General features: G+C 33.8%; 1 protein-coding gene and 1 pseudogene across 1 annotated transcript; one reads left to right on the forward strand and one right to left on the reverse strand.

The window, feature by feature from the left end:
- Positions 1–22,059: 22,059 nt before the first annotated feature.
- Positions 22,060–24,589, reverse strand: CHIL (Chalcone-flavanone isomerase family protein). Its single transcript, XM_089793192.1, has 5 exons — positions 24,510–24,589; positions 23,887–23,982; positions 23,640–23,795; positions 22,722–22,948; positions 22,060–22,575 (listed from the first exon to the last, which is right to left on the reverse strand). Coding segments are annotated over exons 1-5 (639 nt in total). The 5' UTR covers positions 24,511–24,589; the 3' UTR covers positions 22,060–22,416.
- Positions 24,590–27,648: 3,059 nt separating this feature from the next.
- Positions 27,649–30,524, forward strand: LOC149550027 (uncharacterized; annotated as a pseudogene).
- Positions 30,525–72,089: the final 41,565 nt, after the last annotated feature.

The following is a 72,089-nucleotide window of genomic DNA, read 5'->3' on the forward strand; positions in this document are numbered from 1 at the left end:
TTTGATTCTTTAGATGCTTGCATTTTTTGCAAGGAAAATAACATTTTCTATCACCTTTTCTTTTGACCTGATTCCATAATATAGCAATAGTCTCCTTATTTTGTTTCGGGTTCATATTGTTAGGCATGGACTTTCTTCACTGGCAACTATTCAAGCTATAAAATTATATCAAATATAAACATACAAGCTTTAGTAGTATCAAAAATAATAAAATAATTAAACATTACTAGCTAATCAGTAAGGGTGGCATCTAAATTGCTTTTTGATAAATATATGCAAGCATAGAATCAACATTATATATATATTTGAATGTGAAGCTCATGAAACAAATGTAAGTTAAGAAAGATTTAACCTATTTGATACCCAACATATGAGTCAATGGCAAAACTCGTATTGATATCAATTTAGGAGTAGATGGTTATACTTATGGAAGTTCTTGTCCATAGGTTGGTTATCCATAAAAAACATTCTCATTTATAGTTTTTCTTGTTTCTTGATAATTAGGCTAGTTAGTTATACTTATGGAAGGTCTTGTCTGTAGCTAAATTTATTTTTTCATGTGTTGGTACAAATTTTCCAATTTTGTTTAGGTCATAGTATTTTTTTCTTCTCCATTTAAGTTTAAAGAGTTGTTCATGAACACATCGGATGGACCTTGCATCTCAACTACAACTTAATGATTCTTATTGTACATCTGTACCATGTTATGTACCATTGGGAATATGCATTCATGTTGTATGTATACTCCTTTGCTCATTTTCTCGACCTTAAAAAGGCTCAAATGTGTTCAAGTCATGTTCAATCATAACTAGATCAATTTTATATTAGATCATTCCTTCATCTATGCTAAGAGAAGATTAATTTGCAAATCTGATTTTAGTATACTTATAGTTATATACAAGGATTCGACTTGATGAAGGAATGGTTGCTTTGGTTCCAAGGTGAAAAACATAATATATTTGTTTGTGTAGATGAATTGTGTATGTACTATGTGTGCATGTATATCAATTCATATAATGAACTGATATACACACACACATGCAAACATGTATATATATACATACATACATATACAAATATGCATATATACACACATGCACATATACAAACATATAAGCTATCTAGAACATATTTTTTCTTACTAGCTATCTTTTGTTTGGGCTTATTGGAATAACATGTATTATGCAATATTTACAATGAGAATAATGGAGTATTTAATGTGATACAATTGCTTCTAGATTAGCCATAGCTGGAAATATACTAGCAACAATTATTTTATATATATATATCCTAGAAATATATAAAAGATGATAGGAGAAATGTTACAATGTAAAGGGCTTGATATCAAACTATATATCATTTTTTACATATCAAACTATGTATCAAATCTTTGGTATCTATCATTTCTTAAATACCAAAATAGGAGACACTACATAAGCATACATGTTGCACAAGCAACTAGGAAATGCCCACAAGGTGAAAAATGTGCCCCATTTCACTACATAAAATTGAATGTGGTATGGTCAAGAAGCATGTCTTTGGGCCAAGAAATGCATAGGGGTTCTTAGTCTTACATGGCCATATTCTTAACTTAAAAGTGCATGGTAGCTAAACTGTTGCAAATTTAGCATCAAAGGTTTCATGTGCGGTTGTAGCTTCAATAGTACTCAAAATTGGTTGTGTAACTCCAATTAATGCAAACACAATCTAGCTCTTTGCTAGGAGTTTAATTAGGAAAGTGATCAATGGTCCAACAAATCCTCTATGAATTCTCTTTATAGGCATATCAAAATCAACAGCAGTTGATTCTAATGAAACTATAGCATTCTATTGTAATTGATATACAATAGTGATACAAACATCATATGGAATATATTACATGTGTGTAGGGCCAGTTGTAGGTATAAGTGGATACAAACTAGTTTTTTAATGACCCACCACCCACCCCTACAAGAAAGAGAACTCCCACCTTGGTTGATCTCCAAGAGGAAGAAATATATTAAGTTATTGACCCTTTAAAACAAGCTGAAGATTTAAATTTTGAGAAATATTTGAGGTCCAGAGAATTGCACAAGATCTTGTCATTCGCCCTTCCTTTCTTGAAGATGACCTAGAAATCGAGCTTTCACTGAGTTCTTCATGTCTAAAATCAATTCTATTTAAAGTTCCAATTTGATCAGGCACATCTAAACTATTGAGAGCCTCCCTTTAATAATCAATTATATGTCTTTTTGTATCTCTAAATAATATGTCAACTAGAAGAGAAAGAAGTCAAACCTACAATAGAGGCTTCTCCATTAACTTCAATAATGAGAAAAGAATCTATTACCACATTCATGAGGTAACTGACTTATCTTGTAAAGTGAGTCTTTATCTATGTTGATGGCATAATTTGAATAGTTTCTTTATAATGTATGGATTTTCAATCTTTATGGAACTTAGTGTACATATCTTTCTTGGTCACCTCAAGAGAGTGAAAAAAGGAAATGATTTATGTCATTCTATTATATGTATAGAATATAAAATAACATAGAATATCTCTCTTAATATCTAGAAAAAAGTGCATTCGAGTCTCCTTAATGCTCTACCATGCTTTGACAGACAAACTGACTTCTTTGAATGCACACGACTTAGATACCATAAATTTGTTTTCAAATTCATTCTGTGGGTTATTTATTGCAACTTATTTGAACAAATACATAACATAAATTATTTGAATAAATTACATGAACTACAACATCCTTCGAAGTTAGCATTGGATATAACATATAGTAAGATAGTAGAGCATGTTAACCAATCAAACCAAAAGCATTCTCCAATCTATACATATCCATGCATATATCAGCATGCCACAAAAATATCCATATTAAACTCTTAACTATTTCTCCAACACATATCTAAACCAATGATTTATAAACTAAATCACCAAAATTAACTGAGTCAACCAAAGACCAAGATATAAAATAATATTAAATATAGAACAACATAAATTCACAATAAGCATAAGATAATTAAAACTAAAACACTACACAAATATTAATAACATGTCCACCCAAAAATACACCTAGAATCATCAATGTGGATAATTTTGTGAACCAATTTGAACTATTCCTGGCAACCATCATCATTATCAACAAACAAAAAAAAATAACTTTAACCTCTACACTTATGTATGTCTAATATTAAAATAGTGTAACATTCAATACCATTCATGACAATATAAAAACAACAAGTCATTAGCATCTTATGTGAAACAATGTTGATCATTCTCCCATAAGGACTTAAGATACTCTTTCCTAAATATATTATCTTTCTATGCTTTTCACCCTCTAGATATACCACAAGATGACTCATTATAACCACAAAACATCAAAACAAAATCTAAACATCTAATATGATACTTAAAATACTCCTTCCTTTATATTTCAACTTTTCATACACTAGGTACACTTGTGTACATAATAGGGTGATTATCATGACAAAACATGACACCATTGGATAGTTGTCTTCCATACATACACATGACAATTATCTTTGTTAGGTATAATACTAAACACATAAAGTTCTTTAGTAGTTTATTTTAATACACAAAGAAGGTTGACATCAATGAAAACACTTAACACATATTTCTAGCGATTTTCTCCATTATCATTGATGGAAGTACTAAAAATAAAAATAAAATAAACACAACCTAATTACACACTATCAATAATCATCTCACCCTTTAACATTAAGTACAAATGTCACAACATTTAATAATATTCTATTTTTATCATAAAACATCTCTCCTCCTTTCAAGTACAAATACGATCTTCTTATTAAAACTCAAGATAACTCTCCCCATTATAGTTATAATTCTAACAATAATAATTATCCCCATGTTAGGAATAAATCATCTTTCCAACAATTTTATTGCAACCAAGAACCAATAATTAGAATATAGCCATTCACTTTCCCCTAGAAGCATGCACCACTCTTATGCATTTAGTTTGAAGAAGGAGGTGCAATAACTCCTAAATTTTGTTGGAGATACTCAAGAGTGTCCTTTGTCAATGCTTTAGTAACCATAAAATAAATTTACTTATTTTTCTACAACATTTTCAGTCAATAAGGGACACAAAATAGAAATATGTTTAATCTTTGATTGCATCATCAAATTCCTTGGAATATTGATAGCATGTGAATTGTCACATGTAACTGCATCGTATGTAACCTTGCTATCTTTGGAAATTTTTTTCATCTACAATACTTGTGTGTAACAAGATTTTGTTACAATATGTTTTCCCACCATTGTACATAATGATGTGAATCTCATTTCTTTCTCATCTAAAGACCAATTTTTTTCCCTAAAAAATGTACCTCTACTTATACATCTTCTATCATTTTAACATACTATGTAGTAAACAACATTATTTAAGATTTCAAATAAAATTTAGTATCCATCTTGTTCCATGATCCAAACCATGGAATCCATTTCAAATATCTAAAAAAAAATTCATTATCATGTATTATGTGATTGGTTTTGATTAGCTTGATATCTTGCAACCATAAAAATTTCAAGAAAAAAATATGGCCTCTAAGTAGTCAATTATAATAATCCATCAATAATAGATATGTAAATATTTTGACCAACATCCATGTATTAATCATCATTTCTTAAATAAACTAACACTCTACCATACTTTAACAACCAAACTGGTTTCTTTGAATGCACACAACTTAGATACCATAATTCATTATGTGAGGTTTTTATTCCAAATGTTCTAATCTGATTTAGAAAATTTTCATGGTCATTTTTTATTGCATTAAGACTAATTCAAAAATACTGATATACCCTTTAAAAATATTGTTTCAATGGTTTCTTCAATGGAAACTCCTAGGTTAGAGGGTTTATCTATTCAATCTATCCATGGCACATTTTAGAAACATTTCATCTCCATTACCATTTTTTATTTGAAAGAACAAAATCAAACCCTAACTATAGGAACATATAAACAAGAATAATGAAGAACAACCAAAAATGAGCTATCAAATACCAAAATGAGCTACCAAAAACCAAAACACATAGGTCTATGGAGCGTATATGTATTTTCACATGCAAAATGCAAGGGAGGAACATGAGTAAAATGTGATGGAACTTGGCTTTGGCATTAATGCCCACAAATTTTGGCTCACCTCCCACGTGCACAAAGAAAGAGCTCAAAATCTTCCACCCACAATCCCAAATGACAATGAGCTGATCACGTGATCTCCTACCTTTTTCTTTTTCTTTTATTTATGAGCTTGATAACATCAAAATTCTGACATAAAACTAAAGTGACATCAAACTTTTTATGCAAAACTAAACTGATGTCAAAATTTTGACATTATTGGGCTCACAAACAAAACAAAAATTGAATTGAACAAGCCAAAAAGGCCTTTGGTTAAAATTGAAGGTCAAAATTTGACCTCAAATGTACTAGTGTCTGCATTGTATTTAAAGGAATGATACCTCTTGTTTATAACATTAATGAGGATCCCTAAATATCTTGATCATGACATTGATACACTCAATGAATTTTATGATCTTTTTCAGGAATCCTCTGCTTGAATATAGAATTCACTATGTGAGTTTTACCTACATAATTATGTTGTGACATTAGACACTAGTTAGAATCCCTTACTATTCATTAGTGATGTGCATTTTAAGGCATTGATATTTTTGGACATTCATGAGATTATCTTTAGTGATAAGCTTTGAAGATTTTTTGAAAATGAGGGAAATCTATTCCTATCTTTGAGGCTGGAGATCAGTAAACCCTCAAAAATTTACATTAACTAGTTACAATCACCTATGGTTTCAACATCAAGGAGCATAGGGCTAGGACATTTTGTTTAAGGGAATAATTTTATAGGGAGTGAAAGGATCCCCCACCATGAAGGATAAAGAGATGTTGTTGGAATAACACCAAGGTAAAAGAGACTATCTATGTTATTGAGAAATGAAGAGCGTTACAATATGATCAATTTTAGGGAAGTCATGCAACACACTTCCAATTATATACAATTGGGAATTCTATAAATGCCAGAATATTAGTTCCTTTTGATATTTTAGCCTCATGTTTTAATGTGCCCAATCTACAGTTACATTAATATAGATTGAATTGGATGTAGCAGATGGAAAAATGGGGGAGTTGGCATGCAAAAGGATTTTACTAGAGGCTATGAAGTACTAGTAGTGGATAGACCATAGTAGGAAACTTTAGAATGAATGCAAAGATTGAGAACTTCTCAATGTTGGAGGACCATCACTAGGCTTAGTAGAAGGAAATGAAGAGACAAATGTTTTCTCATGTTTTAGTAGTATTTTTTGTATCCATCTTAGTGATGTAGGAGCATCCTAAGTTGCCTTGCTATCCTGCTCATCTTTGTTCATTCAACCTATTAGTGGCAAGTTTTAGTGCTTGCCAAGATGCAATTTTTCAGTGTTGGCTAAGTTGTTCATTATTGGCCAAGTTGTTCAGTATTAGTTGAGTTGCTGAGTATTGGCTAAGTACTTTGGTGGTCAAGTGTTCCTTCATGTGCCTAGTGAACTTGATTTTTGTTAATGCTCAGTTCCTTCTTTGACCAAGTTTGTCTATGATTGATTCCTAGTGTACATTGACTTATGTATTTAATTTAGGTTGTGAATTTGATTTAAGGATCTTATCTTGGGATATGTATAGACTATTTTGAGGTCAGCCTTCTATTAGATAATGATCTAGAATATTCTATGAGCCATTTTGGCAAGTATAAATAGGGGTATCTAGGCTTAGGTCAAGCAATGTGAAGTCAAGGGAGCGAGAAGAGTTCAAATGAAGGATCCGTGAAAAAAGCTAAGTTTAGAATATTTTAAATCTTGTTGGCTATAACCCATAAGGCCTCACAGTTAGGCATGTATGTGGACAATTTGATGAATCAATAAAGATATTATTGTTTCTTCTCTCCTTAGTGTTGTTATCTAATATTTCCTTTGGTTGTGTTTACTTTGTAGGGTGTTTGGACTGTTGAAACTTTGGCCCTAATTTTCCCATCCACACATGCATCACTTAGTTTCTTTTGTGTTCTATCCCCTTGTTCATTGTTCCTTATTATATATTTTAAAGAATTTTCCTATTGCCTAGTTGGTTACTAGCATGCAATCACATAGATTTCATTTTAATGGTCTCATGGTTTTATGGTATTAGACTTGCATGGTTAGAAATTCATGGTTGAACAAGTAACATCTTTCATTATATTATGCAATATACTTATATATGATAATCTATTATTATGTTTTAAATGATAGATAATAATATGGTGAATAAAAATGTGTTGCATATCATATTGGATATATTATTCCTTACTCTCCTTCACCATTTATGATGCAAGTCAGTTTATTAAGAGGAGTGATCCAACATAGCGCCTTAGTAGTTATGAAGACTTTATCCTACAACTAAAAGAAAATCCTTAGAATTAGTCCAAGAGAAAATAAGCCAAGAGTGTCGAGATGGTGTAGGCATAAGAAATACTAAAAAATGCAAAATATAATTTTTTGATATTTTTTAGGTTTTACTAAATGGCATTTTTAGAGGTCCTCAAAGCATTTTTGTTTATCTCAACCATAGAATCTAATGATGTAGGGACTTTTGATGGTCATAACTTTTGATGCAGTAGGTGCGTTCTTCATAAAGTGGCATATGTTTTGCCAACAAAGTTGAACTTGGTTAGTGGTCATTCTGACAAATGTTTGGGTGCCAAAAAGATCATTTAGGCCTCCAATATTTAACTTTTGGTGTTTTTTTTTCTATTTTTTAGAAAGTTGTGTTTTGTAATAAATTTGAAATCATGTATCTGATTTTAGATATTAGATAGCAATTCTTATTATCTTATTTGAGGATATCTTTACGAGAAAAATATTATTATGGGGGTTGTTTTAAAAATTACCAAAAATGAAATTTGAAAAAAAAAACCAAAAAAGGTCATTTTTTTCTAGTTTTTGAGAGCTATTCTTTTATTTGAGGATCTGGAGATGATTGTAGAAGTAGAGTTAAATAGTAGGTGAATGGAGAAGACATAATTCTCAAGTCTATCTTGTGCTCTAATTATTTTCTTATTTTGTATTAATTGAATTAATATTGATGTGCATTACTGTGTTGTGAGTGTTGTTGTAGGTAAACTCGTAAGGTACTAAAACTAGAGATCTTAAAGATCTTTCCAATGGTGAAAATAGTTCATAGTTTCATAACATAACTTTTGGTTGAAGGCTCATAATTTGATCAACCAAGCTACTAAAGACACTAATCCCCAAATCTTATAGTGACCAATCTACTCGAGTTGATAACCCCATAGTTGAGGACCAACTTAGTAGGAAACACTAATTTCTCATTCAAAAAGCACAAATTTCCGAAATAAGGCTCCACCTTTCAAGTGTCCTTCAATGAATAACTAACATAATGTTATTTGTATATTTACTCTATAATTCTCTTCATATTAACAATATAATATAAATGTACTTGTATGCTTACATACTTGCATATTCTTTTCATATATTATCCTTATCATTTTACATATACATCCATTATAGATCTCTCATATACACTCTAAATGCGCTCAAATTTACCTCTTAAAGTCTTCACAAATGTGCTCATAGGGTCTTCTTACATGTGTTCATAAATGGGTTCACTGCTTGGAAGGATAGTACATCTGCTCTCTTAATTTTCACATCTCCCACTTATTTCTTTTTATACTACTCCAATATACCTCTTCACCAAGAAAAGTGATCTTTCCTAGAATTATTAACATCCTTCATATTTATTTCTACTGTGATGTAATATGCTAGAATGATATCTCTTTTATTACATACCTAAATTTCCTTTCCTAAAATTCAATTGATGTATCTATTATACCTCTTATGAAGAGATACACCACTTTTGCTACAGGAGAAGACCAGACAAGATTATGCTATAGGAACTAACATGGTTAAATACGCTACAAGAATAAACAAGGATGAAACTATACTTCTAAATTGTGCGGCAGGAAGACATAACAAGATGATGCTATAGGAAGTGCACAAACTTTGAAGGAAGTTGATGTCATGTTCTAAGTGTGTTTTAAATTTTGACGCTTGTTATAGAGTCCTACAATGTGGTGGTATAAATGAAGTAGTGATTCTATAAGCTCTCCAATTATAGCCACTTAGGAAAAAGTTAATTTTGTTTTAGTTTAAGTCAGTTTTATTTTAGTCTACTTGTGTGTGTTTGAAATAATTAAACCAACTAGGAAATCAATGGCTACAAGAAACTTCAAATAGCTGGAAAAGTTGGCGGCAGATTTTGATGCCTGACCGATCCCTTCATGATTCAAAAATGGTTTTGGCATTCTTGTTTTTGGTGTTCACGTTTCATCTTACCAACCTCAAAGATGGGAAAGTATTTGAAAAGGCAGATTTTTGTAACTGAATAAAGATCGAGCACAGTAGGAGGAATAGAAAGTTTTTGAGTGTTGTTCTTGATTTTTCATGGGTTTCAAATTGAATGTGTGATTTCTTACTTTCTTTCCATAATTTGAAAGTTTACAATCTGAGAGGATGTCGATAATTTAGTTGCCACATAACAGAACATCTGTCTAGTTTTTCTAATCTAAACTAAGCTTTTGGGTTTTGTAGTTTGTTACATAAAATTAGATTTTTGAGTTGTCAAATGTAAAGACCTATTGTTTTGAGGGCTGCATTTCTAAATGGGAGTCTTTTGAACTCTGTGATTTGTTTTCTAGAATTGTGGAGGAGTTATATATTATAATTTTTTGTTTTCATTTGTTTGTATTGTTTCGATTGATTAAGTCTATGTCTACACGAAGAGGAATTTATTGAATAAGGTGAATATTTTCATGTATTCACCGACATGTTGAAATCACATAACTGATATGTGATGGTGGTAAACGTTGGTTCAAATAATGAAGTTCCTTATTTTGTTAATAACAAAAAATGCTATTATCAATGATCAGTCTATTATCGTGTTCTAAAACCATGCATGCAGAATGGTGGTGTAGATCTAAACATAGATAATGTCATTGGGTAGTCATCTTGTATTTGGTTTGATATTCATTTTTTACATTCAAAGGTTATCCAATTGCCTATGTATCTCAATTTCAATAAAGAAGTGGTCGGTTTAAGCTAAGCTTGTGTAGAAAAGTCAATGTTGCTATAGGAAGTTGAATGGGTTTCTGTCGCATATCTACACATTAGTGGTATTAAGAGAGTGTCAATCTGAGTTAAGTAGAATTATCAATCCTAAATGTGCATGAACTCCTCATTGTAGGCTTAGTCTAGTGATTTATATCATCCTAATTTTTCCATGGTGAGGTTTTACATCATTTTTGGTGTCAGAGAGAGTCCTTAGATTGTGTAAAGTTACATGTTGTATATACCTAATCGAGAGTCCTCAATAGGATCAAGAAAAATGGTGACCAATGCAGAACTAGCTAAAAAGGTTGAGGAACAAGAAGAGCTCTATCAAAAAGAGAATAAAGAAGTGAAGGGGATATTAGCAAAATTAGCCAATAAGTTAGAATAGATGAAAAATATGGTTGAGAAGAAAGAAATGAAAGAAGAATAAAGAGGGAGAAGAAGTCCCATATGATGAAGAGGATGAGGTATTTGAAACTGAGAGGTCATTCAATAAAGATTTGAAGGCTTTGGGAGGAAAATCCAATGAGTTACCTATGTTTATAGGAAATATGGATGTTGAATCAATTTTGGAATGGATTAAAGCTTTATAGAATCACTTTGAATGTGAGAAGATTTTAGAATCACAACAAGTCAAGATGGCTAAGTCTAAGATGAAAGGAGCAACCCTTACATGGTGGAATTTTTTACAAGAAGAAAGAGAAAAGGAAGAGAAGAAGAAAATTTGTTCATGGAAGAAGATGGTCTCTATGGTGAGAGAGACTTATCTCCCTAAAGATTATAAAGTATAGTTACACCAAAAGAGGTAAAATCTCAAACAAAGAGATATGTATATCTACATTTATAAAGAGGAATTCCAAAAATTGAGTCTAAGATCAAAATTGGCAGAACTTGAGAGTGTCAAGGTAGCAAGATACCTAAATGGTCTAAGAATGAACATACAAGAGGAGTTGTAATTGTTGAGTCCCAACATAGTAGCTAAGTGTCACCAACTAGCTTTGAAAGTGGAGGAGAAAATCAAGAGAATACAAGAGAATAGAAATAGAAGTAGAGAAAGATAGTCATTCAAAGGAAGAGACACATTTAGAGGAAGAAGCCCAAATTTTCAACCACAACCATTAACACATAATGAAATGACCAGGTTTGAAAATTTCAGAGGAAGATTTAGAGGTAGAAGACCAAATTTTAGAGGAAGATCACTAGGAAGAACAAAAGGAAAAATAAGATGTTATAATTGTAACCAAGAAGGTCACATGGCACACAAATGTCCAACAAAGGTAACCTCTATTACTCATGGAGAAAGGAGAATACACCTTGCACAAAAGTTGATTCACAAAATGATTTAGACACTTACGGTTATCCAAAGAGAGGAGAAACCCTTATTATGAGAAGAACAATTTTGAAGATGCCTATAAAAGGAGAACCACCATAGAGGAAATATATTTTTAGAACTAAATGTAAGTCTAGAGGAAACATTTTCAAGCTATTGGTAGACTTTGAGTCCACAAAAAAAATTGTAGCCCTTGAAATGGTGGAGAAGTTAAAATTAACAAGAACACTTCATTTGCATCCTTACAAAGTGTCTTGGCTAAATAAAGGATAACAAACTATAGTGGAAGAACAAGCTTGGGTGGAATTTCATATTGGAGTATACAAAGATAGATTTTTGTTTGACATTGTTAATATAAATGCATGTCACTTACTTTTTGGTAGGCCATGGCAATACAATCTCAAGGCACAACATGATGGAGTAAAGAACACAAACACCATTATAAAGAATGGAAGGGTGATTGAACTAATACCTTTTACTAAACCAAGCCAAGAAGAATAAAAATCTACAGAAGCTAAGATCACGCTAATGGATAAGAAAGAATTTCTAAAGGAAATTAAAGGAAAGAAGTGTCCACTTTTTGCACTGATTCCCGTACTCAAAGATAAATTACAGGAGGATGCTGAAAATCAGACTAAGGAAGAAAAATCAGAAATGGAAAATTCAAACTTGAAGGTGGAAGTGGTAGAAAAGAAGACACAAAAGGTAGTGGAAGAAGTTAAAATAATTCTAGACAAGTATAATTTAATTATAAGTGATGGAATGCCAAGATGTTAGGATTAAACCACAGACAGAAATAACAATTACATGCAAATATAGCCAATATCAAAAAATAATAGATCACATAGAAAAGAACACAAGGCACCAAGATTTAATGTGGTTCACCCAATCCTTGGGCTATGTCCACCAAACAACAAGTCTAATATTATTACAATCCAATGGTTACAACCTAATTACAATCTGTAATCCCTTACAGCTCAATGCTACTACAAGAACCAATTTTCACATCACCACTATAAAACAATCTTTAACCCTAAGCTCTTTTATACAAGTATTTTTACTGTTTTAGGATTATAATTAATAATTACATGTCAGCCCAAAATCTTGATAAAATAGGGCCCCAAAAAAAAATTTCAGGCCGATGCCCCAAGCCCCAAAGAATTTATGAACTATGTACAATACTTTCTTGATCAGTCACCACAATCTAACAATCACCCACTTGGGGACTGATCAGGCTCTACACTAAACAACAATCTCCCACTTGGAGACTAATCCTGTAGCTATGCCACTACTCCATGAGGCTCCCACTAGATCAAACCACCCTGGACTTTGTTGTTCTTTTATTCATGTTCAGTCTAGAAGACCAACCAAAGTTGAAGAGAAGTTTAGCTTCTCCTTTGTTACTACCTTTGTAAACATATTTGTTGGATTCTCATCTGTATGTATCTTGTCCAACTTTAACTATCTATCCTCCAAAACTAATTGAATGAAATGGTATCACAACTGTATGTGTTTGGTATTTGAATGTAGAGTTGAATTCTTTGCAAGATGAATGGCACTCTAACTTTCTATAAACAAATAATTATCCTTTTGAGGGTGTCCCAATTCTTCCTAGAAGAACTAAAGCCATATCATCTCCTTGGTTGCCTCTGTAGTAGCTACATACTTTGCCTCTATAGTGGATAAAGCATTAACCTTCTATAACCTAGAAACCCAGCTCATGGTTGCCCCACCAATAGTAAAGACATAACCCGTAGTACTCTACTTTTTATCAATATCTCGTACCAAATTTAAGTCAACGTAGCCCTGCAAATCAGTAGTAGAGCCTCTAAAGTGTAAACACTTGTTAGATATTCCTCTCAAATATCTGAGAATCCATTTGACTGCATTCCAATGCTCAATTCTTGGATGACTCATATACCTACTAACGAATCCCACTGCATGTACAATATCTGGCCTTGTACATACCATAGCATACTTCAAGCTTCCTATAGATAAAGCATAGGGTACCTTGGACATCTTATCCTCTACTTGTGTCTTGGGACACATCTCCTTAGTCAACTTCAAATCACCAAGTAAAGGTGTGCTGACAGCTTTAGCATTCTCTATAGAGAAATGTTGCAACACCTTCTCAACATAATCAACCTAAGATAGCATTAATTTTTTGTGCATCCTATCTCTCCAAATATTCATACCAAGGATTTATTATTTTGCCAGCTAACTGGTGTTTCAACCTCGTAATATGATCCATGTTAGACCTAGCTACAAGCATATCATCAACATATAAACATAAAATAATGTAGTTGTCATCATCCAACCTCTTAAAATAAACACAATAATTTGAATGACACCTATTGTATCCATGCTCATGCATAAAAATCTCAAATTTTAGATACCATTGCTAAGATGCTTGCTTCAAGCCATATAAACTTTTCTTCAATTTGCACACTAAGTTCTCCTTACCTTTGACCTCAAGTCCTCATGACTAACCCATATATATCTCTTCATCCAAATCGCCATAAAGGAAGACAATTTTAACATCAAGCTACTCTAGATGTAATCTTCAGTAGCCACAATACTTAAAACAGTACAGATAGAGGTCATTTTAACAACAGGAGAAAATATTTCATCAAAATCGATGCCTTTTTTTTGTGCAAATCTATTTACAACTAACCTATCTTTAAATCTTTTCTTACCTCCATCCTCTTCTTTTAACTTGTAAACCCACTTATTTTGTAAAACTCTTTTACCTATAGGCAACTTGCATTAATCCCATGTCTTATTCTTTAGCAAAGAGTCTATTATATCTTTCTTTGCAAACTCTCACTAAGTCTTAGTATCCACCTGCACAACTTCATCATAACATTCAACTTCACCAACATCACTAAGTAAAATTGAATACGAAGAGGGAGAAAATCTTTCTGGAGGTCTAATTTTTCTTGTTGATCATCTAACGTTCACTAGTCTATGTGGTATTTTTTGTTGTGGTTGTTGCACATCATGATGAATGGCTGGAACATCATCTTTTGGAGCATCATCCAATACTACATAATCATCTTCTTTCTTCTCATGTTGTTACAAAAGATCTTTGTACAACACTTTCTCATTGAATATGACATCCTTGCTTCTTACAATTTTATGAATTTTAAAATCCCAAATCTTATAACCAAATTCATTAATGCCATATCCAAAAAATACACATTTCTTTGACTTAGCTTCCAGCTTGGTTCTAGTTTTAGAATCTATGTGAGCAAATGATTCACAATCGAAGGTTTTGAGAAAAGAATAACTCACCTTCTTACCAGACCATGCTTCCTCTGGAATACCACAACCCAAAGGAGTAGAGGGACCTCTATTAATCAAATATACAGTAGTATTGATAACCTCATCCCACATGTGCAAGGGCAACCCAGCATGCAACCTCATGCTCCTCATACACTCCATCATAGTCATGTTTATGCGTTTAGCCACTCCATTTTCTTGTGGAGTCCTTGGAATAGTTTTTTGTCTATGAATACCATTAGCGGAGCAATAATATTCAAATTCATGACTACAATACTCACCAACATTATCAGATCTAAGACATTTTAATTTCTTACCAGTCTCATTTTCAACCAAGCATTTTCATTTCTTAAAAGTTTAAAATACATCAGATCTATGTCTAAGGAAATAAACCAATACTCTTCTAGTTGCATCATCAATGAATGTAACATAATAATGAGAGCCACTAAGGGAAGATACCTAAGCCAGTCCCCATACATCAGTATGCACAAGTTCTAATTTCCCCTTTTTGTTTTCCTTCATAGTCTTCACAAAACTCACTCTCTTTTGTTTTCCATACACACAACTTTCACGAAAATCCATATTAACACATTTTAGACCTAGTAAAACACTCTTTGAATGAAGTACTTTCATACCTTTCTCACTCATGTTCCCTAGTCTATTGTGCCATAGCACTGTATCAAAATTTACAGTAGCTATTTGTTCTCCCTACTCAATTGCAAAAACTTTTCCTGAACATTCATTTTTCTCTGAAACAATTAAAGTAAAAGGAACAATATCCTGTACAAGGATATAAGGTGTCTACTTTCACACCTTTTGCTACTACAAGGGAATCTTTTGAAACCTTCCAATTTTTATTATTAAAATTAACTACACAACCCTCATCACCGAGTTTCCCTACTAAAATTATATTTCGACTCAGCCTTGGAACATGTCTTACCTCATGTAGTAGCTAATGATTCCCATTCTACAACTTAATCTTAATTTTTCCCTTTCCAACAATATGATAGGGTTCATTATCCCCCAAATAAAGAATTCCAAAATCTCCTTGGACAATCAAGGAAATAACCTTTATGAGGTGTAGCATGAAATGAAGCACCAAAATCTAAAACCCATGAATCATCAACACTTTCTAAAGTCAGAAGCAGAGCATCCTCTTGAAATTTGTTACCACATTTGCCTCATTGTCTCCATCTAGTTTATCTCCTTCATTTTCCTTTCAATTCCAATAATATTTCTTTTTATGCCCTAGTTTTCCATAGTACCAATAGTCGTTCGGTCCTCTCGATTGAGACCTCCTCCCCTTTAACTTTCCTCTTGAGTTCTCACGATTTTCAGAATTACTTCCTCTCTCAATCAGTCTGCCTTTGCTTTGTGCATTCAAAGCACTTCCTAATGTAGATCCACCTGAGGTTTTCCTACGAGTTTTCTCACTCAAAATAAAACCGATCACATCATCATATTTTAGGGTACTAGATCCAAGAATAGAATTACTCATAGTCATTACCAAGCCATTCTAGCTTTTAGGAAAAGAACATAAAATCAAGAGAGCCCTAATTTCTTCATCAAAATTGATAACCACATAAGATAACTAACTAGTACTAGTATTAAACTCATTTAAATGATCTGCAATAGATCCACCTGCTGCCATTTTCATATTAAATAAACACTTTATGAGAAATACCTTGTTTGAATTGAAGGGCTTTTCATATAGTTTTTCTAGGGTTTGCATCAATTCTTCTATCATCTTCACTTTTTTAATATTAAATGTCACTGGTGGTGCCAAGAATAATCAAATGCTTCCAAGTGTCTTTCTGTCTAAAAGATCTTATTCATCATTTGACATAGATCATTGATTCTTGGTTTTGCCTTCCAATAGCTTCCATAAATCTTTTTGATAAAGATAGTCTTCCATTTGCATCTTCCATAACTGAAAGTTCTACCCATTAAACCTATCAACCCTCAGCTTATTATCATCTTCCATCACTCCCACTCAACTTCAAGACTCCCACTCAACTATGAGACTTTTTTGTAGGGGATAACTAATAAACACAACCTCACTCTGATACCACTTGTTAGGATTAAACCACGGATAGAAGTAACAATTACATGCAAATATAACCAATATTAGAAAATAATAAATCACACAAAAAAGAACACAAGACACAAATATTTAGCATGGTTCACCCAATCCCTAGGCTACATCCACCAAACAGCAAATCTGATATTATTACGATCTAGTGATTACAATCTGTAATCCCATATTATTACGATCTAGTGATTACAATCTGTAATCCCTTACAACTCAATACCGCCACAAGAACCAATTTTTGCATCACCACTATAAAACAATCCCTAACCCTAAGATCTTTTATATAAGTATTTTTATCACTTTAGGGTTATAATTAATAATTACATGTCAGCCCAAAATCTCAATAAAATAGGGCCCCAAAATTTTTTTCAAGCTGATGCCCCAAGCCCCAAAGAATTTATGAACTATGCATAGTACTTTCCTAATTAGTCACCACACTAAACAACACGAGAAGTCTCCCACCTATGCGTGAAATCAGTCATTGTATTGAGCTTATACCATTTTCAACATAACCCAACAAGGCTACATACAAGCTAACACCACAATAGAATGACGAAATGACAAGGCAAATCAAAAAAATTACTTGAAGCTAGTTTGATTGGAAAGAGTCTAAGTCCATCTGCAGTACCTGCAGTCCTAACACCTAATAAAGAGAGAACATGGAGGCTTTGCACAAATTTGAGAGCACTAAATAAAATCACCATAAGGTATAAATTTCCAATGCCTAGGATTGAAGATTTACTTCATTGTTTGGGTAAAGCAAGATACTTTTCAAAAACTGATTAAAAAAGTGGATAACATAAAATAAGAATTAGGCTAGGAGATGAACGAAAAATAACATTCAAAACAAATGAGAGATTATACGAATGGAAGGTAATGTCATTTGGATTGTCTAATGCTCCTTGTACATTTATGAGACTCGTGAATTAAGTTCTCAAAGATTTTGTAGGAATGTTTGTGATGGTATATCTAGATGACATGTTAGTTTTCAGCAACACAAAAGAGGAGCATTTGAAACATCTAGACTTGGTGTTAAGGTGGCTAAAAGAACAAAAGTTGATGATTAATTTGAGAAATGTAATTGCATGCAAGAAGAGTTGACGTACCTTAGATTTGTAATCTCAAAAGGAACACTCAATATGGATCAAGATAAGGTAAGTGCAATTCTTTCTTGGCCAATTCCTAAGACTATCGCAACAGTTAGAAGTTTTCATGGTTTAGCCACTTTCTACAGAAAGTTTATTAGGAATTTTAGCCTGATTTGTGAACCAATTTTGAATACTATAAAAGGAGGACATAAATGTAAATTTGTTTGGACAATAGAAGCTAGTAAAACCTTTGAACTTCTTAAGAAGAAAGTAGCTCAACAACCACTCCTCACATTTCCTAATTTTAGTAAAGTCTATCAAATGGAATGTGATGCAAGCAATATAGCAATAAGAGGTGTACTTAGTCAAGAGGGTAGACCTATAGCCTTCTTTAGTGAGAAACTCAATGAAGCTAAATAGAATTATTCTTCATATGATTTGGAAATGTATGCCCTTGTCCAATCTCTTACAAAATGGAGAGACTATTTTCTAGCCAAAGAATTCATTGTATACACAAAAAACCAAGCCCTAAGTTTCATAAACAATCAAGATAAACTAAATCATAGACATATGAAATGGGTGGAGACATTGCAAGCATTTACTTTTTTGATAAAGCATAAAAAAGAGTTGCAAATAAGGTTGTTGATGCTTTAAGTAGAAGAGCTTTGACTACATCACAAATTCAGTTGGAAACTACAATAGTTTCAAATTTGAAAGGTATGTATGCTAATGATGCTGATTTCAAAGAGATTTATCAAGCATGTACTAATCTAAATGATAGATACAACCATGAGTATGCAGATTTTTTGATTCAAGAAGGGTTACTATTCAAAGGAGGACAACTTTGCATACCAACATGATCAATAAGAGATAGCATCATACAAAAGAAACATGATGGAGCATTATCCGGTCACTTTGGACTAGATAAGACTTTAGAACTGGTTCATAGACATTAATTTTGGCCAAAGTTATAGAAAGACGTGATAAAATTTGTGGAAGAATGCACCAATTGTTAGAAAAGAAAAGGAAAAAGTACTAATGTTGGATTATATCAACCCCTACCCATTCCTTCAAGACCATGGGAAAGTATCAGTATGGATTGTGTTATGGGATTACCAAAAACTCAAAAAGGGTATGATAGTGTTTTTGTTGTTGTAGACAGATTTAGTAAAATGGCACATTTCCTACCATACTAATCTACTAAAGATGCTTTGTACATAGCAGATATCTTCTTCAAAGAGATAGTTCAAATTCATGGATTACCATTATATATTGTATCAGATAGAGATAGCAAATTTGTAGTTTATTTTTGGAGGAACCTTTGGAAGAAACTTGGCATAAACTTATCATTCTCATCTACATATCATCCACAAACTAATGGCCAAATAGAAGTTGTCAATAGATCTTTGGGAAACTTGTTAAGATGCCTTATAAAACATGGAAAACAATGAGATTCTATACTTGCTCAAGTTGAATTCTCATAAAATGACACAGTGAATAGAGGTACATGAAAATCTCCATTTCAGATTGTGTATGGTGCACACCCAAGAGGAATTCTTGAGCTTAGAGAACTTCCAAACACTTTTCCTAGTAGTTCACATGGTGAAGAATTTGTTGAAGCTATTAAGGAGGTCCAAGATCAAGTCAAGTTGCAGGTACAAAATTCAAATCATAAATACAAAGAATTTGCTAATTATAAAAGAAGAGAAGTACAGTTCAATGTTGGTGATTTAGTATGAGCATATTTGAAGAAAGAAATATTACCTCAAAAAAAGCATACTAAATTATTACCTAAGAAGGTTGGTCCTTGTCAAATCTTAGAAAAATATGAACACAATGCACACAAAATTCAGTTACCTCTAGAAATTGGCATCTCACCCATATTTAATGTTTGTGATCTCACACCATACAAAGGTTCAAAAACACAACTAGCACACGAAGATTTAGTAATAGCAGATTTGCAGCAAATACCCAAACCAACACCCCCTCAACTAGAGAAGATACTTGATACAAAGATAAAGAAGACTCGAAAGAGACAATATACTTAGTATTTAGTCAAATGGAAGAAAAAACCTACAACAAAAGCTATTTGGATGGATGAGAAACAAATCAACAAGCATGGTTCATCACTACAACACCTCATCTTAAGTGGACTTGAGATTCATTCCACGAGGGAGTATGTTGCAGGAGCAGACCAAGCAAGATTATGCTACAGGAACTAACATGGTTAAATATGCTACAGGAACAAACAAGGATGAAATTATACTTTTGAATTGTGCAACAGGAAGACATAACAAGATGATGCTACAAGAAGTGCAGAAACTATGAATGAAGTTGATGCCATATTCTAAGTGTGTTTTAAATTTTGATGCTTGTAATAAAGTCCTACGATGTGGTGGCATAAATGGAGTAGTGATTCTATAAGCTCTCCAATTATAGCCACTTAGGAAAAAATTAATTTCATTTTAGTTTAAGTCGATTTTATTTTAGTGTATTTGAAATAATTTAGCCAACTAGGAAATCGATGGCTATAGGAAACTTCAAACAACTGGAAAAGTTGGTGGCAGATTCTAATGCCTAACCAATCCCTTCATGATTTGAAAACAGTTTTGGCATTTTTGTTTTTGGTGCTGACATTTCATATTCCCAACCTTAGAGATGGGAAAGTATTTGAAAAGGCAGATTTTTGTAACCAAATAGAGATCGAGCACAGCAGGAGGAATAGAAAGTTTTTGAGTGTTGTTTTTTTATTTTTTATGGGTTTCGAATTTAATGTGTGATTTCTTACTTTCTTTCTAGAATTTGAAAGTTTACACTCTAAGAAGATGTCGATAATCTAGTTGTCACATAACATAACATTAGTCTAGTTTTTTTGAATCTAAACTAAGCTTTGGGTTTTGCATTTCGTTACATAAAATTAGATTTATGAGTCATCAAAGGTAAAGACTTGTTGTTTTGAGGGTCACATTCATAGATGGGAGTCTTTTGAACTTTGCAATCTATTTTCTAAGATCGTGGAGGAGTTATGTATTGTAAGTTTTTGTTTTCATTTATTTGTACTATTTCAGTTGATTCAATTTATATTTGTGCAAAGAGGAATTTCTTGAATATGGTGAATATCTTCATGTATTCACCGACATGTTGAAATCACATAATTGATATGTGATGGTGGTAAAGGTTGGTTCGAACAATGAAGTTCTTGATTTTGTTAATAACTAAAAATGCCATGATCAACGATCGGGCTATTATCGTGTTCTAAAATCATGAATGCAAAAAGGTGGTGTAGATTCGAACATAAATTAATGTCGCTAGGTAGTCAGCTTGTATTTGGTTTGATATTCAGTTTTTACATTCAAAGGTGATCAAGTTGTCTATGTCTCTCGATTTCAATAAATAAGTGTTCAGTTTAAGCTAAGCTTTTGCAAAAAAGTCAATGTTGCTATAGGAAGTTGAATGGGTTTCTATCACATATTTGCACATTAGTGATATTAAGAGAGTAAGATAGAAGTCAATTTGAGTCAAGCAGAATTATCGATCTTGAAGGTGTACAAACCCCTTGATGTAGACTTAGTCGAGTGATTTATTTCTTCCTAAGTTTTCCAAGGTAAGGCTCTACATCAACTTTGAAAATAGATAACATTTTCAATGGATATACACTAAATAATACATTTCCTTAATGTTGATCAATAGCTTTAAACACTTTTAATTATCTTCAAAATGATTCCTTCAAACAATCTCTGCCACTTTAGATCATAGTCAAACCCTTATAGTGAATGCTCTAAACATGAATATGGCATTTGTTATATTTTTAATATATTCACTGATTGTTAATCATTTTAAAATATTTTCATAAATTTTATTTATGGCTACCATATACATTTTTGTCACTCGTATATGTCTTCATCATTTCCATATGCTTTTTAATATGAACCTTAGTACATATTTATATTTGCCTACCTTTGTTATATTTGTCAATATTTCTTTAATATTTATAAAATCCATTATATATTATATATTTCTCTTAAAAAGTATACAATCTACCATTTACCATTTGTATACATTCAATTATACAAATACATCAAAGTTAAAAACATAAGGATATTGAAAGCTCTTTGAAATATTTTGTTTACACCAATATAAACTCATGGCCTATGCTTTCCTTTTTTAATATGATGAAAACTGCATAATATGCTTCCACAGATTCAATTTTAAATTATGTACTAACAAACACTAGGCTCCAACGGATTTTTTATCTACTTCCTTCCTCTAAATATATTTTTATTCATTCATCTGCTCACCAAAGATCCACTGCCTAAGAGTCTCATGCCGGCAGACCTACCTAACTCAGACTTACTAAGATTATCCCACAACACCATCCTTGGAAAGCATTTAGCCTCTTAACTGGTTATCACAAGGATTGAAATGTAATTTTCCACTCTTTCTATTTAAGCAGGGGGGCAATGCCTTCTGTGAAAGATGTAATGGTTGTGGATGACACAGCCGAGGAGCCACCTAAATACCACTTCTGTATCATGCCGCTCACATCCGTATTTTCCACAGTGATTTTGGTCTCTTTGTTCTCATCCAAAATAAGGGACACCTTTCCAAAACAGAACAATTAACACGAAATTAGTGTTTACAAGCATAAAATCCATGGTAGTTGTAGACTAATCTACATAAAATTCATGGCAGTTTTAGATTTAATCTACATTAAATTCGTGGCAGCTTTAGACTTAATCTACCCACCTCAGCGGTTTTGGAATTTGCTGGAAAGTGGTAGGTGATGACCGAATTTTGCTTCAAATATTTGCCCTGGAAAAACTCCACAACCTTAGCCAATGCTTCCTCTTCTTCATCTTCGTATTTGTCGATGGCCGCCAGACGATCTCTAACCGCACCTTCCAGCTGTAGACCGTACTGCGACCCCTTTATCTCCTTTATTACCACCACTCTGATGTACTTCTCCACAGGAGCTGTAATAAATGTAGGTAGACTCTCGTTAAAATTTTATGGCGGTTTTGTTGATTGGGAAACTCTTAAATTTAGGGGAGGTGGGGTGGGGGTTTCAACCAGATTGTAGTAATTTGATTATAATGTATTCTTTTGTTCTGTTTAAAATGTGCTTAGACATTTAAAAAGGAAAGTGAAAGACTTACAAAAATTAAAAATTAAAAGTATCAGGACAATAATTATTATATATTATTAATGCAGTTTTGTCCGATCGGATGTACTTCAGCTCTGATTTATCGGATGTAATTCAGCTCTGATTTACTAATCTCTCTGATACTTGATTGCTTTACAATAGTAATCAACTACTGAAGGTAATGGAGCTCAACTGGTTAGAGAACAGAGGATATAAGATTACGAAAACTGTAGACCTGATGCCAAATTTTAGATAAGTTTTACCGTTTACGCACAAATCCGGTGTCACAAACAATAAACTAGACAAGTTTTACGCACAAATCCGGTGTCACAAACAATAAACTAGACAAGTTTTACGCACAAATCCGGTATGACAAAACTAGAAGTTAGATAAGTTCTACGCACAGATCTTGTGACAGAGGAACTTCGTGAAATGGAAATAACCTAGGGTCGTGAGAAACAGAACCATTATGGAAGAAATTAATCATCTACTCTAAATTTGAATAGTAATATTTTCCTTACCTTGGAGGAGGGCATCAAAGAACGAATCGTCTTTCAAAAGCTCAGCTGCAGTCTTTCCCTTCCATGCCTGCAAATGTGAAGCCACTTCGGCATCCACGTAGACGCCGATGGCCGTGAATTTGATTTGCAGGAAGTGGATTTCCATGTCTGTGAGTCCTGCAACATTTAAATGCTACTTAAGCCTTCAATGCAAACATATTAATATCTAACATTAAATGGTGAAAGAGTGCAAATCATTTTGTTTCACCATATCCGATGATGTTTAAGGGCTTGGAAGAGGGAGACGGAGTAACCGATTTGGGGAGCTTTATGTCGTCCACGACTGTAACAACTTCTGTGGCCACTGGAGCACAAACATCAGAGGAAAAGAAAAGAAATTATAAAGCTTTCATTAGACGGTTCTGTGTATAGAAAAACTAGCAAATATTAATTCCTGCAAACTAATTTGCCATGAAAATGACAGCTGCAAATAAAGAAACTAATAAATTTTTAACTCCCGCATACAAATATGCCATGGCAAATACAAATTTCTACAGAATTAAGTTCTGCAAACAAACTTGCCATGAAATTTTCAAATATTTATAGAAAAACTAGTAAATATTAATTTCTGCAAGCAAGTTTGCTAAAAGAAACAAATGCTTACAGGGAACGTACTAAATATAATTCCCTGCAAAAAATTCTACAGAAATAACCAGTCCTATAAACAAGTTGCCATGATGATGAAAATAAAAAAATTCTACAGACAACTAGTAAAATTAATTTCTACAAACACATTTGCCGTGAAAATGACAGATTTCTGTAGACAAGCTCGTTTAAATCAATTTCTTCAGACAAATTTGCCATGGAAACAGATCAGACTTAAAAACTTACTCTTTCTCGTGCTGCAAGGATGATCAAGCGCTCAAATGTGAAGAAAGCAAAGGACAGAGTATTGGTACTGGAATAGGCGTGGAGAACAAATGGAGAGAAAGGAATTTATTAGCAATGGAAGAATGGAGGAAAGATAGGTGGTTGTGGAGGATACACGCACGAGATGTTACAGGGAATGAAAGTTGCAGCGTTAGGTGGAATTGTGATGTTTGACTAGTGGTTTGCATTTGTTTAGTATTAAATGTAGAGTGTTTCCTCAATGAAAAGAGTGATTTCTAAAACCCTACGATTCAAATTTATAATTGAAACCCAACAAACCATTTGATTGAACTTTGATTCCAATTTTCTATACGGGAGGGTATCCATATTTGGTGAATCATTCTTTATGAATGAAGGTAAAAACCAAATTATTTATAGCTTTCCCATCAAAATTATAGGTACAATCATTCTTAATTGTGTGTTGTTTTTAGTAGTATATCAGGAATAATATCGTGGTGTGTAATGTGTATTTGGAGAAGTGTCAAAGGTCAATTATGTAAAAAAAATTTGGTGGAGGTTCAGATTTATGAGCATGGTTGTCTAATAGAGGTACAAAGTTTACAAGCAAACCAACCTAGAGACAACTGCCACAAATATTTTGCTCTTCGATATGGAAGCACAATCCTATAGGATGGCCTCTTGTTTATGTTTACAATAATGTAGTAGGTGAGGTAGAAAAAGTAAATTGTAAACCTTGCTCGAAAACCACACCACAATCTGTGCAGAAGTGCCCATGTTCGAATAATCACCATTTGCACACTTAAACTTATGACACAATAGTGAATGATAACTAGGGCCAAAGGCTCACCCAGTTATCATGCAACCTTGTTGAGTTAACACAACGAAAGCAAAACAACCAAGAAACACCATTAGAAGGAGAGAAAACAATAGATCTTTATTAGATGAGTGTTTTACTCCATACATGTCAAGCTATGAGGCCTTCCTAGTTGTGGCCAAATACTAGATTCAATTACATAAAAGATTCTCCATGTATCTTGTGTGATCTGTGACCTTTCAAACTCCAAACTCTAACTCTACTCAGCCTCTAAGCATTCTCTCTCATCCTCCTGCCTGCTAAACCTAAGCCTCGACCTCTTTATTTATGCTTGCCAAAATGGCTTAAAGAAGATTCAAGATTTGCATTAGATAAAGCAATTGCCCAAAATAGGTACACACACTTCCCAATGATCAATCCCACACATTAAATCCGGACCAGAAATTAATTAATACACAAGTCAAATCTCAAAGAAGAACCAAACAACAAACTCGATGAGCACAAGAACAAGACATTACTTAACAAACTTAGATAAGCCACTTAGCACACTCGATAAATAGAGAAAATGAAGCAATAGATCACTCAGCAAACATGCACACTGAACCAAGTCTGGACAACTCAGTGAAAGAAGACAAAATGACTCCACAGAGCCAACATCAACAATAGCTACCAAGCAGGGCCAAAGAAGTAAACAAACAAATCCAATCCAAATGAGCAAGATAACTAAGCAACCTAGGATGCTCTTGTATTAGACACAGGGTTGAAAGAATGATTCTCTAAATTATGAATATATCACAACCCAAGTTGAATCCAACTCAGATTGAGAAATCCACACAACATCTTCAATAGGTTTGTTTTTCCACTTCTCCAAATACTCCATGTAATATTTTCATCTTGTGCTCTTAACAACTCTCAAATTCAGAATCTGTTCAATCTTTTTCATCTACTTCTTAGGCTAATCACTTGATACAACAACTTCCTCATTAGATTCATAATTCTCATACAAATCAACAACATTGAATATAGGTGATATATCCATGTCATTAGTCAACTCAACTCCATAAGAATTACCACTATCAAGCTGAAATAACCCCGGCAGGTATTTGCTCCTTTTTACACCCAAAACTTTAAACTTTAAGAGTTAGACATTCCGTTAAACAGTTAGTTGACTAGCTCTGATACCACTGAAATATCCCCGACAGAATTATTGCTTCTTACACACCAAAATACTAAAACTTCAATGATTAGGCATTTTGTCAAATAGTTAGCAAACAGGCTTTGTTACCAATGTATGGTCTTATCTACTAAAATTATTCAAAACTGATCTACTACAATTTGTCAAGTACTTGGGATGTATTTGCTAATTTGTATTGTCTCTAACAAATTCATAAAGTAACAATATAACCATCAATGTTACGGGAAGGATTCTCATTACAAACAGATCCTTCAAATTAATAACAATCCAATAGATGAAAATAGAACCCAAACTGGATATCTATATAGCATCGAAGGGAAAACCTGATTTGGTCATCAACCATAGTCGTCATGGAACTTGTCAGATTTATCCAAGTCTGCTTAACACGATTTGGAAGGAATGTCAATGCCGCCGACTGATTGCAATGACTGTTAGGGTCTGTGCATGTCCTCTCCTAGCTGGCCGTATCTGTTATGGATTCTAAGTTGTCCCAGCCCAATAGCTATGCGATTGTCTTTACCAACAATGTCTGGTCCCTGCTGCAGAATTGTGATAGTCGTATCATACAATATGTAACTTGCTGTGTAAAGACCCAAACTGTAACGCCCACGATGAATATCAATTCTGCCGCCAGCTTGCTTCTTGCGTAAAACTGATATCACCACCCTTGGTTAGGAGGATCAACATGGTTTCTCTAATTTCGGCATCCACTTATTTATTCGCTTGCCTACCTGCCAGTCCTGCTATTAATATATCTTAGATCGGCTTCTATATACAAATGGCACCCAAATTAATTTGGATCGGTTCCGCTTCCAGATTTCAAGGTGCCACAACCGACAATGATATTTGGAACTGCCTTAGCGTCCTTCCACCTGCTGTAACATTGACTCCGAAACTCATTTATTCTGACCCTTATCAAACACTATTTCTGCTAGCTCTTTTGACTTCGCTCAGGGATGATTCGGCGGAACTGATACGATTTCCTCTCCTTATTTTGGTGTTCCGCAAGCAGTAATGTGGGATCAATTCATGATACAATGGGAAGTTGAGACGACTGGTTGCAAAGGAAATCGATGCCGGTTGATGCGATTCTGAACCTCCAAAGATAGCGCCCAAAACGGTTATGGATTATGCGGTCCGGTTCAACACATAATCTGCCAGTAAACAAACGCGTGGTAAATGATTTCAATCTTTACCAGCCTCTCAAACTAAGTCACAGTCCTCTACACCTGCGAAAGCCTTTTCCCCTTTGCAGAGGACCTCAAGATCATATCCAAATGCATCGAAGCTATTACATCCGCCGCATCAAACGAAACAGCTCAGAAAGGGGCTTTCCAGGCTCATAGTCAGCGGAGACCAATCCGAATGGCCTTCATCTCAAGAACATCAAAACCACCAATCCACAAACTCTCACCACGGCCTTCATCTCAAGACCCACAAACCCACCTGAAATAATAAACCTTGCGAACTTAAATCTACGAATATTAAATCTTAGAACTGATTCACCAAACTTCGGCCTTAGACCACAAATTCTGTCCTTGATGAAATGACTGTATGTCACCTCCAATCTGCAATAATTCGGATGATATTTCACACCCTCAAAATTGCGTACCAATTGAGAGTTATCGTTCTCAATGGCCAACTGTGACAATTGCGAAAACCCTAGGTTCCACAATGCACCCGTGATCGAATCACAACCTGAAAACAAAGAGAGATAATCAACTGCTTTATTTGAATGGAGCCCCGGGGTGCCTATTTATTCTTTTCCCTCCATCCTCTCCAGAGACTTCTAGAACCTTTTTGATCTTATCCCTCTAGTGACTTTATTAAATATTTTCCAAGTCACTTTATTAAATACAAGGTCATCTTTTAATATTTATTTATTTAATTAAAATAACTAATTATTCGTCCTTGGACAACCATTAATTAAATTAATAGAGTCTTCAGCCCTGTAAATTCTCAAAGGGCCAATTGACAAAAAAAGGTTAATGGTTTCTATTATTGGTAGCCTTTGGAAGACATTACAAGAAAGCAAAATCAAATTCATGATATTATGCAGATGTTTCACAAGATAAAATCTATATTGATGAACAATACACAAATTATCTTGGCTTTATTTACATGAAGAAAACAATAGAGAAGTTTTCATTCTGCCGGGTATAATGTACAACATTATAGCATGCCGAAAAATAACGTGAAATGTCAATTTAATTAAAATCCTGAAAATCTCACAATAGAAAGCAATTATGTTGAATAGGCTCATTAGAAGACCTTTCTATCCTACAAGGCAAGAAACATATATATCAAACCCAAAGGTGATGGTTTCCATGGGTTTCTAGGTCTACACAAACCAATCTTGAATTAGGCTTTTAATACCCCTTCAAATGGTTTGATCAATTCCTACCAAGGATATTGCATACTCCTTATACATTCCCCTAACACAATCCAAATTAATTTCTTGAAGTTCAATCCACTCCTGCAATGTCCAAGCACATTTCTCTGTCAACCACCTAGCCAGGTTGCTCTAGGGATCAACACACTCATTGCTTGTTATTTCAAGTTTGGCAGAGAAAAGCGAGGCAATCAAATATTACATTACATACTTGAAAGGAACATACCTCCTGATATGTGCACTTATAGCTCATTTCAGGTCATTGTAGAGCTGGCAGGCTAGAAGAAGCAGTCAGACTCTTAAACCAACTAATTCTAAATGGTCTGGCTCCAAAAAAATTTACGTATAATATCATTATTGCTGGACATTGCAGGGTTGCCTGCACAAGTGTTGCATTCAAACTATTTGATAATATGGTAAAGAGTCGTCTTTTGCCTCATGTGATTACTTATACTACTCTTACAATGGGGTTATGCAAGGAAGGTAATATACAGGAGGCACATTTGCTTTTGAGGAAAATGTTTGGAGAAGGTTTGATTCGTGACAAAACTATACACAGTGTATTGATTGATGAACATCTCAATAATGGTAATGTAGAACAAGCTTTTAAACTGTGGGCACAAATGGACAAGAAAGAAATTCCACCTGATGTTATTGCTTACACTCCTTTTATGAACATGCTTTGCAAGATAAGCTACATAAAGCAGGCACATAGATTCCTTACGAAAATGGTAAATCGACACATTTTTCCTAACAATTTCACTTATAGCTCATTGATTGATGGACATTGCAAGGAAGGAAACTTATTTTCAGCTTTTGGGCTAGAAAAGGAAATGATTAAAAATTGCGCTTGCGCCTAATGTCGTTATTTTTAATACTCTCATTAATGGATTTTGTAAACAAGAAATGATAAGTACAACAAATCAGCTTTGTACCCTCATGCCAAGCAATGGCTTGTCCCCTGATATTTTTACCTACAATATTTTAATTAATGCTCACTGTAAGGCAGCTGATATGAAGTGAGCTTTGGAGATCATGAACATGATATCATGTAGTGGTTGTGCTCCTGATGTTATTACCTACAATACTTTGATAAATGGTCTTTACATTACAAAAATGACTCAGCTAGCTTTTAATCTCCTTGAGAGCGTTGTTTCCACAAGATTTTCTCTAGACACATTCACTTTCAATACAATTTTGGATGGGCTCTACAAGGATTCCCTTGGTCTGGTTGTTACTTTGTTAGAAAAACTTTTTAAAATGGGTTTTGTCCCAGATACGGTGTCCTATAGTACACTGCTTAATCATTTTTGTAGCCTTGGAATGCTGAATCAGGCTATGATGTGGCTGGGTAAACTTATGAAAATATTTTTTATTCACAATGCTATTACATACGAGATATTGGACAATGTTCACTTTGGTGGGAAATGGTCTACCAATAATCCAAAAAATGTCACTAGAGAAGGATATATTTTGCATTTTGTAATGTAGTCAATGAGTAATAGATCAAAGAAGCAAGAAGGCACTCAAATGCCATTTTTAAGTCTCTCTGAGAATCTGGACAGTGTAATAAGCATAACTGATAGTTATTCTAAGGCTATACAAGACAGATGATAAGGGGAATCAACATGTTTTAAAGAGTGACGACTGGGATGATTCAACTTGTAACAGGTTGATGGTAAGCTGTAGAAGTGGTCTCTTTTGCAAAGCAAAATCAAAGGTAGATGAATTCTTCAATAGTTGGTCAGCTGTAAAATAGAAAACATTAGAGCCCCATGAAATAGTTAAAATTAATGATCAAACTTGCTCTTTGCTCACAGATTGAAGACACAGATATAATCTTGAACAGATGATGAAGCATAGTGCCAAAATTATGGGTAAGTCCTCTCAGTCTATTGGTCAAAAGTTAAATTTCAGAGTCCAGACAAAACCTTGTCTTCCTTTAAGAAAGTTCTAATTTCAGCGCACTATTCTATAAAAAAATTTACGACAAAGATATACCAAATTAAATAATGTCAAAAAGTGTTAAGGTCAAGAAGAAAGTATCCCTTCTTAAACAATAGGCTGTTGGTAAATTTTTTCCTAAAACAAGAACATTGTTGTTTCCTCTGGAACCATAAGTTGAGCAATGCACAAAGGCGAGTTTAAAACAATAATTCTTCATCTCTTCTAAATCCATTAAGGTGGATACTTGTGAAGGAATATTTATATGTTTCAGCATTACATGCATATGGGGCACTAGTGTCTCTTAGGTGATCAGATAACCTGATAACTGAAGTGAACCAATATTAAACCACATTTAGTAGAACATGCTTCAGAATTATGTTAATCTATCCTTATAGCACTGGAATGCCTATGTATTCCCATGAGATCATTGCAGCATGTTTAACTCAGTGTTTTGATCAAATTTAAGAATTTTAATTATAATTTGTCTTCTTGATAGTTATTTAGCTTATAAACATATTAATTACAATTATCAAATATTTGAGCATGTGTTAATTATTTCTAGAGTTGATCAATAGATGAGCACGCTGAAGGTTTGATCAATAGTCCATAGAGACACACTTAAGATAAATAGGATTTGTGGCATGCCATTGTAATGGAGGATAGGATTTTGCTACTCTATACAATCTGGTATATGATATGTACTACATCAATGTCCTTGTGGTGTAGCCCTATTTTATCTTCAATTGTCCAAAAGATAAGCAATGAATGGAGCCTAAGCTAAAGTTGGTGTTTGGAAATACAAAATATGTTCTCACGCCTAGGAATGGCTGGTAACAATAGAAAACTGCAACTCCTCCATTCCAATAAAAAATGACATAATGTATATAGAGTCTACTTTCATTTCCCATAATTCCATGCATTTTTAACCACAAGAAATGAATCTAGACTCCATTCTTTTGAAACTGCTTGGGTTTGTCTAGTGACCAGCAGAGTACAAAATAATAAGTATTAACCCAACAAAACTAATCAAGAATACACACAATTATGTATAGAATATCAAGACCACATACTCTAACTACTAAATGTAAAATAACTCAAATTTCAATCAATATGATTGTGGATGTTCACCATTGCATAGTTGTACAATCAAAATTGGTCAGCATTCAATTGCTTCTAGTTGAAAAACACAACATCCAACCATACAAACTAGTTTGGATGGGTTTAAATAGCCTTCCTAAACCTTCCCCAAACTAAATTCTGGGAGTGGGTGACTAATTGGTAAAATATTGAACCAAGTTACAAAAGTTTCACATAAAGTTGTCAAACTTGCAACTTGACAACTTTTCAATTTCTTGACAACTTTTGGAAATGTTTGGTTCCTTTCAGCCTAGGTGTGTAGAACCTTACCAAATGGTTCCCCAATCTCACATGAGTCTAGACTCTATTCCAAGCCATTCTAGGCCTTGGATCATATACTATACTCCTAGAGACAATTGGACCCATTGACAACTTTTTACCTAGGGAATGCAACTTTACATCTTTTTCCACAACTTTTGAATTTTGACTTAGAAAACATACCAAGATGCACTTGGATATCACTTTGAGATTTCATTTATCTATTATTAGATACCATGGCCCATCAAAGAGCCAAACACAAAAAAATTTCAATAGGACCTTGACATGTCCTAGAGTGCTACTACACCATTCTCCCCAACAAAAGAAGTCCTTATGGGACTGTGGGAGATATCAAGTTGAGATCTATTCCCTTCTTCTTGAAATCAGTCACTGGTATCCATGTAGCTTCAATATCTAGCTTTCTCTTCCATTTGATCAGGTATTCCATGTAGACCTTGTGCCTAGTCTTCTTTCCCAATCTAGAACTCAACACCTTCTTAGTCCATGGAACTGAATTAGTAATTTTTGACAATTTCTGAGCTACCACTTAAAGCTCCAAAGTCTGAAGAGAACACAGTATCTTTTAAGAATAATTCTCATATTCAATTGGACTTCAGAGAACCCTCTAGCTCATGGAAATTATGTGGAATGAGCTTCCAAGAAGCATCAAGAGGTATCTAAAAATACACGACTCATGTTGCTCATATGATTAGAGGATGAGTATCTCACACTTCCTGAATTTTAGAAGTTATATCCTCTGTCTACATTTTAAGGGAAAAAGAAGCTTTTCCTCATACTTCGAGAATGAATGCCAATTTTTGGCATAGAAGAGGTCATATATTATAGAAAATAAGGCCTAACACAAGGAACAACTCTTTTTGTTTCAACCAAAGACTTGTTGAGCCGTACTCTTGAACATGTTTCGTATTTGCAAATCATGGAGTTGCAAAACAAAATTAGTGTATTACTTAGCAAAGATCTTCCCACAGAAATTAATTTGTCAAAAAATACTTTTAAATACATTCAAAGATATAACTACCTCCTTCAAGCCCTCTGAGGAAGTTTCTCACAGTTCTAAAATTTGATCAACTCTTCTTTCTCCAATACCCTAGTTAAAATTTTATCAACAAAATCAAGCCAAGAATAGGCATAAACATAGCACTAGTTAAGATTTCAATCAAACATGAGTTTATAGCTAAAGACCAAATAAGAATATCCAATAATCTAAATCATATGGTCTTCTTGTCTTTTATATTTCTTTATTCACTCAGGACGATTGAATGATTAATATAGACTTATTGAATTAATTGAAGAATTGATTGCAAGTCTGTTTGATTCCCAACTGATGTTTGATGAATGATAGAATGATTTCCTTTGATTTGACAATTTGATAGCTAGTGAATGATGACTAAATGAATGTTGTAATTCATAAATTGAGGAGTGATGATTGTGTGTTGATTTAATGTATTTGGAAGTGATGAATTGTAAATGATCATAAAAAAATTTCTTCTTTTATATATTATTCGTGGAAGTTTCAACACCTGTCATAAAAATTGAATCACCACTTTAAATTAATATGTTATGCCCCAACTTTATCTCCCTTGGATGCCCTCGTCAAACGAAACCTCTTCTTTATATCTTACAATGTAAGAGTCACTTCTCTTCACCACATGTGCCCCTTGTATTGGTCACAGCCTTTCACAATTACCACCCTTCAAATAAGGTCAAACTCTTCATCATTGTTGACCAAATGAAGGTACTTCTTTACTATCTTCCCCTCCCTTCTTCCATCAATCCTTCCTTAATTCCTATGCTCCCTTTATGCATATCAGAACTATCTTATATCTTAGGCCAGAATTTACTATTGTTATCTTATGATTACCCAGTCTTCCATGCCTTCAAAAGAAGTCTTTCCCCCCTGTTTATATCTAAATGAGCCTTTTAGACAATGGGAAATCATCTCTAGAGAAAGAGATAACAAAAATTTCAAATTTAATGTCATAATCTATGTTTAATCTTGATGCATTTACAGATTCTGATCTTCAGGGCCAAGGTTGCTTGCAGTCAAGATTTTCATCTCTAGTAGATGATGTATTTCAGTTTGACAAGGGAATGCCATTATCTTGATATTTACCAAAACATAATTTTCTTGTTGAATCTTCACCATCAAATCATCTAAGTGTTGTGTAGGGTATTTAGCAAGGAGGACAGTATGGTCCATCAACTACATGGGATAGGAACTCTCAGTTGTCCTTAATTAATAATACTGGAAAAAATTCTATTGGAAGCTCACCTTTTAACACTAGGTTGATGTCTAAACCAAATCATAAGAATGTATGGCAGACTGGCTCAAGCCCCTCAGCTGGTGGACACAATTATGGAGTCAATACATCCACACTCAACCCTGCAAGGATCCAATCTTTTAATAAACTTTCATCAACTACAAAGTATTATTTTAACCATGATCTCACTTCTTCAAAGTCTCCATTGCATCTGGGAGACACTTTAGGTTATCCATCAATGGAGGATAATCATCTAAGAAAAGTAATGGATTCTCCAAAGGAGGGGCTCCAATCACATTCTACTCATTGGAAAACTAGTTCGTCATATACAGCAAGAATATCATTAGTGCATAGGAATTCCATTCAACAGTTAAGGTCTTCTCTTGTTAAGACTTCAACTGGTGGTCAAACATCAACTATATTCAAAAGCTTTGTAACTAGCTTTCACATGATCCCTCCAACATGCAAGTTTCTATTTCTAATTCACTATACTTTTGAGATGGAAAATGGTAGCATGTTGGGTTGGGCATGTCAATTGTGTCTGTTGTATGCCTTCTATTTTTAACTGAATATCATCTAGCTAATGCATGAGGTATACATCTTATAGGTCAAACATTAGATTCTTTAACTTTTCATGGTAACACATCTGACATAACTCCAAAAATAAGTAGTCGAAAGCATTGCCTTTCAGATATTGTGCAATCAATTCCATCCTTGCAAGGAATATCAACTTATGGAGAAAATCAAAAGAAAAGAAAGACCTTTGAATCAGTTAATACACAACATGCTTCTGTTCAACTAAATGCTTCCTACAATTTGGGGAGATTTGCTAGCCATGCATGTGGGAGCATTCTCAGAGAAGCTAATCATGGCAAAGCACCTTCAAGTATATATGTATATGTTCTTCTTCAAGTGATTAGGCATTCTTCTTTATGTATTAAGCATGCCCAACTTACAGGCCAAATGGAAGTCCTAAATATCCTATATATCAAAGATGTGGACTTGTGAAAGCCCTTTATAGACAAATGGTTTTGGCTGCCCTATTCAAAAGAGGATGCATGGCAACATATTTGTTTGTGTCTTGGTAGACCTGGAAGCACCTACTAGGATGTCAAGGTAAATGATGAACACTGGAGGCCTACTCTAAAAGTGGATCTCTCCTCTTTAAAAGTGTTCTTAGTCAATAATTCCATATGAATATGTTTTATTTGATTGAATTAATTTATCATTAGTATCGACATGATACCTTCATATCATTTGACTTCTTAATGTGATTCCTTATCTTCTAATTCCTCATATTGGTGCACATCAAACTACAATATTTGCCAATATCTTTCTTAGAATAGTAATGGATGACTAAGATCCCAGATAGCAATGGATGACCAAGTTGTTACAGCGAGTATCCACCAATTAGTGCCAAGATTTTTGAGTGCTCTTAAAGGATTTTGATGTGCCTTGTTCTTGCTAACTTGCTATGCCCAATTCAGGCAATATGATTGACATAAGAAAGTAATGCCTAGCTTAAGGTGGCTAGAAGTACAAACTACATAGCTATTTATACCATCAACTGGACATGTGGACTATGAAGTTATTAGCAGCCCAACTCTTCATGGAAAAGATTCTCACATGAAGATTTATTGCAAACTTTACTATTATATTTCCAACTACTCTAATAAGGTTTTGATGAGCATACCTTCTTCCTTCACAACAATATACTTTAATTCACCATAGCCTCTCCAACCAATAGAAATGGTTAAGTTTATCGTAGTGCCTATGTGGCAATATCGTGGTGCCTAAGTGGCATAGTAATGTTGGGCCCAACAATTGGTATCAGAGCTTGGTTTTGGCCAGGTCATGGGTTCAAATCTCCCCGGTGCCATCCCGACCCGCGTAAGCACCTAGTATGCATGTTGAGGGGGAGATTGTTGGGTGATGCGACATGCTCCCTTGCCCACAGGTGGTTAATTATGTGGTGTTCCATGTTCACTAACAGTCATGGCTTTTGGTGCAACGGCAAGTGGGCCCAACAAGTAATTGTAATGTGCGCCAGTCACTTCCAGGAAACTTTACAATGCAGACCTTTACTAACATTTAAGTATACTATAAGTTGATCTCTTGTGATTGTAAAGGCTTTTGGTCTTTTTCAAAATTTCCCCGAAGGATACAAAAATTGTTTTGTAATTGGACCCTTTAAACTTCTAAATCAAGTAACGAAAAAATGAGATTGACTATTTCTGTCTATTTATCCATTGTGTAATTTTATATGGAGTATTTGGTTTTCTTGATTATCTAGTAAGCACCACAAAACTTTTTAATGAATTAATGTCTTTGAATAAATGAATTAATGATGGTACTTCTGATTCTCCAGCTCTAGCTAAATCAAGTTCTAAAAACTCAAAAAAGGAAAATGGTCCTGATGCTATAGCTATAAGTCTTACATTCAAAATCAACAACAAGGTTTCATATAGAATAGTACTAAAAGGTGTGTGTCTTTTTGGGGTTCAAGTTTCAAACTACAAGTGAAAATATTTGTATATTAAATTTGCACCTTCTATGCTCAAATGGTTGTTGATCTTTGTTTCATGGCTTTCTATTCCAGCACATAGTGCAATTGTGTTGAAGGAAAAAAGTATAGCAGATAAAACAGAGTGGGTTAGCAAAATTAGGACCTTATTCAACCTTCAAAAGGCGTATCAATAGAAGGACCAATATTATTGTTGTCTTGATCTTATCCATTATTGTATACTAGGTGTGTTTTTTTGGTAGAAGGGTGGTATTGCACATTTTGCAAACATCTACACCTTGTAGAAATTATAGGATCATTTTAGTTACATTTGAAAACATTAATCAAGAAAAACCATATGTGCATATATAAACATTAATCACAACATGTCCAATTTATTTGCAAATATATTTTCCTGTGAAGAAAGACCACGCCTGACAATATGAATGCTGAACAAAATGAGACAATGGTTGCATTGTGGGCTCAGTTTCGAAGAAAACCTAATAAATGTTATTATCCTTGCAAGAAGTGTAAAGGCTTAAAGACTCGAAAAATTCTAATCACAACAGCCCAAAGTCATTGTAGACAACATGGTCATGTTGAAGGGGGCCATGATTTTTGTCCATTACTGAATGTGGATTTCCTACTGGAGGAACATGGAGGTGTGAATATCCAAGTTGAGGATAACACTCTCATGGAAGAAGATGATAATGTGCCAGAGGACATGATTGAAGAAGATGGTATTGCGACAGGTGATGAAGAGGCTCACAATGATGGTACTAGAAAATCTGATAATAATGATGAAGATGGTCTTGATATACCTTTACTTGAGAAGGCACACAAGCCCTTATACGAAGGCTCCCAAACAACTCTACTCTCGGCTGTAGTGTTGTTGGTGAACTTACAAGTTATGAATGGTATATCCAATGTAGCAATGTCACATATGCTAAGGTATGTCATTTTTTTCATCTTCAATGTTAGCATACAATTACTATTCATTATATTAACAATGCATATTTGTTGTTGTAGGTTGATTAGTGAGTTTTTGTTACCACCATCAAACATTTTGCCTCATTCATACCGAGAATTATCTAACATTATGGATCAGATTGGAATGAAGTATCAAACAATACATGCATGTCCCAATAATCACATTCTATATCATAAACAATAAGAATTTGCAACAGAATGCCCTGATTGTCATAGTAGTAGATATCGGTCAGATCAAATAACAAAAAAAGTGCCTCACAATGTTCTTCGGTACATTCCCATTATTCCACATCTTCAACGGTTATTCAGGTGCGCTACCTTGGCACAATTTATGGATTACCATGCACGCAATAGAAGTCAAGATGACATTATGCGAATGCCTGCCGATGGTTTTGCATTTAAAGAGATAGAAGAAACATAGTCACACTTTAAAGAAGAACCTCGTAATTTGAAGCTTTCATTGGCCGCGGATGGTGTCAATCCATATGGAGATATGAGATTTGTTTACTCAGTGTGGCTTATTTTTTGTTATTAATAATAACATTCCTCCTTGGATGTCCATAAAGAGGGAGCACATAATGTTGTCAATGATTGTCCCAGGTATTTTTATCATTTTATAGTTATCTAAATTAATTTATAAATAGTGCATGAAAATGGTCATAATAATAATATAATGTTTATGTTCATTCAATTTCTAGGTAAATACCAAGTGAAAGATATGAACGTGTATATTGAGCCCCTAATTGACGAGTTGTTGAAGTTATGGAATGGCATCACTATGTATGACATCTCTAGATCAATAGGACATCGACAATTTCAATTCCATGCAATGCTTGTATGGACAATACATGATGCCCTTGGGTTAACTCATTTTTGTGGTATGTTATATTATTAATATCACATATTTTTGGTCTGTTATAGTGCTTACACATTACTATCAAATGTTTAAGTTGCACATGATAATGGTACATGATCCACTTCTACATGATCTTGTAGGTCTTCAGACAAAGGGAAAATTTGCATGTCCAGTTTGTGGTCCGAAGATGAAATCTCATCATTCGAGAACTTTAAGAAAGTAGTCGTTTGATGAGTTTAGACACTTTCTCCACAATAATCATAGGTATCGAATTGTCAAAAAACATATTTTCAATGGGAAAGAAGAGACATCATCAAGGCCACGAAGAATGACACTCATTTATGGAAGTTGGAACATGATCGACTAAATTGTTGAGGTAATATCCAATTTTTCATACGAAGTTTAAAATTTGCATTTTGATATTGTCTTATATTTGCTAACATTGTAATTGATGCTTGTGAAGGTTGTCAAGGCATCAATGACCAACTTTCTAGAGGAATGAAAAGTTATCCTACTCAATTTAGTAGGTTACCATACTACAAGGATCTTCCAATTGCACATTTGTTTGATACTATGCATATTGGAAAGAATGTAACAAAGACACTATGGAAAATGTTGGATGGAAGGTGTGATAGAAAACAAATTGCCAAAATTTGTACCGACATTCATGAATCCAATCATGCACTAAAAGATTCCATTGAATCAAATAGCAATGGAGACTGCATAAATACAAGCACCCTTCCTTGGTTATTAACGGAGCAACAAAGTGATGCATTAAAAGAAGTCATAAAAAAAACAAAATTTCCAATAGGATTTGCTGCAAATATAAGCACTCTTCTATCAAAGAAAGGTGATTTTGGGCCTGGGTTGAAAACACATGATTGGCATACCTTCGTCAAGATAAGTCATGTTCTCTATTTACAGTATATTTGTAAGATTGAATGTACTACCTATTTCATTACTTAATAATATATTGAAATGATCATTTTTAATGATTGCAGTTCGTCCTACCTCTATCCCTTCCACAATAGTTTGACAATAGTATTAAACAAGTTATATATGATCTTGGAAAATACACGAGGTTAGAAGTGTTTTTTCTTATATTTGTAGCTTTCTCTTAAATCTATTGTGTAATTTTATTTGAAATCTCGTTTATGTGGTTTTGTGTGTTGAATCTCTTTTAGGTGGTTATCATCTTAAAAAATTGACAAAAAAGATATAAAATATTGGAAGAGAAAAATTCCACAGCTTATGTGTGAAATGCAAAAGTGTTTACCTCCAACCTTTTTCAATGCTCAAGAACACTACCTCATACATCAAGTTGAGGAGATTGAATTGTGTGGACCTGTACAAGCTAGATCAATGTGGATGGTTGAGAGGCACTTGAAATTTATGAAGGGCTTGGTTCGACAAAGAGCACGTCCTGAAGGTTCTATGATAGAGGGATATATGATATACCAGACCATGGTGTACATTACTAAATATCTTCCAAAATTTGCAACAGATATCCATGTAGATTGCATTTGGGATCCCAACTCTAATGAAAAATTCGAAGGGGAGTACCTGAGAGGGAAAGGTAGATTGAGGAGGGTGAGAGGTAATTATAAGTTTTTTTTTTTTAGTTTAAAAATTATTATTCATGATCAATATATATAAGTTGTTTCTAACTAGTGTAATTGTCTTCTTTGTAGTTGGTCGTGAGTGGGATGAACTACACTTTTATATTGCAAACAATCTTGATTGGATGACAGTATGGATTGAGCAGTCTCAAGAAAATGGTTGCTCATTAACATGGGATGGTGTTGTATCATTGGTTAAAGAAGCTCATTGTAATGGAGATCCCAATGTTACACAAATAGTATTTGATCTAATATATTTCTTAAGAGATACAAAGGTAAGCATAAGATTACTAATCATCACACATAAGTTTAATATCAACTCACAGATCGATGCAAATAATCTTGACATGTTTGAATAATTGCAGGTCAAACACCACAAAGGTATGTACTACCATGGCTATAAATTCCGCACAAAAAAGTCAGATGAAAAGAAGAAAACGTGTGATTCCGGGATAAGTGTTGTCTTCACGGTCACCAATATTTCATCTAGAACCGACATACATCCTCAACGATCTGAAAATTGATACTATGGCATTTTCGATGATATACTTGAGTGCGACTTTAATTCATTCAAAATAGTTCTATTTGTTGTCAAATGGTTCAGGTTAGGACTGAATCAAAATGATCCTGATAGGATTGTTATTGAACATGATAGTGGATTTACTATGATTAATACAAGGTCATTTGAGCCAGTCAGAGATGAGCCCTATTTTCTTCCAAGCCAATGTGAGAAAGTGTTTTATTTTGGTGTTCCACAAAAACTAGGTTGGTCATTTGTTGTTAGACATGACCCAAGAGGAAGGCCGGTAAAGTATAATGTGATCGAAAAAGAAGAAATTGAAGAAGCAGAAGAGGAAGTAAATGAATATTAGGAACAATAGTTACCCAGTGGTGAAGATGAAGAAGATGGTGATGATTTTGGTCATGCTGACGATAATGGTGATAATGATGATGATGATGTTGATGACGATCATGATCATGGCGATGATGGTCATGATGATGATGGTGATGAAGATGATGATGATGGCGATGAAGATGGTGATGATGGAAAAGAAGATGGTGGTGGTGATGAAAACTATCAAAGTGACAAGTACGATGATGGTGATGATGATGATGATGATGACATGGATGAAGATCATTATGATCAATGAAATGTCCAGCTAGGATCAATGTCAACTATGATGGGGTCTTGTACAACCAAACTTTTCTTTCTAAACTATATGTGCACATATAAACATTAAGTAGAACATGTCAAATGTTTTTTAGATATACACATTAGTTACACTAAATTTTTAACTTAAAACAAATGATTTACATATACAATCTACTTTATTATTAATATTTTTTTTTGGTAAGTCTATTACTTTAATTTTGCTGCTGATTTCTAAGACTTACTAATTTTTTTCACAGGGCGATATGGATGCACCATCTCAGACACCTTTAGTAGAGGTAAACATTAAATATTATAAATTTTAATGTTAATATAGAAACAAATGTCGTATTATTATGTTCTTTTCTTTATGGCTTTGGAGTTGTTTTGATGAAATTTTACTGATATTTAATGTCACAAATGATAGGAAAAAGCTAGAATGACCGTTGATCAAATGTGATCTAAAATACGAGCTTCATATCTACATAACATCACCCTTAGTACTGACCCTGTGTTCATCACCCAAAAAATCAAGCAAAGATACACTGATGAACTTGTTAACGTTATCATCGAGGGTGACAAAAGTGAGGAGAAAGAGGCACTAAGAATAGAATTGGGCTGTAGAATCCAATCTTTGCAGGTAAGCAGTAATTCGACTAAAGCAATAATAGAAGTTTGATAGATATGAATATTTTATACTATCTTATGGATCTTGATTTCTAATTTTATGTGTACTTGTATAGACATTTGTGCCATTTGTGACATCACATGGTGAACATGGTGATGGTCGTTGCGCACAACCTTCATGTAAGTAGTACTTTGTTTGTTTTCATCAACATTATAACACTTACTTTTTTTTTGTGGACATTTCTAGCTAGTATCCCATTTGATCTTTATCCATTGCAAATCTCTTTGCTAACAATATTGTATTCCTTAGCTCATGATGACGTGCAGACTCCTCCTTTGGTTTCCGGTCCACTATTGCCTAGTGCATTGTCAGCAACAAGGGCCATGCAAACATCCTCATCTATGCCCACTAGAACTGGTAAAACCTTGTTTTGCTATATTTTTTAATGTATTTGTACAAGTTGATGAACAACGAAGTAGCATATCAGTGCTTAAATGATGTCTACAAAAGCCTGCATATACACAAACACATGCATACACACACCACGCATACATACATACATACATATATTGTACTACGTAGGCAAGATTTTGTGCTACTTTTTGAATTAATGTTTCAGATTCACACGGAAAAAACATTCTAACTTGAATTAAATCCTTAATGGAATGAGAGAAAAAAACATTTTTGCTAGTCAATTTCTTCAATTTGATTATATCCATAAGTATGCTTTAATTCATTTGGTGTCTACTTTAATTGTCACGATGTTTCAGTTGATAGACTAGCAAAGAGCAGTACTGCTAAAGTTGATCCATTTCCTGGAGCAGTTCGTGTGATTAGTACTGGTACATATGAGGGGACATTATTGCTGAATAAGAAAACTATGTTTCTGTTAAAAGGACGAAAGCTTCCAAGTGCTTTAAAATTGTTTTTATTTAAAGTGTAAATTTAATTTATTCATATATTACTCGTTTTGGACTGATAAATCCTGTATGTTTTTGTAGGTAATAATGTTTTCTTTGAACATCTTTTTCATATGACATTGAGACTATTTGGACCCACCATACATAAAAGGTACGTAGTTTCATATCATTTCTACATAATTTTTCTTTTCTTTCATTTACTGTAATATATTAAAGCTATTGATCTAACAATCTATTTGTTTTTAAAAAGGTGGAATTTACAAACCGTGGAATTAAAAAATCAGCTCATTACATCTTTTGATGAGAAATTTGGAAAAGACATGTTTGACAATGGCCTACTTCTCAAAAGAGCAGCAAAGCATATAAAGAATGTGAGGGATCAATATAGAAGGGCTCTTAAGGATAACCCAAAGTATGACCATCTAGCTATGATTTCACCAATGGAGTGGAATGAAATAGTAGAAGATGCAAAGGAGAAAAGGCTATGTGAAGATAGAGGTAATGAAGCAGCACAGGGCAAAAGAGGTATGTCATGATAGTATTAAGTACATTGTAATCATGCACTAATTATTCAAATTTGTAAATATATAATCTAAGATGTTTGAAATTGTTCATAAATTGTAGGACACATCTGTGGCTACAAAAGCGAGACTAGAAAAGTTTGGCCAACACAAACTTGGCTCTGGTGGCTATATGAATCTCCAGTCTCGAGTTGTAAGTAGGAGCAATGATATGAAATAATTTTTTTTAATATAATGTTGCAAACAATTTTGTTTAGTGAAACCATACATACAAAACTGATGATATTAAGCAAAAAATACAAGGCACATAATTCAATGTGGAGGTCACAGATGAAGATAGAAAACTTGCCTTGAAGGAAGGCTATAAATTCATGGCTACACGCCTACGCGAAGAATCTATAAGCCTTGCCCAAGAATCCAGTTCACCAAATGATATCTCAATGTAAATTGGTTAGATGAGAAGTAAATGAAATTGAATAGTTGATCCTTTTCTTTTTTGGTATTAGTTTTCAACGTAAATTGACTACATAACAATGTGCATAACATTTTATTGCAGCCTTCATATCCTACCACAGAACCTGCTCGTGACGAAGGCCATAATGTGCATTATAGTGGTGAAGGTATTAATTTTTTATTGGAAATTAATTATGCAATCAGAAATATGAATTGTTCTCCTTCCATTTATTTTCCAAGCATGGTCTTATCCAAACATATATTCTATGCTCATTGTGCAGATCTTTTAGAAAATGTATTGTTTAAAGACTACAACCTCTTCAAACTTTTCTCCAAGTGAGGGTTCCATGCTAATAATAATATAATAAAAGACCACTTATTATGATCCTCAAGAATATGCATCTCAAATGACATGAGAGACTTGACTTCCTAGTCTTTAAGATGTGGGTATCTTTATACTTTATAGTCGTCGAGAGTCTTTTTGAATATACACCATCTAAGTTCAAATATTGGTCATAGTTGAAAGAGGATTATAGACTGTAATCACTATGAAGCAAATGGTAATGAAAATATAACATGATTTCAGGAAAACTGTTATCTCTACTTACTGTCTACTATTTTTTTGATTTGGGTTAAGTAATATTGGAAAGAAGCAATGATCATACTCAAGATTATGTGATGTTTTAGCAAAGGATGCTCCCAATTTTACAGTACAGATGTGAACAAAATGACATAGTTGGTTTGGTTGCAAGACCTTGTTGAATTTACCCTGAGAGCACCTTCACAGAGGAAGATTGTTTGAATTATTTTAGGTGGGAAGATTCTTCTGCAATCTAAGCTAAATGAAGAGCTTCTGTTAGTAGTTTTCAATTAGAAAAATTAGGTTTTGATGATGAACAGGTGCATTAAGTGTAACTTTTTCGATTGCAAGAGTTATGGTCCTGTACATTATATGAGAATACCCTGCCAGGAGAAGGCCAAAAATATTTTGATTGATTGTGGTTGTAGATTAAATTACTGCATATCAAACACAAAGTATTGATATTAGTTTGTGAGCCATTACCACCAGGTCTTCAGATCATTAAGGCTATTTTAAGTATGATTTGAAAATCCATAACTATAGTTTTCATCACTGGAAGGTGTCTCTGTGTTGCTGCTCAATTCCATTGCAATGTACATGAGATTTGGTTTGTTTGAGCTAAGACTTTTCTCTTGGCTATTTGTTGTTTATTAAATCATAGTAGTTTGCATTTCTTGTATTATGTATTTAGGGTATTCTTGAGCAATGACAACCAGGTTTATAGATTGGCAAGGCAATTTATTATATGATTTGGAACATTCACATAGTTTTGTTCTTATTTCTCTAACACTACTTTAAAGATTATCTTTGGTTGCTAAAACATATTCATTATTTTAAAATAGGGATCTTTAAGCTTTTGATCAATAGTTGATTATGATTTCCAACTCTATACTTTGATAAATCATTTGTTCTAACAAATTTCATAGAGTAAATATTGTGATATTGCTATCATGATTTAACTGTGTAGTATTTGAGTCAAATTTATTGACTCATATTTCATGTGCAGTGCTCAAAATGAATCCATCACTCATGATAATATTTTTTTGAATATTTTAGAGCATGTTGAACATCATGTCGAAGGAGTGCAACATGTTCCAAGTGTTCAACATCTTGATGTGGCGGCGAATCAAAATGTTAATGTACATGATGTGGCATTGTCAGGTAAGAAAAATGCATGTTATGTTGTACTAGTACTTAATTATAGACTGGTAACAGTTAAAAAAAGAAAAAAAGTATGCCAATTTATCCCATTCACTTGTTCTTCTAACAGAGCCCCCTTTAGTGCAACAGCCTCCTGCTCCTCCAAAGAGAAGGAGCCATCGTAATTTGACATTACACGTGCTAGAAGAGGAGGAGAATGATGCAGATATGGATGCTCCTATGAGCGCTTTTCTTAAGAGAGCTCATCAAAACAAAAAGAAGAAATGATGTTTTAAAAATCTTCTTTGATAAACCTTGTTGGATAATGAAAGAACTTTGTTTTAAGTAATTATGTATGAATGATGCATATTAATACTGATTTTTATCTTATGTTAATGAATATTGTTATGTCTTAATGAAGTCTTGATTAGTATTGTGTATTAATGAATTTTATATCATATTAATGAATGTTATGTGATTGTATTGATTGAATGTTATGGTTCATAAATGGATGAATGAATCAATGAAGTATGTAATTAGATGATAATGGGTACTTTAGATTGATGTTAGGGGGAGGGGGGTGAGGCTAGATGAGCTTCCACCTTCACATGGTTGGCCTTGTTAAGTAGAGAATATTATAGTATTCTTGAAACCAAGTGAAGCTCAAACTAACATAAAATGGACACTTCGCATGTGGTAGGTCTAAAATGATCCACGACTACTGCTGCCCATAACATGAATTTGTGAAATACATTTTGATATTACCAATTTCAACACTCTATTCGAAGAATAGGAGTGGCCTATAGTCTTAGCATGAATTTTGAGTAATGCCTCAGTCCAGATTGCCTTAGAAGTGGCTGGAAGAAGCCTACACGAGTCTGAGACTATGAACTCTCCCCGCCTTGGCCAAGAAGAACTTGCCAACTATCTACTATCATGGAAAACTACATAGTGGTCTGGCTGGTCTGCAACCAACCAATAATTTCACAATTAAAGGAATGAGCCTTCCTTCACCAAGGATTTCCAAGAACCAACATCAAGTGTACCAATTTGATCAATGCTCTAATCCTTATTGAGAATCTTGTCCTAATCAATCTCTAGATGAAACAGGGACACAAAGTGACTAGTCAAATGGTGAATAACACCTAAACGTCTGAAACTTTCATCCTTATATCTTCCAAGGTCACTCCAGTGAATCCCAACCAGTTTCGTTACTTCTTGTTGAGAAATCCCAACATTGACACCCAATCGAGATTGATCCCCAAGACCAATGCATCACAAGAAGAAACTACATTCCCAAGCACCATAACAAGCACAATGCACTCTTAGTCTATGATGCAGAGGTGGTGTGTGGTATCCATCTTCTTCATATGAGATAGAAAATCCATTCATTTAGCAAAAACTCTTTACTCCAATGTCCCCTCAAGGAATTACCTTCTAGGCTACCCCAAGTGTACTTAGAGTTTCCCAAACACCATAACTATCATGTCCCCTTTTCAAATAATTAAAAATAATAATCTTTGCTAAGGCAGGCAGGCCCAAAAAGATAAATTTTTGGAAAAAGGGGATAATCTTTGGAAGCTAATGGACTAATAAATGAATATTATTATTAAAATATGTTTTATTAACCCCTCTTGGACGTGAGTTAGGGTTATGCCCTCTTTTAAGGGGTTTGGAGGCATTTTGGGCTGATTCCAGAACTTGATTTTTGCTCATTTCTTTGTTATTCTTCAGAGGCTGCCAAACCTGTGGAGAAGGAGACCCAAGAATGGGAGTTTGCAGGTTTCCAGGAAGGCTAAGGATGGGAGTTTGAAGCCATTCCATGTGCATGCTCATGCAGAGTTTTTCTTTGTGCTGAACAGTGTAGATTTGTGAGTTTTCGGGTGTGTTTTTTGTAAGAGTTTGGTGTTTCCAGTTGAGTATTTCATATCAGTTTGGGTTGCTTCTGTATATCAGACTTTTAAATGTTAAAATAGAGCTGAATATATGTATTTGGATATGATTATACTTCTATGATAGATTATTAAGTTTTTTTGGTGATTCCGAGCTATTTTGTGCTATTTTCGGGAGCCCGATGAGCATTGTTTTTGTCCTTCGTTTGGGAGCTATTGTGTGCGTGTTATAAAAACCTAGAAATATCATTTTATAGGCTATTATGCTGCTCAAATTTCTATAAAAATGTCCACTTTCAGATTTACTAATAATATGTGAAGCTGTGGAGTTTTTGGCACTATTTTCGGCATACCCGATTTGGGGTTTATTGAGAAATTGGTGGATCTTTGAAAGATTGGTTGTTTGATCTTAAAGATTTGATTAGAGGCTTGAATATGATATAAAATTAGAAAAGGGAAATTTCAATAACTTCTTCCAAGGCTTCAACCTTCATTTTTCCTTTGTGAATCATCTCCTCATGGCCTTTCCACCATGTTCCATCCATCCATTCATTTTGGACAACTAATCTCTTACCCAACATTCATATCTAGCCTTAAAGCTAGTAGCCCTCACCAGTCACTAGTTTGGATTTCTCTCCAATAGTTCCCAAACAACTAGGGAAACTAAAACCTGATTAAGATACCCTTTTGGGATCTATACATCCTCCCTAAGTTTCAATATCAACCCTTTTGGACCATACCCAAGATCTGATACCCCTAGCCTATCCACACTAGGCCCAATTCTCCAATTTTACACATCAACCCACAACTCCACTGAACCCTACAATTCCAAAAGGTGAAATAGTCCTTCTATGGGTTGAGAAACAATAGATTTTCAAGATTTTAAGGTTCTACCCTTTACACAACTCATTTGCCACCAAACCCTTGGTTTTGGGGTCACTAATCTAGGCCCTGTTCAACAAGACCTCTAACCATATCACCAGAACAAAATAATTGCATAAACACTTCATAACTGATCCCCCCATATGCATTTGATCACCAAAAATCTTCAATCCCAAAGTAAATTACTTTTAATATGACTAGTGTCTATATTGGTATGTACAGAATAGTATAGAAATTGTACAGTCAACCAAGAATTGAATAAAAATTTTGAGTTTTCTTGCACATTTGAAGCATATTTTGGTTGTGTAATCTTTCATTCATGTTGGGAAAGTGTTATTAAGAGACTTTGAATCAGATTTAATACATTTATTAATAGGTTTAAATCTTTATTGCTGTTGACACGCTGAAAGTCACAGTTTTGCCTAGTTTAACCTGAAGGAATGAGGGTTCCATCCAATGTGTACTCTTAACTGCTTCTTGGGATGGAACCCATAGAACTAACATGCCCAAATAACCTCTAATATGCAAGAAAAGTGAATATTTGCAGGTTATTGTGAAATAAATGCAAAGTTGAGTGCTGGAAGGACTAATTTGGGTACCCAAATGAGTGCTAGGTGTTATGCAGCCGTACATTTGGCTTAACAAGGTATACTTTTTATTTGATATTCTTTGAAGACATGATGAGTGGATGGTGAATCCTAAGTTTTAGATCCTGGAAGTGTGTGCTTGACCTAGGTTGGTGATACCCTTGATTTTGAGGGTTTTAAGGCTTGAATTTGGGGGTTTCATATCAAAAGTCCTCGTTGGATGAAATTGATGATGGATTTATCTAATTAGGCACAAAATATGATGAATATATGAATTTGGTGGAGTTGGGATAAGTATATTGCATAGTTGCTTTGTAAAACCTCATGTTTTACCCTTGAAAAACAGTGACAATCATGATTTTTGGCATATTTTTCCAAAGGAGTCCATATTAATTTTTGAGTATGTTATAGAACTCCCAAAATGGTATCTAAAAAGCCTATTTATTTTCTTGGTTTTTTGGAAAGTTTCAGAGAAAAATCAAGAAAATAGGGCCTGCTGATCCAAAGAAGAGAATAGCCTAGTAAAGGGGAAAATTGGTCTTTTTTGTATCTACCAAATATTTGTGGGTTTTGAAACCTTAGAAACATGTTGGTTGAAGTTGTTTAAGGTTTTTAGAGGTGGAGGAAACACTTGGTGAAGGTAAATCCAAGTTTGGAGTCTTTGGTGGCATTGTGTGCTTTTGGGAACACCATTGAAACATAGGGGTTTGGGTCCATATTGTGTTTGAGTTTGCAAGTTTGTGGGTAGATCCTTCATCCTCTGCACCATGTGACTAGTGTCTATATTGCATTCCTGCAGCAAGATTTTAAAATTGCAAACTTCTTAACCCATCTTCTTGTATTCAATTTGCTTCACTCTTTGCACTTGTTTTATATTGATTTGGATATGTTGGGACTTTAGCAGCTTGTTATCTATATAATTGGCCTACTAGGTTCTTTGCACTCTTTTTCTATTTATTTGTTTCATTTCTTGCTAATCAAAAACCTAAATTGATTTGTAGCTCTGCAGTAGCTGGTATTATAACTTTGCTTCATGCATGTTTGGACATGAAGTCGATTATCTTGGGAAAATATCATTATGTTCTTTATTTCCTTGTATTGTCCATGCAGGTTTGTATCATGTATTGGATGCATGTATCGTGTATTGAATGCATGTCTTCTATGATTTTAACTTGACATATAAACAAATTCTTAAAATAGAATTGTCTTATATTTGCATTGACACAATATTGGCAATGAAATCATTGATTAACCTGCTTTGATTAACGTATGAAATTCTCTAAGTTAGATGAAGTTTTTACAATGAAATCATAAGCATATTGGCTATATTCTTTACACCGGTGTTGAAGCGTTGTGGTCTGTGTGATAAGACCTAGTGAAATCCATATTTTCTATATAGTATTTATATATATAGTATTTAGATCACAAACCAAATAGACTTGAATGACAAACAATAAAAAAAAGTTGAGAGAAGCTTTCAAATTTTCAATTCAAAACACCATTCTTTATTCCCTCATAACAATAGTCTATACAATTCTGATTTTTCCAGCAATAACCCATTCTTGGGCATGGAGCATGGTTTGTAAACCTCCTAACACCTTCCCAAACCCTATCCAACAACCCAATGATCATTAAAGTAAATTAAACATTCAAAACTCCTAGTTTGCCAACTAGTTATTATTATTTGAATTCAAAATTCTAGATTTCCCTCCAAACTAAATTTACCTATTTCCACCTATTGAAAAGGCATCAAAATGACTTAATCATGATTTTTATGATTTAAAACAATTATCCCAATACTCCTAGACCCTAAACACCCATATTTGTATCATTTGGTCATTTTGACCATTATTACATTATTCTTGACAACTGGGTCCTTTGACACCAATGTTGAGCTTATTATTTATTAATGTCTTTAAAGGCTTGATTACATCATTTTAGGTCCATATGACCTTTGAGCACATATATCATGCCTTCTAGGCCCCTTGGATCTCTAGGGCTCATCAATAGGTCTTGCACTAGGGTACAATATAAAAAATATGGTGCAACTATACAATTTGATAGTGCATTTTGGTTGCAGTGCTAAGAGCACCTAGGAGGAGAATGTATAGTTTAATATTCTCAAAAGGACTTCCCATAGTGGGACAATGAGGTTGGGTACATGATTAGGGATCACTAGCACTATTCCACATTGTAAGATGCCACTTGCACTAGTCATTGCATAAAGAACAACCAACCAAACAAAGTCCATAATGAAGAAGAAAGTGTGGATATGAAAAATTTCCCATTAGAACCAAAAATTCTTTTGTTATGATAGCACTATTTTTTAACAAATCTGTGGTTTCTACATAGTTGTTAGTTCAAGTCATTATTTTTTTAGAGAAAAATGATTCACCCAAGATAGCTTCAAACAAATAGAAAAAAGTTTCAAGATAAAATCAAAGTAACACCAAGATTTGTGATGCTCCATGAAGGCTAGAAAGATTCATAAACCTACAGGTGGCTATTCAATTGTTGCTTCTATTATTAGAAGCATCACCAATCTCTACAAGAACACAATCGATTGTGAAAATCATGAAAGTGATGTCCATCTCTCACAATCATTATCCCCTCTTAGTTTACCACATGAATTTAGTGGCAATGTGATGATGACCCCATTATTTAAGGTTTTTAGGAAGCCAAATACAAGTTTTCAAGCTTGTGCTTATTGTACAATAGTAATAGTCATCAACTCACTTTGATTGCTAAGCACATCTTTGTTCTCTTCCTTTCCACAATGTGGAGGACAAGCTATTAGATTTTCCCTTATTTAAATATGTCCTCTAAGTGAGAATTTCCATTGCAACAATTATTTGATCAAATTAAGGATGTGATTTATCTCCAACATAAAATGTATGAACCTTGCCATGCAAAACAATTATGCTGCATGCTAGTCTCTTCTTCAAATTTCTCTCTTTCATCATTTGTTGCACCTTAGTTACCTTCTCCCACAAGCCAACAACAGCATACATATTTGACAACAAGACATAATATCGAGGGTATGTGGGCTCTAAGATGAAAAGGTATTTTGCAACACGTTCTCCAAGCTCAATGTGCTTATGAATTTGATAGGCACCAAGCAAGGCACCCTATACATTAGCATTAGGTTTAACAGGCAGGAATAGTGTTCCATGTTGGGCTCAATTTGATAGACTTGAGTCATGCAACCATAGTATTGCTAGCCCTCACTTAGAAGACCAACATGACTACATGCAAACAAAATATGCACAAAGGTGATGTTGTTTGGCTTCATTCCACTATCTTGCATTTGTGCAAAAAGCTCCAATGTGTGTTGATCAAGCCCATGTAGTCCATAGCCAGCGATCATAACATTCTATGAAACCAAATCTCTTTCAAGAATTTTATTGAAAAGTTGTCTTGCTACCTTTAACTATTTTTCACCAACCACTTAATTTTGTTACAAAGGACTTGGCAATCTAAGACCAGTTTCAAATACCCTTTTCAAAGTGCTAAAAGACTCCAAAGTTTGGAACCTTGACTCCACTCCAGCATGCATTAATTACCCAACCGTGTACTCAGGCCTAATTAGCAAGTTTAGGCTTGGTCTACAAGGAAAATGGCCATGATATGGGTTGATGGATCAAACTCCCAACTTTAGAGTGTGCTTCTAGTCCAAATAAAGGTTCTTTGTCTTCACACCAAGTCCCAACTTCCCTCTTTCACACTAATTCATCAAATTGCATCAAATAAGGTCTAATACATGGGCATAGTCCTTTTTTTTTAATAGAAATTAAATACATAGATGCACACCTTTGAATAACATCCTTATGTACAAGTCAATGATTATCATAAAGATTATGTGTCAATAGATCAATGGCTAATACTTCATGCTTATATATTATGATCCAAATATAACCTTAAACTCCATTTACAAATCCTTTTTACCATCCATAAATCATATTTGTCTACTGTTCTCCAAATCTATCCTAGAACTCTATTGACAGGTTGTCCTTCTATCCATAAATTGGAAGTTAACATTCCCTTGCATTTTTACTCTTAGAAATAAGATTGAAATTATATGACCCAGTCACATACTCATTGTCAATAGATGTCTCAATGCTAAGACAACTGAAAAGTGCACTAGGATCTCTATTTAATTTTCACAGTATATGTTTCATTTTTCTAAATGGATGTATTGTATCATATTTAATTTTCACTATTTTAAGAAATATTTTAATCTATTCCATGTGGGTGTTGCAGGAAGCATATATCAATTCAAGATCTCCAATGTTGGAATACCTACTTCTTTAAATTCTTGATTAGCATGGAACTCTGTAGTCTACATAAATAATAAGATGGCAATTGTGGCTGGCAGTACATTCTAAAAGTTGGTGAAGGTGCTGCGGCTAGGTGCCTAAGCAGATTTGTGGGTGTGGATGTTCCTCCACCATTGGATCTGACATGGTATGTTGTGCCATGTAATTTTTCTTTTCTATTTGCAAACATAGATTTAGAGTAAGTTTTTTTGTAAACACTGATTTTTTTTAGGATTCTTGGAGATATTTTCATGAGTGCATACCATACAGTTTTTGACTACGAGAACTTAAGAGTAGGCTTTGTTAAGTAGAAGCTGCCTAACAATGCACATATATTTTGTCTACTATGAACAATTAGTGCAATATTACATATAGGAAAACCATGCATGTTAACTCATCATTGTGAACCTCTCTAAATTGTCTTTTATTGCTTTTGATGCCTTCTTGTGTGGACTATTTAAGTATCTGGTGTCTTATTATACGCAGTTTGTTCTATGATGTTACTATTGTAATCTAATATATGTAGAGCAAACAACAATGTAAACTCTATTAAGGAAAGTGTCAAGATGTATTAGACTGGATATGCAGCATCAAGCAATCAAATGATTTGGACTGGATATGCAAATGGATTGCTTGTGCAGTGGGATTGCTAGGGTAATCGTATTCAAGAATTCATGCATTCATCTACTGCTATTCAATGTTTGTGTGAAAGAAATTTAAATTATTAAGAACTCCATGATTATAATTGATTAAAATAATTAAAGTTTATATAACTAGAAAACAAATTTTCTCTATAGTTTGGAGCAATGTATAGACCTCATTCAATTTTGGAAAAGAGTGATTTATGTTTGGTAACTTTTTAAAACCATAATATTTCAGTCAGGTTTTGGCTGGGCATTATTACATTTCTAAGAGCTACAGTGGCAAGAAATAATCCTTGCTAACGTGGTGATTTGCTGGGAAGTTCGGAAGAGGATAGAAGCAAAGGTGGGAATATGCATGTCAATATAGACAGGCCTGAATATTTGAGGAACTCTATGGTAGTATTGGTTGAGGTCATATACAGGGATTACATTATATCTAATGTTACATTTCCATTTCAGCTGTACTCTTTTTCTTCAAAAGAAGCACAACAAAAGGGCAAGTATAAATTTACAATGTGTGTATGTATGTATCTATATATATATATATATATATATATATATATATATATATATATATGTTCCTATTAACACTAAAATGTGGTCACCAACTTGGATTGTTTTCTCTAGTTTATGCCACAAATTGCCCCTCTTGAAATAGGGCTTGACAAACAACAGAGGCTGAATTGGGTTTTCATCCTCTTCCTCCTATGAAGGAATATGAAAGGGGCTGAACTTTATCCTTTGATTAGGGACATCCAGCAAGCCTCCATGTAAAAAAGACAAGTTATCTAAGAATTAGAAATGATCAAATTAGAGCTCCTATTGAAAACAATGGTTGGAAGCTATTTTTTCCCACAAAAATTATCATTAACAACTAATAGGCTGGAAAAAGATACCTCTACCTCTAACGTATGATTTTTAATTGCACCACTTTCTGCAACAAGAATTATGGAAATTAAAAAGAAATAAATGAACCCATAAAACATATTTGATTCCAAAAAAATTAGGAACCATCTCATTACTATCTGAATATCCCCACCAAAACAACAGAAAATGGCCTTTGCATACCTATGGATGAGAAAATGCACCTTCAATTTTTTTTGCAGTCTCAACAGGAATATCATAAGTTCCACATCCTTGAGAGCATACCACAACTTCCTCCAAAGGTGGAATAAAGCCACGATTTCTTGCAGATAGAATAGTTGATACAAAGTCTAGAACACATATGTCTGCACATATGCCTACAACTAATACCTAGATTGACAAATGTCACTAGCATAATAATAAAAACCAAAGGAAAAATGTATATGCAAAGCTTAAAAGATGTCTAAAAAAAGAATCAAGAAAAGAAAGGAAGAAGAGGCTAGATTTCAGAATTTCTTTTACAATAGGTGTCTTGTTCTTCAAACTTATACATAGGCTCTTTTAAATTTTTGCTTCTGGCTCTACTATTTTTCTTCTCTTACTTGCAACGTGTATGAAGTTGATTGAGCTCTTCTTCTCTATTGCTCTATTGGATTGCATTGTCAACTTGTCTATTTCTATCTATCTAGTTTCTCTTTTTCTTCCTTCTATAATTGCAGTCCAACATAAATCAGCTTATTTTTATGAAAATCACGAGAAGATTCTCCCTTGATTTGACTCTTATTTTTAGGCCATCACAAAGTAACTCCTACCAATTAGATCCATTAGAATTGGTGATATAGATCAATCATTGAGATCTGATAGCTACAATCATTATGATTTGGTTAAGGTGTTGCCGTAGAAATACTTAGGAAGAGAAAACATCATTCATGTTTCACAATTGTCTACTAAAGATCCATAACATTGTTTAGTTCTTTGCCTGGACCTCATCATATTGTAATTTAAGGAACCATTAGTGTGAGCTTTAATCAGTGTTGCTTCTTAAAGTTGTATCATTCTTTGTCGATTTGGAGTTTACCCATGCATGGGTAACTTTTAGAAACGGATGTCTGTCCATTGTTCAATTTAACTAAAGCACACAGTCACTTTATTATTCATGAGTGCAAGCATCATTTTAAGAAGGCCTGTTGCATTGATTGTTGGCGTAAGATGAGAATCTTAGAGAAGCCTGAGAAATAGAGATGTTTAGAAATGAACATACATGAACAGACATGAACATACTATGCCACACATCATCATACTGTACCTTTTAATCAACTTTGTCATGATACTGTTATTATTGCTAGGCATACTTAACTGGTAAATAGTAACATCCAACATTGTAGTTTGTAGAAATTATAAGTAATAAAGAAGCTCAAGGTAATTGAAATTGTAACCCAAAGTTTGCAAGAAAAACATGCCATCAGAAAACTAGCAAAAAGACAAGCTAGACAACTAAAATTATTAAGATCAAAAAGATTGGAAGCAACTACAAGAAGGAGATGCAGAAGAGGTACCAAAAGCCTTAGCACTAAATATCCATAGAAATGAAGTGCTACATCAAGATGACTGAACAACAAAAGGCAGTTATGCAGTATTTGATCTCTATTACTATAAGTCTGTTTAGCTTGCTTCGTGGGTACACAATGGAAGCTTCAACACCTTTGTAAATTGTGGATTTATAGTGATATTTACTATGCATTTTACTTTCCAAGAATTGTTCATTGATAAGTTCCAAAGATGGTAGTTTAATTTTACCATTTGGAAAATATCTTGATAGTGAGCAAAACAATCAAGGAACCACCATTTCATATGAAAGGCTTTGAAATAACAAATAACAAAAATTCCTCCTATACAACATATAAAGTGAATATTATTTCACTATTTAAACACCCATAGAAAACATACATTTAAGGCGGTATATTTTAATGTTGTATTTAATATATTTATTCAAAATCATACATCAAAAGCATCAAAGTAGTCGAAGGCCTTGAAATTCCATTATAACAAGAAACACATCCAATCTTGAATAAGGGCTGATTGTTTGATATCCTCTAACAAAAATTGGATAGAACAACATTTATAGGAAATTATCATCAACTTAGACTTAGATTTTCACATTGGTCCCCACTCTTATGGTAGATCTCAAATGTATGTCTTACTGTAAGAGGAAGATCAAGGATCATTCCTCAAAATTTGTAGGTACAACAATTGTGAAGGATACACTAGCAAAACTGCACCCTTATTGACAAAGAGATTGGTTCAATTGCTTCCTTGGTACAAGACTTAAAGTTTTCTTTTGTGCCAAACAGATAAGCCTTACTCAGCACTCAGCACAAACACTCAGCATTCATTACATATCATTCAAGATCAAATGGGTGTGTGGGATTATATGCACAGTAAATAATAAAGGAGGTAATTGAACCCTCCCTGATGCTTGCACTTGTTGAGGTCCACTTCAGTAATGGCCCTTCCTGTGAAATTGTTGTCTAAAAATTTTCTAATGAGATAATGTGTTATGAGCTCTTCATCTGTGGGATGGAACGTGAATCTAGGAGGTAGTTTTGCATTACCCATATCATGACTATATATAACTAAAGTTAAAAGCCTCTATTATTGAATTCTCTTCCCTATCACCCATATTCATTTCCTTTGCTATTCATGCTTCACACAGGAGTCTTTTTATATGATGATTTATTGTCAATCATGTCCATTTGCTACAAAACAATTCTTATTCTACAAATTCGAGATGCAGGAACTTTTGTGGATGTACAGGCCATCAGAACATACTGTAGGGAGGATGACGAACTTAATCTCAACTGTCAAACTCAAGCAAGTGATGTTTTATTGTAGAATCTTAACATATGGTTGTTCAAATTTTGTATCTCCTAAATGATTTCCTTTTAGCATATAGGTTGCTATGCATAGTTTCCAAGTTTGGTTATTGTATTGGGCATATTAATGAAGAAGCATATTAGTTATTGTCGGTGATTATGACAGTTTGATTAGTTATTGTTGATATTTTTCAAGCATTCTATAAAATAGTTCACATGCCTTCTATATGATATGACATTTTGCATGCATCTTGCAATCTCTCATCCGGCTGATGATGGATTGCAGAGAGTGATCTAAAATGATGAAGCCAAAAAACATCACAATCAAATCCAAAATGAACTTGCATTACAAATGGATTGTGGAAATCTGATATTGTTGATTTTGCATGCATGTCTACCAAGACAATCACAATGTTGTGATTTTCCTGGTAGACATGCATGCAAAATCAACAATATCAGATTTCCACAATCCATTTGTAATGCAAGTTCATTTTGGATTTGATTGTGATTTTTTTTGGCATCATTGTTTCAGATCACTCTCCGTAATCCATCATCAGTCGGATGAGACACTGTAGGATGCATGCAAAATGTCATATCATAGGCATTTTATAGAATGCCTAAAAAAAAATTTACACCCAGGCGTTGGTAGAAATTTCTACCTTCATTGGTCAAAATTTCTACCTTCAGCAGTCAAAATTGTCGACCTTCATTGGTCGAAAGTTCTACCTTCTTGGTCAATATTTCCTACCTTCAATGGTCTAACTTTTCGACCATCATTGGTCAAAATTTCTACCTTTCTTGGTCAACATTATCTACCTTCATTGGTCAAACTTTTTGACCATCATTGGTTGAAATTTCTACCTTTCTTGGTCAACATTTCCACCTTTGTTGGTCAAACTTTTCGACCTTTATTGGTCAAAATTTCTACCTATATTGGTTGAAATTTCTACCTTCATTGGTCAAAATTTCCAGCTTTCATGGCCAATATTTTCTACCATCATTGGTCAAAATTTCTACTTTTATTGGTCAAAATGGAAATCTTCAATGGTCAAAATTTTGACCAATTCTAGGCAAAACTTACATTGTGGCTATTGATGTTTTTCGACCAACGTATTGGTCAAAATTTTGACCAACCAGAATGTTGGTCAAACTTTTGACTGGAAAAATTCCGACCAATGCGTTGGTCGACGTTGGTCAAAGTTTAGTCGAAATGTGGGTCAAAATTTCTACCAATAATGGTCGAAAAATGGCCTCAGATGTAGTAGTGCAATAGGAAATCTACCTTTCTTCAAATGTACCATCACCTCAACACCAACTCAAAAACCTTGTCTCCTTGATCTATTTGTGCTATCCTTGTACTATTGATTACTCTATTCCATCTTACATTTCACTTCCTCATGCAAAGATTTCATAACATCAACAAGCTCTTCTCCTTCAACACTCCTCTTTTCTTCTATAATAATATCCCTCAAATCTGATATACCTCTAGGCTACATTTCTGTAACAATCTCAAAAGGTGTCTTCCCACAACTTATTCACAAAATTGTTATATGCAAACTTTGCATGTGCCAATATTGAATCCCAATTACTTGGTTTGTCTCCAACTAAGCATATCAACAAACTACCTAAACTTTTGTATACAAATTATGCATGTCCATCAGTTTAGTGGTCAAACTTTTATTTGTGAGGTTTTAACATTAAATCATGGTGTCAAGTGTGTGATTGATGTTTACATTGTAAGTTGATGTTCATGGTATTTACTTAATAATGCAACTCAATAACAATAAGATAAAAGCTAACTTATGTTTATGATGGTAAATATAGAAACAATGACATAACAATTTGAAGTAAATTGATTACTAGGTTGAATTATGACGTTGAATGTGATCACCGAGTTATTGTTATTGATGTTTATCATGAAGTTTGAGTTGGTACTAAAGTATTTGAAGGCTTGTATGATAACTAGACATAACTAATTTTCCATCTGCCCCACTCCCCCTCCCAATTATTTAACAATTTGTATTAGATTATAGTGCTTGGAGGAAGATTTTTGAAGGAACTTGAGCTAAAGATTTGAAGATGCATAATATAGAGGTACGAAAGCTTTAAAAAAGGAATTTCTACTCTTGGAAAAAAAAAATGAGGCTATATATGTCTAGAATTAGTGACAATGCTACTAATTGGATGGATAATGAATACAATGCACCACCCCTTCCTATTACCTTGGAACAAATGGTTGAGAAAAAAGATCATAATAGTCTAATGATTGAAATTGCATCTGCCCTAAATGACCTCAAGTTTGATGATGTCAAGGATTGTGATAATGATAAACAAATATGGGACAAACTAGCACTTGTACAAGGTGGAGATCCAAATGTGCTGAGAGCTAAAGCAGAAAGCTTAAGAGGCAAGTATGATGACACGATAATGAAAGAAGGTGAGAATGTTGCACAACTATAAATCAAATCAAGGAAGCAGTAAGTGCAATTAGAGTTGTTGGAGGAGTTATTAGTGGTTCTGATATTGTAAGAAAAGTTCTTAGAACTCTTCTCCATCTATGCTATAAAAATGTTTGTAATTCAAGAAATTAGAAATATGTTTAGTAATGATCTAACACTTGATGGTTTAGTTGGTCAGTTGACTACATTCAAGTTGATCAATTATGATAATAGTTTGGTTACACTTGGAAATACTTTTGAGTCTTCACTAACCATTGGTAGTTCAAAGAAAGAGAAGAGTACTAAAGATGAAACTAAATCTAAATTTGAAGATGATATTGAAGCATTTCTTGCAAGGAGATTATCAAGAGGAAAAGGTAAATTCAAATGTAAACTACTCCTGATCGATTTTAAGTGTAATGAAGTTGGTCATTTTGCAGCTAAGTGTCCTAATAGAAGTAAGAGTGATAGACATGATAAGAGAGGTCACAAGTGTAGGAAGAACAAGGACTACAAAGACAAAAGAAAGAAATAATACTACACTATCGAAGAAGAGCACACTGAGTCCAATTCTGATGATGAGAAAGAATCAGTTGAGATGGTGCATGTTGCTATCAAGGAAGGTCCCAATGGAGAAAGATATGAAAGCTAAAAAGCCATTATTTCACATGTTAGCAAGAATGATACATTGATCATAGATAGTGGAGGTTGACATCACATGTCTAGTGAGATAAGTAAGTTTGAGAAACTTGAAGAAACCAATGATGGTGGAATTGTCAAGTTAGGTAATGATGTTCCATGTCCAGTGAAAGTTAAAGAATCATTATTAATGTTGAATGATAAATTCAGATGCGATGATGCATACTGGGTACAAAGACTAAAGTATAGTCTTTTGAGTGTTGCTCAGTTGAACAATACAAGTCACAAGGTAGAGTTTCATAATAGAAAAGTCAAAATATTTGATGATGAAGGAAGTTTGACTAGAATTAGAGTGCAAACAAAAGGTAATCTATTTTACCTTGATCCTACCATTAATACATGTTTGTTTGCTAAAGTTGAGGATGTATGGTTGTGGCATAAGAGGTTGGGTCCTATAATTTTGAAAATATGGAGAAGGTTAGTAGAAAGAAAAGAGTTAGAGGCTTACCGAATTTGTATAAACCTAAGAAATGTTGTGTACAAAGAATGTCAGCTCACTAAGATAACAAAGTCAAGATTTTCAAGTCACACACTTCTAATGATATTTTGGAGTTACTGCATATTGATTTGGTGTGGACCAATGAGAGTGGAAATTTATTATGGTGATAGATACTTCATATTATTTGTTGATGATTACACTAGAATGATGGTTGTCATGTTCATGAAGTAAAATCACATGCTTTTGATATGTTCAAATGTTATAAGTCTAGAGTTGAGAAAGAAACTAATAAAATTTTGAAATTTTTGAGATCTAATATAGGTGGTGATTTATATTTGTTGGATTCACTAACTTTTGTGTCGAGAATGGTATTAAAAGACAGTTATCTAGAGCAAAGACACTAAAACAAAATAGAATTATTGGGAGAAGAGATAGATCTATTGTGGATTGTGTAAGGACCTTTCTGATTGAAAAAGATGTTGCAAAAATTTTCATGAGAGAGGTCATCAACATTGCATTATATACTCTCAACCGAGTTTAGTGGAAGAATGGAACAAACAAGACACCTTATGCACTATGGTATGGTTATACACTTAATGTAAGTTATTTCAAGATATTTGGAAGTAGGTAATATATTCATAAGGATGAAAGGAATGGTAAATTTGATTGAAAAGGAGATGAATATATTTTCCTTGTCTATTCATCTAAGAGAAAAGAATATAAATATTTGAACAAAGCTACTAATACAATGATTGAAAGTGCAAATGTAAGAATTGATGAGTTTGTAGATAACAATGATGTGGAAAGAAAGAAGGAATCAAAAGATTACAATAGATTTATATATTTGTATGAAGATGTACCTAACACATTACCCAAGTTACAACAGAGAGCTACTAAGAAATATCCTACTTACTCAAGTAGTGGACAATACAACTCAAGTAGAAAGTTGAGGTCCTACTAAGTGAGAATAATGTTGAGAACCAAATATCTAAACTTGTGTTAGTAAAATATGTGAGAAAGAATAATTCCCTTGAAAAAATCATTGGAGATGGGAGTGTTGGAGTGATGATAAGAAGTAAGTTGAAAGATAATACATGTTTAATTGTTGAATTTGAACCTAGAACAATTAATGTTGCACTTGATAATGATGATTGGAGAAATGCTATGAATGAAGAGATTGATCAAATAGAGAACAACAACACATGGACACTAGTAATGAGGCCTCCAAATAAGAATTGATAGGAACAAAGTGGATTTTCATAAATAAGCTTAGTTAAAATGGAGAAGTGTTGAGAAACAAAGCAAGACTAGTTTCCAAAAGTTATTCCCAAGAAGGAATAGACTATGGTGAGACTTTTGCACCTATGGAAATATTGGAAGGAGTAAGAACATTCTTGGCCCATGCTACTTACCAAAATACTTGAAAATAATAAATCTACATAGAACAATCAAAAGGATTTGTTGAACCCGGTCAGAAGAACCTAGTTTGCAAGTTGAACAAGGCACTATATGGACTAAAGAAAAAACTAAGAGCATGGTATGAAAGGTTACATTCTTATTTGATTGAAATTAGATTTGCTAGAACAAGTGAGAAAAATAATATGTATTTGAACAATGAATCTAAAAATATGGTGTTGATTGTGGATGATATTAAATATTTTGTGGAAATGATTTGCTCTATAAATCATTTTCTGATCAAATGAATAAAGAATTTGAGATGTCAATGTTTAGTGACATCAAAATTTTCATTGGCTTATAAGTTCATCAAATAAAGAATGGTATATATGTGACTCTATATAAACATGTAAAGAAAATCTTGAAAACATTTGGAATGGATGAGTCAAGACCAAACAATACACCTTTGGTGACTGAAGTGAAATTATCAAAAGAAGATAGTAGTGCTAAGGTAAATAAAACTCAATATAGATCAATGATTAGCAAACTTCAATATTAACAGTAATAGATTTCCACAATCCATTTGTAAAGTACTAAGTTTTCTAGATTTGATTGTGTTTTTTTATATCATCAACGTTTCGGATCACACCACATGATCCATCATCAAGATAAGAAAGTGCAGGATAGTAAGATATGCAGACTGCACCTTTCTGAAACTTCAATATGTTCTGCATAGTAGGCTAGATATTGCACATGTTGTTGGACATGTTGCAATATTTTCATCTAATCCTAAGGAAACATACATGATTGTTTTCAAGAGGATATCCAGATATCTTAAATGGATTGAAGATTTTGGATTATGGTATAAACAAGATGGTGACTTTACTCGTAAAGTCTATACTAATGTTGATTGGATTGGTAATTGTTGATTATTTTTTACGAGAAGATTGGTAACATGGTTGAGTAAGAAACAAGAAATATATCAAAGAATCTAATGATGCATGCAAAGACAAAGCATATAACAATCAATTATTACTACTTGAGGGAGTGAGTGCAAGAGAAGCTAGTAAGGCTTGAATATGTGAAATATAAAGAGAAAATTGTAGACATTTTTACCAAGTCGTTACCTAAGGATTCTTTTGAGTATCTACAAGATAAGATGGGGGTCCTTCCCCTATCTAAAATTCACTAAGAGAAGATGCATGTTGCATCAATTCATGGTTGAATAGAAATATCTTTGTTAAGTTGATGCAAGAAGTTCACTCTTTAGGGATTGTTTCCTAAAGTTGTAAAAATGATTGTGATCAAACTGATGAAAATAGTACATGAAAAGTACAAGGTATAACTACAAGATTTTACAAGTCTCACTGTAATATCCCTAGATTGACATATGATTTAATAAATATAAAATTTATAATATTAAGATAAAGCTATAAATTATAATATATGATAATAATATAAATATTAGCATATCAATATAGACTTTTATATTATATTATATATATATATAATAATACTATAAATAATATAATATTTAGATTAATAATTTAAAAAGTATATATATAATGTATTATATTTAATAATATTAATATTAATAAAAGAAATATAGTTGATGTAGTATTAAAATAAAATATTTTATAATCTAATTATTAATATAATTATATTATCAATATAATATTATTATTCTAATATGAAAAGATGTGACTCTTAGAATTAAAAAATACATACATAGAGAATTTTAACATTGGAAAAAGGGGAACCATAAGCAAGGAGAAAGATAAAGGAAAATAGAAGGAATCATTCAACAATCAAAAAAAGAAATAAAGAAATTGGTGAAGGTCCAATAGGGGACATTACAAATGGTAATGTTCTTGCCATCCTATGAAAAAAGCGCATTATAGAAAATAAAGATTATAAATAACAACATCACTTTGAAGAAAGTTGATGTACATAAATTAAAAGTTTTACAAGTAGGAAAAAATAATATCTATCAGTTCAATCATCTACATTGCATCAAATTATAGAAATTATTCATAGAGACAGTGCGATCATACAAGAGAAAAGATACATCAAATGAACACAGCGATGAATCTAATAGCCCAGTCGACAAAAGAGTAATTGAAGGGAAGTGTTTGGAATGTAACAATCAGACTCTATGAAACCATTATGCTACAAATTCTCACAATAAAAAAATTAATGAGGAAAAAAGATAAAGGATAGAAAGTTGCAAATCAATCATACCTAGATTGGATAGTAGGAAGCACTATGGATAATTAGAGAATTTGGAAATAATCAGGAAATATATTTCATTTCATTTGCAAAAGGCTAACAAATTCAAATTTGAGATCATCACAATGGTATCAGACTCAATATGGAGTGCAATCAAACTAAGATCAAATACCAAAACTAATGGATAATTAAAAACCAAAAAGGATGATAGTCGTTGATAAAATAGGAAACAATTAAGGAGGATATAGAATCTAAAACAAAGAATCCAATAGAGCATAAGGAAATCACATGAATTACTACCCTACATGTGATATAATATCAAATATATTATGTGCAAAAAAATTGAAATGGAATTTGGGAGAAAGACTAGACCTAGGTCATTACACTGGTAAGAGAGGAAGAAATTATATTGGATTACATTCATAATAGAGGAACCATTATTATTAGCAACAATACAATGATAAGGAGAACACAATAGCATGTTTGGAGATATAGGAATTCAATTAGAGGAGTATCACCCAAAATTAAAAGGACACACAATACATTGTAACAAGAGAGATAAGGAACTAAAGATAGTATCATCCCTACACCATGGGGGTACTAATGGAAGAAATATGACATAAGAAAGAATGAATGATATCAAGACAAAGGGACGACATGATACTGCTCAACCCTACATTACAAATAATGCATGATCCTCTAAATAAGAGTAGAGAAATATATAAATAAATAATCACACCCTTATTGCAACAATACCGAGTACAAGATAAGATAATATGCACCCCATGTTAGGAGGTAAAAAGGATATACAAAAGAAAATTAAAGATGTTTCCTAAATGATTGACTCATCATTACTTGGTGCAAAGAATGTCTAGTTTTATAAGAATGACATCTTCCACTTACATCGTCGTAGTAGAAGTAAAAGGAATATATATGGCTAAAATCATCAGTAAACACAAATGGAGGGATATTTTATGTAGAACATGAATGAAGATGCATAAGAAAGAGATCAATTACCTCAATCCCTAAAGGCAAAAATATTGATCTCAGATTGATTTTGACAATTGACTGTCAACACACTTACACCTTTTACCAAGTTCATGCCAAGCTAGTAACATATGCCGAGTATAATATGTATAAATGTTGAGTTGAAATGAGTGCTGAGTCACTTATGTGCTGAGTAAATCAAGTGCCGAGAAAATAGATAGAGTTAAATAGTTCAAGTGCCAAGTGAATAGTAGATGCCAAGCAAGTTCAAGTGCCAAGCCAGACAGAATTATAGTATGTGTTGAGTATCAGTATTAACAAGTTCCAAGTAACACAGAAATGACCTAGTTGTTTGTGATGGCACAAAAAACTATGCAAACTATTTTTGAGCTAACATATGGATAGATCTCGAAGCTTTGAAGATAATATCAAATCTATTTGGATTCCCTATGCGATCAACATGCAACCAATTAGAAAAATGGAAGGGATTAAGTAGGAAAAATGGATGAATCTCAATCGTAGATTCATACCTAACCCTAAGCCACCAAAGTCTTTTTAAAGGGAGACAAAGCTCCATAATTTAGTGTGTATGAGAGATAGAGCATTAGAGAATGCATGCAAGAAGGTGATTCTAGCAAAGATTTCAAGGAAGTGAAAAGGGGTGAATTGATTAGTATAAATTCAAGGTGACTTAAAAGAAGGACAAAATTGCAAAATCAATTATCAAAATAGAGGATCAAGGTTATAGCAATTTTGTTGGAGTAAATAATTAATTTACAAATTATTTATTCTATTTACTTAAGCTTACTTAGGGTAATGCATTTATTTATTAGTTGTAGTCTAGGAGTTAGTTATAAGTTGTTGACAATATGGGAGTTTGTTCTCTCCTAAGTCATACTTATCCTCTCACCTTGTTTGAGGACTTTCCACCTCATGTGGATGTATGCTTAGTTGTCACACTTATCTCCTAGCGTCTTCTAGCTTGTTCTAGGAGATTCCTTGAGCTCTTTATATTCGAGCTCCCTCATTGTATTTCATAAGAAATTTTGCATATTGTAAACACATATTTTCTTGTGTTTGCATATCTTTCTCTCATGTCCGTTTAGGGTTTTTCCCTAGCTCCACGCTCTTCCTTCCTTGACTTCCCTTTGACAAGTTATTTGCATGCAGGTGATCTTGGGTGTCTTCGGAGTTGGATTTCATCAACTCCAACATGGTATCAAAGCCTTCCTACTACTACTTGATTGAAAGATTTTTGAATCTATGATTTGAAGTCACAAACCCTAGTTTGTTTGTGCATTTTTTCTTCAAATCAGGGGAACAACAAATTTTCGGAGCACTTTGGACCCAAAAAAATGCTGCCATTAGATTCGAAAGGCCGTTAACAGTCATAATTCATATAAAATTTGTTGATTTTGGAGACAGGGCTCCATGAGGCAATTTTTTTTTGTTCAGGGGCTTTCCGTATGGACTGTACAAACACGTAGGTCCTTCCTTCCACTGCTTGAGCTGCTCCTGGTGACTGCTCAGTCCTTCCAACAGTGGAACCACCAGAGTTTTTTGCTATTCAAGCCCCCTCCATCGCGACATGTCTCTACTTTGCTTCTATGTTCGCCGCTCCACCAGTGCTTTTCAGCCTAGTCACTTCTAAAGCTCCTCTAACCCACATTAGCATACAACAACCAACTAGTGCTTGACACGTGGTTCCCATGTGGATTTTATACACTGTTGGCATTTTTAGTCTAGTTTGCACCCAGTCAGCATGACTACCACTTGGCACATTTTTGTGGTGACACGTGGCAGGTGTGCCATGTGGCACTTTGCCACGTCACACTTGCTGATGTCACCAATACCACGTGGCTACCACATGAACTAGCCACGTGGCCTCTTTCTTTCCTGTGATGACTGTTGGGCCTTCAATTTTAAGCTAGTATTTTTTGACATTGGCATGATGTTAGCACTGCATCACCCTCTTGCACCTCTCCTAGGTCCTTTTTGACCTACTTGTGGTTTTCTTGCCATAACTTGAGCATACAGAGGTATTTTTCTAATCTAAGAGAAGCGTCAAAAAGCTGGTTCCCAGATGGAGACATTGGTGTAGGTATTTTAGGTTTTGATGTAGTTTTATTTCCCATTTTTCTGTTGAAATCCAAAGTTATGTTTTTTACTTCGACAAGCTTTTCTTTTGCATCCCATGTCCATTTTTTGAAAATGTTATATTTCTAGAAAGTTGATTCTATCTACTTTTCAGAAATGTTGTCATTCCTTTCAGATTCTACCCCATGCTCTTTCTATCATTATTTTGGCATTTTTGGTCCATGGTGGATATCTTGGGTGTTATAGGTCCAAAGAATGTTTTCTTGGTATGGGATCCTTTGTTTTGGGCTATACAATGTTTTGTTGTAGCTTGTTTTTAGTTTTTATCATTGTAGCTATCATTTTCAAGCACTTTTATGTATCACACTAAGATAAAGTGTCACTTTTGCATTTCGAGTTCATGAACGTTGTTTTGAGATAGTTGTACTTGCGCTTTTTTTATAAAGCACCATGGGGGGATAGTTGTTTGTTGTTTTAGGCCTTCTCCCACTAGTACATTTGAGACCATTTTTTGACCATTAATGGTCAAAATTTTGACCCAATTTTTGACCAAACTTCGACCAACTTCAACCAACCCATTGGTCAAAAAAAATTCGGTCAAAAAACCTCAATTGCTATTTGCAAGTTCTGACAGGAATTGGTCAAAATTTTGACCAATAAAGGTAGAAATTTCCACCAATGAAGGTCAAAATTTTTGACCAAGCAAGGTAGAAATTTCGACCAACGAGGGTTAAAAATTTCGTGGATTAAGGTAGAAATTTCGACCAATGAAGGTCAAAAATTTTGACTAGTGAAGGTCGAAAATTTTGACCAATGAAGGTATAAATTTCGACCAACGAAGGTCAAAGAAGTTGAACCAAAAAAGGTAGAAATTTTGACCAATAACGGTCAAAAATTTCGACCAACGAAGGTAGAAATTTCTACCAACAGAAAGGTGTAAATTTTTTTTAGGCATTCTATAAAACAGTCACATGTCTTGCGTATGATATGACATTTTGCATGCATCCTGCACTCTCTCATCCGGCTGATGATGGATTACGGAGAGTGATCTGAAATCATGATGCTAAAAGACACACACAATCAAATCCAAAATGAACTTGCATTACAAATGGATTGTGGAAATCTGATATTGTTAATTTTGCATGCATGTCTACCAGGACAAATATATGTTTAAGTTGTGATTGTCCTGGTAGACATGCATGCAATTTTACCAATATCAAATTTCCACAATCCATTTGTAGTGCATGTTCATTTTGGATTTGATTGTGTGTTTTTAGCATCATGGTTTCAGATCACTCTACTTAATCCATCATTAGCTGGATGAGAGAGAGTGCAGGATACATGCGAAATGTCATATCATACGCAAGACATGTGACTATTTTATAGAATGCCTAAAAAAAATTTACCAGTGAGTTGGTCAAAATTTTGACCAGATCAATTTTGACCAATGGGTTGTCAAATTTGGTCAAAAATTTGATCAATGAAGGTCAAAAAATGAACCCAAATGCACTAGTATGCTCGCCAAGTTGACTCTTTGAGTTTGGTCATCAAGTCACCCCACCAAAGTGCCTCAACAAGGTCAATCTTTAGGTTTTCTCATCGAGCTTACTCACCAAGTTAGCTCGCCATGTCACATCTCTAAGTGGCCTCGCTAAGTCAACTCGCCAACTTGCCCCACCAAGTTGCCACTTTAAGCCCACTCACCATGTTAGATCGCCAGGCCGGCTCCCAGCCAAGTCAGCTCACCAAGCTGACAATTGAAGTACGCTCACCAAGTTGACTCTCTAAGTTTACTCACCAAGTCTGCCCCCTAGGCCAACTCTCCAAGTCAGCTCACCAAGTCACCCCCACCCAGTCACCTCAATGAGTTGACTCATTAAGTCAGCTCATGAAGTCGACTCACCCAATAGTTTTACCACCTTGCCCCACCAAGTGGGCTCACTCAGTGTACTTATGAAGTTGCCCCATATAGTTGCTTCTCTAAGCTCGCTCACCATGTAAACTCACTTGGTCGGCATGCCAAGTTTTGTCATCAAGTCACCCCACCAAAGCACCTCATCAAGGTTAGTCTTTAAGTACACTTAGTAGGTCAGCTCACCAAGTTTCTTCGTGAAGTTACCTCACCAAGTGGCCTCAATAAGTCAACTCACCAAATTGCACCACCAAGTTGCCACTTTAAGTCGACTCGCCATATCAGCTTGCCAAGCTGACTCTCATAGTCAGCTCGCCAAGCTGACAATTCAAGTACGCTCACCAAGTCAACTCTTTAAGTTTGCTCACCAAGTCCGCCCTAGGTCAACTCTCCAGGTCAGCCCACCAAGTCACCCCCACCGAGTCACCTCAACGAGTTGACTCTTTAAGTCAGCTCACCAAGTCTACTATTCAAGTACGCACGCCAGGTCGTCTCACCAAGCCCACCAAGTCATGTCACCAAGTTGATTGTTCCAGCTTTGTTACTTTTATACCAACTAAAGCTTGTGCTTGGACTATTGACTTGACCTATCAGAGGCTCTACAAATGATTCTTCTTTTACATTGACTGAAGGAAGTGTATAGCTTGAAATTTTTTTTGTACTTGCAGATTTAAGGGCACTACTAAAAAATGGCCCAATTCCTGATGTTGATGGTTGAACTTCCTAAAATAAGAAAAGACGAGATCAATGCATCAAGCAAATTGTTATGTGCTCTACTTTTCTAATAGAAATATTGGAAAAGCACCCAAATGCTATTGTAATAATCAATAAAGCACACAAAATAATAATATGAAAGATTAAATTGTATAATGAACATATAACCCAGTCAGACTTAAGCCAAGAAATATGACATAACTTCACATTTCATTACTTTGTAAGTCCAATAAGTAGGAAAGCCAACCTAGTTTAATATAGTTTTTCCAATTATAGTTACCTTTTGGTCAACTTAACTAAATTGCTAATATAATAATATTTTTAGCTCAAAAAAGGGACATGTCCCCTTCTCAGTCTTAATACATATTAAAAACTTGGTGTATGCAATGTAAAGGCGGAAGGCGATTCAATGATCATTAGCCATGCCATTAAAAGCAGGAGATTTTCAAACTGGACAAGCATCAATATTAAACAAAAACATTGACTTATCCTATATCGTCATAGCCCTTTACCTACACCATGTATATAGACTTTAGAGAAATCAATGATGAAGCAACTAATCAACTAACTATACCATTGATAAAGAAGTGGAGTGCATAATTGACAAACATGTAGATGTGTAGAAATCTTTTGATACTACAAAATTATTAAAAAGTTGTTGTCTCCAGCATTGATCTTCAATCATATAGTTTGGCAAAGGGTAAAATTTCATAGGATTTGGCCTTACACGATAAATTATTGATGAGCAGCATTGGTGACTTGAGAACCATGCAAATAAACTGATTTCATAAAGAAACATAATGGGTGAGTACAAAAACTACAATGACATTTATGTAGGAAGAATTATGAACATTAAGTTGAAAGTGACATCTATACTAGTTGTGATATTCATATCTGTTGATATATGACAGCTTCGGTTAGATTATCTTCATAACAAGTCTAAAACTATACCAGCTTCATATCTAAGTAAGTTGAATCATGTGCATAATATATATATTCAATATCTTGTATATGGATCAATTATATTGGATTCAATGAGTTACTGAACACCAACTAATCGTGACCTTTCACAATTAAGAGCCATGACCGATCCTAAAGTTGCTATTGAATATAATAAATATATGCTTTCCTGATGGGAAGATACACATTGAAATCAATAAATGTGACATACTTCCTACAGTTCAAAGATCATCATATTTGCAGAACAATACTTATCATCTTAATCAA

This window comes from Cupressus sempervirens, chromosome 7 (genome assembly GCF_028749045.1).
Source record: "Cupressus sempervirens isolate cs-2001-9-10 chromosome 7, ASM2874904v1, whole genome shotgun sequence".
NCBI lineage: Eukaryota > Viridiplantae > Streptophyta > Pinopsida > Cupressales > Cupressaceae > Cupressus > Cupressus sempervirens.

Coding starts and splice junctions, on each gene's coding strand:
- CHIL (XM_089793192.1), bottom strand. Junction 23,796..23,886: donor CTTAAACATCATCGGATATG/GTGAAACAAAAT, acceptor TAAATGTTGCAG/GACTCACAGACATGGAAATC. Junction 22,949..23,639: donor CTTTGATGCCCTCCTCCAAG/GTAAGGAAAATA, acceptor CATTTATTACAG/CTCCTGTGGAGAAGTACATC.